The 72089-nt window shown below is 37.9% G+C and overlaps 2 protein-coding genes across 6 annotated transcripts; one reads left to right on the forward strand and one right to left on the reverse strand.

The window, feature by feature from the left end:
- The first annotated feature begins 15871 nt into the window (after window positions 1–15871).
- LOC127135070 (uncharacterized) lies at window positions 15872–17604 on the forward strand. The gene is made up of 2 exons (XM_051061887.1): window positions 15872–16273; window positions 17425–17604. The coding sequence occupies exons 1-2, from the start codon at window positions 15872–15874 to the stop codon at window positions 17602–17604; spliced, it is 582 nt and encodes a 193-aa protein (XP_050917844.1).
- Window positions 17605–21338: 3734 nt separating this feature from the next.
- LOC127138282 (sister chromatid cohesion protein PDS5 homolog A) lies at window positions 21339–34261 on the reverse strand. Of its 5 annotated transcripts, none has more exons than XM_051064694.1 (33): window positions 34151–34261; window positions 33926–34073; window positions 32815–33018; window positions 32479–32660; window positions 31867–31993; window positions 31554–31772; window positions 31099–31315; window positions 30616–31012; window positions 29999–30148; window positions 29869–29917; window positions 29593–29784; window positions 28368–28550; window positions 27663–27817; window positions 27460–27586; window positions 27235–27384; window positions 27086–27139; window positions 26800–26936; window positions 26610–26727; window positions 26306–26440; window positions 26015–26211; window positions 25598–25754; window positions 25360–25506; window positions 24751–24822; window positions 24070–24663; window positions 23872–23979; window positions 23694–23773; window positions 23269–23320; window positions 23074–23160; window positions 22938–22963; window positions 22808–22855; window positions 22569–22720; window positions 21902–22299; window positions 21339–21826 (listed from the first exon to the last, which is right to left on the reverse strand). In XM_051064694.1, the coding sequence occupies exons 2-33, from the start codon at window positions 34016–34018 to the stop codon at window positions 21776–21778; spliced, it is 5058 nt and encodes a 1685-aa protein (XP_050920651.1). In that variant the 5' UTR covers window positions 34019–34073; window positions 34151–34261; the 3' UTR covers window positions 21339–21775. The 5 variants fall into 5 exon arrangements, with proteins under 5 accessions (XP_050920651.1, XP_050920654.1, XP_050920653.1 ...); XM_051064697.1 differs by having other exon boundaries at window positions 30616–30758; window positions 30867–31012; window positions 33926–34202; XM_051064696.1 differs by having other exon boundaries at window positions 24751–24825; window positions 30616–30758; window positions 30867–31012; window positions 33926–34202.
- Window positions 34262–72089: the final 37828 nt, after the last annotated feature.

The raw sequence follows: 72089 nt of genomic DNA on the forward strand, positions 1-72089 counted from the left end.
GATGTATTATGTCATCACAATATGACGTCGTTGCTTTACCCTTGCACACGTTAAATTGCATCTCTTTTTCATTACGTTTAAATTGGATTTGAATTATATGTGATGCACCATCTATCTTTTATTTGATTAATTAATTTTATTCCAATTAATTAAATTTGATAATTAAGTTTGATTAAAATTATTAAAGATTGAATTAACTAATTAATCATGATAATTATTTTTAATTATTCTAATTAATTAATTTGATTAAATCTTAATTAATTAATTTCACCTTATTCATTTGATTGCTTATTTGTTTAATCATGCATTTTTATCCATTGTTAATCATGACTTAAACTATGCATTTGTGATCATCTTTGTAATTAAATAATAAGTGATAATTGAATAAAAAAAATCAATAAACAAAACCATTGGTCCAACATCAAGTGGACTTTTCACAACTCATTTCATCTTGTTTCAATTCAACGTAAAAGGGAACCTTGATCAACATCGAGTGAGTTTTCCCGAACTAAACGTAACATTAAATTTTTTCCTAACAAATGCGAAAGAAGAAGATCATTGGAGTCTAGCATTCTAGTGGAAACCCTTGAATGATCGGTCCCGAGGCAAATGTCTTGGGCTAGCCGCTTATTCTTTCTTTCGTTTCTAAAAACACTTAATATAAATTTGGACAAAAAGGGTTGTTGGAGTCTAGCATTCCAATGAAACCCTTGAACAATTGGCTCTGAGACACACGTCTCGTTCTTATCGAGCATTCGTTGTCCATCAAACAAATTTCATAAAAACCTTGAATGAAAAAAAAAATCATTGGAGTCTGGTATTCCAATTAAACCCTTGAATAATTGGTCCTGAGGCTCAGGTCTCGTTCTCACCGAGCATTTGTCATTTGCTTAAAAAACACTCAACACATCAAACTTATTTTCTCGCCCCCGTGCGTTCGAAAACCTTTTACAAAAGAACATTGCTTAGTCACTTCTACCGTGATACAAACAAGCGCTTAAGCCTCTCATACGCGAGCATACAAGCAATGTTTAAATCGCTAGAATACGATTAAATAGGATCCTTTCTACTAAGAAACAAATAAATGCTTAAGCCACTCATGCACGAGCATACAAGACAATGTTTAACCGTTAGAACGCGATCTAAACAGTTGTTTATTAAAATCAATCAACCAATACTTAGTTGCTACCAAGAACCACGTAGCTTTGAGATTTCTATCACACCTGGAGATATGTAGGAGCGAGATTCAATGTCTTGTCAAGTACCATAACAAAAAACCTAAAAATATCTTTGTGTTGCCGGACTACGAAGCTTTGAGTTCCTCATTGTACCCGAGGATACGTGAGAGCTATACTCGCAATCTCGTCAAACACCATAATAAAAAAAATTGCGGCCTTTTTCTTTTTCATTTTGCACTTTTGATCACTCGAAGAAAACAATTAACAAAAGCTAACATTCAATCGTAAGTTTAACTAAAAGGTTTCCGTTGAGTACAACGGACGTGATGGGTGCTAATACTTTTCCCTTGCGTAATCGACTTCCGAACCCGAATATGGTTGTGACGACCATTTTCTTTTAAGGATTTTATCGATATTTTCCCTTTCATTCTTTGGAATAAATAAAGCTTGATGGCGACTCTGTTCGAATCCTTTTCCGGGAGCGCGGGAACGCTCGGCAAAGGATCGTATTTTTCGATATGCGACACACTCAAACATCACCTTGCCAAAGCACCTAACTAATGCATGCCTTTCAAACACCATAAGAATCATTGCTTCGTTCCCAAAATAATTCAATGTCCCAATTCAATCAATCATCCCGCCCACGTTAACCCAACCAACGCGGCTCAACTACGACAACATGGACACCAAACTCAATTACGATAGCGCTGGCAACTAGGGAGATATGATCGAAGATTTGTTAGGTGACACTAATATCTCAGGAACCTCGCACCAACCATCTTTGGCTCAGGTGAATACTTGGAAACCCCGAACACCTCAGAAAAATCGTGGCAGACCTAAAAGGCAAGTGAATACACCGGGGTATGGAGCTGGTGGACTTTACAATCGAGTGGGTCATTAAATTTCTATCTAATCGTTATGTAATTCTATTTGATGGAATAACATTACAACTTATTTTTTGTTAAACATTTTATTTTATATTATTTTGTTGTTAAAATATTTTTTTTTTAAAACACAAGACAACACAGTAGTCACTGCCTGTGGCGCATACTCCTAGAGGATGCATGCATGTGCCACATACAGTGGCATTACATATAAGCATGTGCCATATCCAATGACACATTTGTTCAAAATTTTAATCCATGTGCCACTGCCTATGGCACCTCCTCATGTATGCAACTTTTTTTTTTAAAACATGATTATTTTGATATTTTTTTTGAAAATATGATTAGTTTGAATTATTTTTTTAAAAAACATGACTCTTTTCAAAAAATAAGTTTTCCTTTTAAAGTGTTATTTTTGTAAATATTATATATTTCTTTTTATTTGTAGTTTTCGTAGTAAGTAATAGTTATAGTTATGTCAAACTTATTCTTAATTATTTATTATAGAGAATATATATATATATATATATATATATATATATATATATATATATATATATATATATATATATATATATATATATATATATATATATATATATATATATATCAAAATAATTAAAAATTAGGAGTATTATAGACAAACGAAAGTCATAATTTAAAAATAACAATAATTATTAATTTTTCTATTATACATAAAAAAAATATAAAAAAAAAATTAAAAAAGAATGGAGAGAGTAATATCATAATATAAAAATCTACTTTATGATATAAATCATTAGCTTACTACATAAATTATGTAAAATTTTGAAATAGTCCATTTTGATTCACTCTGATAGTATAATACAATTCCAACGCATCTTCAATATAAATATATACCACACCAAAAATATACCAAAATGCATCCAAGGTATAAATGAATGTGTTTGGATAGTATTCTTTGAGCACACCATCCAAATAGCGTTAGCTAGACACACCCTTAATAATAAAAGAAAATCATTTTCATTTTTTATTTAGTAATTTTTGAACTTTTGAAATCAAAATAACGAATAATTCAAAATTATTATTTCTGTGAGAACTATAAACATTTAGTCAAAATCTCTCAATTCTTACTCTTACTCATTCAAATTAAGTTTGTTAATCAATTTTTGACACTTCTTCCAACGAGTTGCATCATGTGAAAAACATTTGGTAAATTTAACTGCTTCACATCTCATATTACTTTTTGTGATCATGATGCATTAATTTCTTCCTAGCTTTAAATTATATCTCATATAATGCTCAAGTTCAATCTATTGTTGTTGTTTGTTTGAGTTTTGATTTGGTTACATTGAGTTATGTATGATTTTGTTCTCTGATTCAAAATCATCGGGATAATACTATTCGAAGGCCCTATCTGGATAGTGTTATTCAAACACTAGAATTTTCATATATTTCTAATTTGTTGAGATATTATACATTAAATTTTGCGTTGTGTTCCAATAATTTTGATATGCTTACTTATATTAACCATGTGTCTTGTGTGATTATGAACAAGATAGGTATAAACATGATTGATTATCACAACATGTAACATGCTATGCAGAGAGAAAGCAAAATCATTGACGACTGAAAGTATAGTGTGAAATAGGGAAATCATTTGGCACTGCTCCTTCAACATCGTCACATGGTCGTGGATTATGGTCTCACGACAGACCCCAGGCTTGTGCACCTACTCTTTCCTCACTTGCTTCTGCTACACATGCTCCATTCAGACCTGATTCTACTGCACATGCTTCCATTGGATCTACTTCTGTCGCACCTGAAGAATTTATTATAGCCTCATATGACATGTCTTTACTTCCACTATGTGTAGGTCATGTCGTTGCTCCTGTATGGGACAAAGAGGTAAAACAAATATGTATTTGTGATTTTAAATATCTGATTTATGATAATTATTTTTTAATTAATCATCTGATTTTGATGTATTAACTTTTTGCAATATCCTAAGATATTAAAATGAATTTATTATGTTAGAAAGATAACACAAATGTCTAAGTAAGACAACCATGATTTCAGGATGTAGTAGAAGCATTCGGGCTTAATGGTGTTTGTAGAACTGGATTTGGTTTCATTGACTATGGTCTTTTGTTTGTCTTTATTGAGAGATGAAACTCTGAGACTTCTTCATTTCATCTTCCCATTGACGATATGAGTATCATTATAGATGATGTATCATACATCCTCCATTTTCCTATCACAGATAGATTGTTGAATCAATATTCAATTCAAAATATTGATTAAGTTGACCTAATGGTTACACACTTAGAAGTTGATTCAGGTAAATTCCAATAGGAGATTGCAGGTATCTGATGAGCACATGCAAGATTTTTCGTTTCTAAAGTCTAATTACGAAGACCACTTGACCGTTGTTGTTAATCATGTTGGTGATGATGCTCAGGTCTCTTATCATAGACAATGTGCATTGATTACATATTTCTTATATTTGGTTGGTACAACCATATTTGTGGAGAAAACAATGTCACCTATGTTGATTTGTCTACATTAATTACTTCTTAAACTTTGAGAAGATTCATGAGTATAATTGGGGGTATCTTGTTTGGTTTATTCGTACTCAAAGTTAGACAAACTAAGTCAGTGGAAGACGAGACAAATGGAAGGGAAAAATGATCTCTTTTTAAGTAATATACATACATGTAGATTATTAATTTCATAGTACTCGTATGTCGATATTTATGATTTTCATCTAAACCATTTTCATGCATGGATCCTCCATCATTTTTTAAGCATCGTTGATGGAAGTTTGTTATTGGGTACAATAAAGAGTTGTCTTGTGCGTGGTTGATTAACCCACCTAGGAGAAATTTGGCGATTGAGATGTACATGCATGATATTGACCCGAGTTTGAGCCCGTCATACATAGTAGTTTATAGTATTTGTACTCTGGATTTATTTTTGAGTGTATTTTATTTTGACTTATTTTAACTCCATTGTGTACTCTGGATTTATTACTTTATATATGTCTTTTTTTCATATCAATTGTGTCATACCCCAAAATTTGCCCATTAATATTTCAAGACATTTTTCAGGGCACTCCGACTCATTTTTATGACACTGATCTTAAAGGAACAAAGGCCCAGCTCACGAGTGGCCCAATCCAGAAAATGGCCCAAACTGGCCTGCTCGCTAGGCGAGCAAATCCTTCGCCTAGCGAACGTTCGCTGCACGCTCGCCTAGCGAACGTTCGCTACACGCTCGCCTAGCGAAGCTGGCAGATAACAGAAAATTCTGGGCTTCACTCTGAGCCCATTAGGCCATGAAAAAAAGGCATTATAAATACCACAACTCCAGTCAGAAAAAGGGAGGACGAAAAAGGACGAAAGGAGAACCCTAGCAAGCAAACCCTAGCGCTCACAGACGGAAAACCCTGGAGGCTAACCCTGAAGGAAAAGTCGGCGGCAGCAAGGTCACTTCCGCTCAATTCGATCCGATCGGCCAATTCAAGGTTACAATTCGATTACAAACAGGTGTGAAGCTTGCTGCCATTATATCGTTATTAAAACCGGAATCCGCAGCTGCTCGCTAGCACATCGCTAAGCGAGCATGCAACGAGTGTTCGCTAAGACTTCGCTAGGCGAAGCAGGAGCGAACGCGACAGCAGCCGACTTTTCTGTTCTGACTTTTGCCCACCTGTCATGTTTTTATCATAGCCATGCATTGTTTATCTGACCCTACTGCTGTTCTGGTTTCTTTTGTGGTGTAATTCTCGATTGCACCTTGATTTGGTATTCTGACATGTTTGCTGAGTTTTGCAAAGGTTCACACATCGCCGGGAAAGCTGGCTAGATAGGTATTCCACTTTATTTGTGGGATGCCCTTTGTGGAGTTTCACCCTAAATTACCTAATTAATCTTAATGTATTAATTTTAATGTAGTAATTTTAATGTGGAGATCCACCCTCAATTACTTAGCTGATTTTAATGTATTGATTTTAATGTGGAGATTCATCCTAATTGCCTAATTGATTGTAAAATACGGCCTTTAAATATGTGATCTTGGACCTCTCTTTGCTGCCCTACGGTATTACGGTATAACGGTCGTGTCCCGCGAATGTAGGGATACACTTAGCAAAGACCCTTCGGTTAAATCATCATAAAATAAATCATGGTCCCTCGGATGTTGCCTTCGAAAATACGATTTTGTCCCTCGATGACCCTTCGGTGTAGCCTACGGTTAAATGATGATCGTCCCTTCGAATGCTAAGGTATCCTTACAACTGTTGCCTTCAATGACCTATCGATGACCCTACAATGACCCTTTTACATCCAAAGGATAAAACTACTTACTTCTCAATAGTAAGGACAGTTTTACCCTCATAAGGATAGGAAATGCCCATAACGACCTTAGGAAGGTATAACTCTCAATTACTGGATCATAACCTAAAACATTTTCCACCCCTCACACTTTGCAAGTCCTAGAAAATCACCACTTGGTATACATTCATACTAGAATCATTACCAAGTTATATTTTTCTAAACTGTTTTTCAAAATCAAACGAGATAAATACTTTGTATACATTCATACGAGAATCATTACAAAGTTAAACTCTCTTTTCGAAACATTTTTAAACAATTCACCAACACTTTTCAGACAAAAATATAAGTGATCCAGCAATTAAGAGCCCATGGATAACCATGGATACAAAGGGTGCTAATACCTTCCCTTTGTATAATGTATCTCCCGAACCCAAAATCTATTGAGGTCTTTCCTGTTCTTTTCCACCTTTCCTTATTGGATAAAAGAAAAGTCGGTGGCGACTCTTGCTATCCGCGACATTGCGATAAAAAGCAAAATACCCCAAGTCAGTTCACCGTATGACAGAACTGGCGACTCTGCTGGGGACCCTTAAAAAGAGAGGTTACCTTAAAAACAAGATCACTTATTCAAATTGTCTGATTTACTTTTAAGGGATTGCTTGGGTATTTTCGAGTGAAAGATCCTACACCCGGATCTAGTGTACCTTAGGTAAGTAGCAATAGATCATCGCGACTATCCGGCGTATACCGGAATGGTTAAAATGATGGCTACGGTTAATGTGACACTTTGGAGGTCCTGATGTTCCTCATGTTTACTTGAGGAAAAATTTGGCTTCCGCGTGGTGTCATCAAGGCATTAACCAGACCTTTAGAACCCTAATTGACTCATCCTAGCCATTAGAAAGTAGTGAGATAACTGGCTTCGGTTCCGACTGGGGTTGGTTGATACTCGATACTACACTCTTTGAGATTGGACTTTAGGGAAGCTTTGGTCAACCACTTGGTGTTGCACTGAAGTGGACCTAAAGAAAAGTCGATGATTTGAGATCCTTCTAGAACCCGGTTACTATTCTAGGACAGGTTGAACCAACCAAACTTCAGTGGGGAGGGTATTTACCTATGGAACTCATGCAAGCCTTAAAACCTAAGAATGATTGTTGTGTGACTTGTTTGTGCTTGTTACCTATTTAACATCATAACATCATAACATCAAGACATCATGGCATTGTACTAACCATTTCAAGGACTTACATTGAAAACATTTCATACATTGCATAGCATGGCATAACATTGCATAACAGGTACTCTAAAAGGATCAATGTTCTCACGGTTTCCCTCCAAACAGAAAAATGGACCTCGAACAAGCCGTCAAAGATCTCCAGGCTCAGAATGCTCAACTCCATGAGATGATCTTGAATTTATCCAAGGGGCAGGAGGAACTAAAGGCTCTATTGCTCGAGAAGAAAGACAAGAAACCTGTGAGTTACATTAACCCGGGAAGAAGGCTTAAAGGACAGGCTGCGGGAGTCAAGATCAGACTTCCAAAGGATTCAGAAGAGGAGAATGTTGATTTCTCCAACCCTGAGGATGACGATGAAGACCATGAAAATGAACAGTACTCTCCAAGAGATGATAAGTATAACTTGCTGGAAGAACGCATGCTAGCTATGGAGGGTCAAAAGGCGCCCGGTCTGGATTTCGAAAGCTTGGGTCTGGATTTCGAAAGCCTCACAAATTCAAGATCCCCACTTTCACTATATACGATGGGGCATCTTGTCCTCAGATGCATCTGAGAGTTTATGTGAGAAAGATTCAGCCGTATACCACTAATAGGAAACTATGGATCCATTTCTTCCAAGAGAGTCTGTCTGGCACACAGTTAGAATGGTACTATCAGCTCGAGAGCTCTGACATCCACACCTGGACTGACTTAGCGACAGCTTTCTACAAGCATTACCAGTATAATTCTGAATTAGCACCTACTCGGCTACAGTTGCAGAATATGACTATGGGATCTAAAGAAAGCTTCAAAGAATATGCTCAAAAATGGAGAGATTTGGCTGGCAGAGTCAAACCTCCTCTGACTGACAGAGAGTTAGTGGACATGTTCATGAGCACACTGACTGTCCCATTCTACAGCCATCTATTGAGGAGTTCTTCATTGGGTTTCACTGAACTTATATTAACAGGTGAACATGTTGAAAGCGGCATTCGAAGTGGAAAGATACAGACGGCTACCTCTGATCCTCCGGAGACTCCTAATGGCATCATTGCTCCTCTGCCTAATCATGACGAGACTGTCAATGCTGTGGAAGATACTGATAATGATTATGACTTGGATAGCTGGATTTTCCCAACAATTGGTGACGGACTCAATAATTGGAAGGCTGAAGACACTATCCCGATTTCCTTTAGTCAGGAATAATTGTTATTGCTTATTTAGTGTATCAAATTTGGTTAAATGTCTTGTCATTTTCATAAGCATATTCATATTCAATAAATCAATGGACTTTTTGCATTCAAATATTGCGCTCTTCATCTTTCCTGTCATTTTTTTCAAACAAGCTATGTTTTCTTGCACACACTCACGTAACAATTTGTCGATCCATATCCACTCTGGATCCTGTTGGTAATAACTCTGCTACTGTTCATTATGACTTTGAAAATCTGATCTACCAAATCGACGATGGGAGTGAGGAAGATTGTGAAGTCCCTGGAGAACTTGCCAGACTGGTACTGCAAGAAGAAAAGACTATACAGCCGCATGAGGAATCAACTGAATCTAGGTACTGAAGTAGACAAGAACATTACTGAGGAAAAATCAAGAGATAATATGGAATGATGAATGTCAAGAAGCTTTTGACAAAATCAAGAAGTATCTCCAAGAACCTCCAATTCTGATGCCACCAGTTGAAGGAAGACCTCTAATCATGTATTTGACCATGTTAGAAAATTCAATAGGGTGTGTGTTGGGGCAACATGACGAGTCTGGTCGAAAAGAGCATGCAATATACCACCTTAGCAAAAAGGTACCGACTGTGAAACAAGATATTCACAGCTCGAGAAAGCTTGCTGTGCTTTGGCCTGGGCTGCTCGCCGACTAAGACAGTATATGTTGAATCATACCGCTTCATCTTAAGATGGATTCTATCAAAGATCTATTTGAGAAACCTGTTGTCTCCTGAAAGAGCTATCACTGATAATGGTGCTAATTTGAACAACAAGATGATTACTGAACTTTGCACGCAGTTCAAAATAAAACACCATAATTCCGAAGTGGCGGCTTGGTAATAAAGCGTATCATTCTACCACAAGGTGATTCTAGAGGCAAATGGACTCCCACATACGAAGGGCCATTTGTAGTTAGGAAGGTATTCTCTGGTGGAGCCATGATGGATGACGAAGAATCCCCGCATCCCGTGAACACAGACATAGTTAAAAAATACTACGCATGTACACCCGGCAAGTCGAAAACCTGAAAAGGCGGCTTGGGCAAAAAGGGGTATCCTGGTGGACTGAAAACCTGAAAAGGCGGTCCAGGCAAAAATTAGGGATTAAAGCGTATGACTATGTCCCGTTCTCGGTCAGCTTCACCCAAATCAAAGGGATTGAACAAGCCAATCGCTTTTATCCGACAACAGGAGATGAGAGGCTTGAAGACATAATGACAGTAGTGGAATTAAAATCGATGGGACTTTTTCTGCATAGCTTTCTCTTTGTTTTCTGGACGGCTTCCTCTTACTAGGATTTCTGTCTCCTTGTACTCAAATTGCCTGTTTATAGGCCCTCTTTCAAAGTCGATACCATTTCATCTTCCAAAAAGATGCTTTTGTTTTACTTTCTCTGTTTTGTTTGCATAAACGTCCATTGATTTAATTTGAATTGATATATGCATTTGAATATGATTGATGTTTACCGAAAAAACATGCATGAAATAGCAGTAGCAATTACTAAAAGACTTCAGGATCGAGAAAAAAGTCTAACCATGCTTTCCAACAAGTCCGATTGCTAATTCTATTCCCCAACAAAAACCAGCTATTTCCCAGAAGAGGTCAGCATCACCAGACAGACGGATCATCTCTTCCATCCCCAGTAGATATTCCCACCATCAGACAAGAATCAAGTATCCCCAGCTAAGAAAGGATCACCAATACCAGTATCCCAACCAGAAGATTGAGATTTGTTTTCCCCAGTAGAGTCCTCTGGAAGAACTTTTCAGATGCATAATTCATTCATTACATCATTTCACAGCATACGCATGCATACATCGTTCGCAGTTATTTTCGAAAGCATAAAACATCTCATGTGTCATGACATGGCATGAAGCTAACTTTATTTTTCAGGTTAATTATTCCCCTGATACAGTCAAAACAAAGGTCCATTCAGACGGACATCCTCATCAATTACGTTCAGGATTCAACTACATCTTTCAGATATACTCCATGTCAACATTCATTCTGACATCCTCCTAACGATGGCATCTATAAGCCCATCCCAGACATTTATTGCAAATACAACATATACAAATACTATCAGATATAGCCTAGCGTACGGTTCATTCTGATTCAGCTCAACATATGACTCTTTCAACTCAGATGCGATCTAACGTACGATCCATTCCGACCTTCAACAACTCCAATACGGTCTAGCATACGACCCATTTGGACCTTCAAGGCCTCAAATGCTACCTAGCGTACGGTACATTCTGAAGTGTAGTATGGCGTATGACTACCCCCTTCATCATCAGGTACAGCCTAACGGACGGCTCAGTCTACAACTCAGATACAATCTAGCATACGATCCATTCTGATCCTTCACCCCCAGTAACGATACAGCCTAACGGACGGCTCGTTCCGCAACTCAGATACGATCTAGCGTACGATCCATTCTGATCCTTTATCCCCAGCAGTGTATGACTCATTCGGATTCTTATCTCATTTTGATTCGGCACAACATATTACTCCTCCAACAATACGGTCTAGCGTACGACCCATTCGGATCTTCATTCCTCAGATACTACCTAGCGTACGGTACATCCCGAGGTGTAGTCTAGCGTACGACTACTTTTCGTTAGATACAGCCTAACAGACGGCCCATTCTGCAACTCAGATACGATCTAGCGTATGATCCATTCTGATCTGTTATCCCCAGCGGCGTATGACCCATTCTAACTCCCCAGTGAAGTCGACGGCCTAATGAATGACTCACTATACGGTCTAGCGTATGACCCAGTGACACCCATGACTTCAGATATCTTCTAACGTACGACGTACTCTGAAGCTCTCATCATCAAACTTCCTAGATGGCATCTTTAAACCCATCTCCATCAAGACTAACTAATTGACAAGTGCAAATTTTTGGGGCATCCTAAGTGTTCAATAATCTTCCACCTCCAGACCACGAATGGCGTACATACCATTCTGACTCTCTCGGTTCAAGAATATTGAACAGGGGCAGCTGTCATACCCCAAAATTTGCCCATTAATATTTCAAGACATTTTTCAGGGCACTCCGACTCATTTTTATGACACTGATCTTAAAGGAACAAAGGCCCAGCTCACGAGTGGCTCAATCCAGAAAATGGCCCAAACTGGCCTGCTCGCTAGGCGAGCAAATCCTTCGCCTAGCGAACGTTCGCTGCACGCTCGCCTAGCGAACGTTCGCTACACGCTCGCCTAACGAAGCTGGCAGATAACAGAAAATTCTGGGCTTCACTCTGAGCCCATTAGGCCATGAAAAAAAGGCATTATAAATACCACAACTCCAGTCAGAAAAAGGGAGGACGAAAAAGGATGAAAGGAGAACCCTAGCAATCAAAACCTAGCGCTCACAGACGGAAAACCCTGGAGGCTAACCCTGAAGGAAAAGCCGGCGGCAGCAAGGTCACTTCCGCTCAATTCGATCCGATCGGCCAATTCAAGGTTACAATTCGATTACAAACAGGTGTGAAGCTTGCTGCCATTATATCGTTATTAAAACCGGAATCCATAGCCGCTCGCTAGCACATCGCTAAGCGAGCATGCAACGAGTGTTCGCTAAGACTTCGCTAGGCGAAGCAGGAGCGAACGCGACAGCAGCCGACTTTTCTGTTCTGACTTTTGCCCACCTGTCATGTTTTTATCATAGTCATGCATTGTTTATCTGACCCTACTGCTGTTCTGGTTTCTTTTGTGGTGTAATTCTCGATTGCACCCTGATTTGGTATTCTGACATGTTTGCTGAGTTTTGCAAAGGTTCACACATCGTCGGGAAAGCTAGCTAGATAGGTATTCCACTTTATTTGTGGGATGCCCTTTGTGGAGTTTCACCCTAAATTACCTAATTAATCTTAATGTATTAATTTTAATGTAGTAATTTTAATGTGGAGATCCACCCTCAATTACTTAGCTGATTTTAATGTATTGATTTTAATGTGGAGATTCATCCTAATTGCCTAATTGATTGTAAAATACGGCCTTTAAATATGTGATCTTGGACCTCTCTTTGCTGCCCTACGGTATTACGGTATAACGGTCGTGTCCCGCGAATGTAGGGATACACTTAGCAAAGACCCTTCGGTTAAATCATCATAAAATAAATCATGGTCCCTCGGATGTTGCCTTCGAAAATACGATTTTGTCCCTCGATGACCCTTCGGTGTAGCCTACGGTTAAATGATGATCGTCCCTTCGAATGCTAAGGTATCCTTACAACTGTTGCCTTCAATGACCTATCGATGACCCTACAATGACCCTTTTACATCCAAAGGATAAAACTACTTACTTCTCAATAGTAAGGACAGTTTTACCCTCATAAGGATAGGAAATGCCCATAACGACCTTAGGAAGGTATAACTCTCAATTACTGGATCATAACCTTAAACATTTTCCACCTCTCACACTTTGCAAGTCCTAGAAAATCACCACTTGGTATACATTCATACTAGAATCATTACCAAGTTATATTTTTCTAAACTGTTTTTCAAAATCAAACGAGATAAATACTTTGTATACATTCATACGAGAATCATTACAAAGTTAAACTCTCTTTTCGAAACATTTTTAAACAATTCACCAACACTTTTCAGACAAAAATATAAGTGATCCGGCAATTAAGAGCCCATGGATAACCATGGATACAAAGGGTGCTAATACCTTCCCTTTGTATAATGTATCTCCCGAACCCAAAATCTATTGAGGTCTTTCCTGTTCTTTTCCACCTTTCCTTATTGGATAAAAGAAAAGTCGGTGGCGACTCTTGCTATCCGCGACATTGCGATAAAAAGCAAAATACCCCAAGTCAGTTCACCGTATGACAAATTGTATGGTATAATTCATCATAGTATAACACTAATATATCGTCAAACAAACTTAAAATTTACTGTCAGGTGTGGTTACGGAGATGCATCTTCGAATTCTGTCTAGTGTGAATACGAAGATGCATCTCCGAAATAATTTATATCAAAAAGGGAGTTTCGTTGAGGAATGCATGAGGTGTATATTGAACTATTCTGGATATGCATCGTGTAACACCCCGAATTCAATTAATTAATTTAATTTAATTATTTAGAATTTTATTTGATTAATTGGTGTTTCAAATTATTTTATGTGTGATTGTGGGGGTAAGAGGGAGTAAGAGCTTGGAATAATTGTTTAGAAATTAATCGGAATTTTAATTAATTATTAGAATAAATAGTATTTTTATTTGAGTTAATTAATTAAATAATAAAATGATGGAATTGGGTCAATTTTGAGAATTGGAGGAAATAATGGGTAAAATAAAGAAGTTATTATTGAGTTGGGTAAATTTCATAATTAGACAAAGTGGTGAGGGAGTATATATTCTAAAAGTATGGAAAGAGCTAGATTTTTAGAAAAACTTAAGACACGTAGAAAAGATGCAAAAGAGGGGAAGAGGAGCAAGCTAGGAAATTGAGGAGATAACTCATAGAGGTTGTGCAAATCATCATCAATTGCTGAAGATCTAATGTAAGGGGGAGAAATGGCTACCAATCTAGGTGTCTTGTATCATGGGGTAGAGATGAGAGGTCCTTACTCTCTTTAGGGAAATTGATATGTGATTGTTTTGATGTTGTTGATTGTTTTGATGATGAAATTTGTATGCCTAGATTTACATTATTTCTATTTTGAGATGTTAAATATTTTCCACCATGTTTGAGGGGTTGGAAGGTTTGGGATAAACATGAACTTATGAGATTGAATGATTTTGTTGAGGCCAATATGTGATATATTGTGAAATTGATGTTTAAATCACTGAATAAGTGTAGTATGTCGAATTCTGAGATTGGGGGATTTTTAAGGAATCGAAATCGGAGGTCCGGAAGGCCTCCAATAGTGAAAATTGTGTTTTTTTCGTTCATGTACAGTGGTAACCGGATACCGCGTTGGTGTAACTGGTTACAGCTGAACTAAAGAGATTTTTTAAAAATTTATGTGACTGTAACCGGTTAGTGGTTTGGGTGTAACCGATTACAGCTGTTATGTTTTTCAGAATGTTGATTTTTCGTTTTCAACTATTTTCCTTGTAACTTGAGTTTCGTGACTCGGATTGAGGCACAGTTTAAGCGTTGGAAAGCTAACGCGCAGAGTTATCATATGATGAAGCTTGGTGAACTATTTGAATTAAAATTATGTACCTAATGTGTCAATGTTTGTGCTGACTTGTATGAACGGTTAGCGAATCATTATGGTTATATGATGATGTGTTGTTGTGTTGGTGAAGTAACATGAATAAATGCTTACGAATGTACATTTGTTAAGTTGTTGTTGTTGGTTGTTGTTTATTGATGTCGTGACATGAATTTTTTGTTGCGTATGATGAATGATGTGATGCATAAATGGTGAGATGTGTATGAGGATTCTTTTGGTGAACCTTTTTGTGATAATGCATGTTGATGAGAGTCATGCATCATAGTTTACGGACTTCGGTCCAATTTTAGTGTGCTTTGGTATGGTGGTATGGATCAGGAGCGAGTAGCTAGTTCTAGTGAGGAACTAGTGATGCATGGAATAAGGGATAATGTTGAAGTGTAATCTAAATTCACATTAGCTACATTTAGAGTTAATTTTAATTTCATTTAGTAGGTTATGATGGTATAAATGTTGAACTAAAGTTTCAGTTGTAACAGAATTAGAGTGTAACTATTTCGCATCTAGAAGTTAGTTATATATTTTTCTCTCTCTTCCATCATCTTCTTCATCTTCAACCTTGTGCACCAATAATTGGTATCTAGAGATATGATTGAGATTCAAGAATGAGAAACACGAGTGTACGTAAGCCATGTGTGATTGATTCTGCTCATTCAATTCACAATAAATTAAAGATCTAAATCGAAACAGAATCACATTTCTTGATTCTGAGGGATTGGGAAACACGAGTGTTAGTGAGATCTGAGTGAATTTGCACAAGAATGAAAAATAACGGCGGAAAGAGTAGCTTGAACACAAAGCTTACAGTATTTGATGGAAAGAATTAGAATTGATGGATGATTCAGATGTGTGTGTTGTTTGGAGGTCAAGATGTTCTTGATGTCGTTAATGACAGTTACATGGAGGTTGCAACAAATGCAACTAAAGCACAAAGAAACACCAATAAAGTAACTAGGAATAAGGATCAGAAGGCGTTGTTCTATATCCATCAGTGTATGGATATGAATGTGTTTGAGAAGATCGTTGATTCAATGACGATGAAGGTTGTGTGGGACACATTGGTACGGTGTTACGCTGGTGATACATTAGTAAAGAAGGTGAAACTTCAGTCTCTACGTAAGCAGTATGAGAATCTCAACATGAATATTAATGAGAAGGTACATGATTACATCTCCAAAGTGATTCTAATCATAAATGAGATGAAATCTTGTGGACAGACTCTCACTGAACAAGTAATCATTGAAAAGGTACTAAGATAACTTACTCCTCAGTTTTATTACATTGTTGTAGCAATTGAACACTCTAAGGACCTCAGAACCATGGGAATTAAAGAGATGCATAGTAGTCTATAGGCACGGGAGTTGTGTCTTCTAGTAAGAAGAATCAGAAGCAGTCTTAGTTAGAGGCCAAGAAGAGACGTGGTAGTAGTTATCAGAAGTCAAAAGTCTCCAACTCTGATGAGAAGAAACATCAGAAGGGAAAGGAGAAGTTTGACAAGAAGAAGGTTTAATGCTACTGTTGTAAGAATTTTGGTCACTTTGTTGCTAACTATTGATCAAACAAGGAAAGGAAATCAGAAAAAACAAACATAACCAGATGAGATTCTGATGATGAATCTGTACTATTAATGGCTTCTGAATCTGATGGTGGATATTTGGTAGACTGGTGGTATATGGACACTAGCTGCTCAAATCACCTAATTGAAGAAAAAAAACAATGGATATTAACTTTGACTCTAGAAAGAGGTCAAAAATCATATGTGTTGATGATAAGTATTTGAATGATGAAGGAATGGGAAATGTCAAAGACATAGTGAAGAATGGAAAAACAGTTATAATCAAGGATGTTTGGTATGTTCCTAGCATGAAGAGAAATCTGATGAGTGTAGGTCAGCTAATTGAGAAAGGTTTCTCAATTATTATGAAGGACGATCTCTTGAAGTTGTATGATTTGGATCAGAAGTTGATTGTGAGATCTGAACGGGGAAGCAAAAGAACATTCAAAATGAATTTAAAAACAACTGAAACTAAATTCCTCAGTGCATAAGGTGTTGTAGGTGACATTGAGTTATGGCACAAGAGATTAGGGCATCTGAATTTCAGAAGCTTAGGGTATCTAAGTTCTAAGAAGTTGGTACATGGCATTCCTAAGATTGTGAAGCCTGAGAATTCATGTGAGATATGCATGAAAGGCAAGCAACCCAGATTGCCATTTTCATTAGAAGTGGCTCTAAGAGTAAAACATGTTTTGAGAGTAGTGCATTTTGATGTATGTGGACCATTTGAAGTACCTTCACTTGGAGGAAACAATTACTTTGTCTCATTTATGGGTGAGTTCACAAGAATGACATGGGTATCACTCATCAAGTTTAAGCATGAGGTGATTTGTTGAGTTTCAGAAGTTCAAGGTGAAGGCTAAAAAACAAAGTGATCAGAAGTTGAAAATTCTCAGAACTGGTGGTGGAGGTGAGTACAAATCTACAGAGTTCAAGGAATACAGTGAGGAGAATGGAATTGAGCATGAGGTTACTTCTTCATACACTCCTCGGCATAATGGTCTTACTGAAAGAAGAAACTAAACTTTATTTGATATGACAAGGAGCACGCCGAAGGAGAAGAAGCCCCCTCACACCTTGTGGGGAGAATATGTTGTCATTGCAGCATATATGCTAAACAGGTGTTCAACCAACAAGCTAAAGGAAATTGTTCCTTTTGAGAAATGGATTGGAGATAAGAAAAGTGTAATCCATCTGAAGGTGTTTGGTTCTATTTGTTATAAAAATGTCCTAAATGCTAAGAGAAAGAAGTTGGATGACAGAAGTATAGTCATGTTGCTTGTAGGGTACCGCAATATAGATGGTTATAAGCTTTATGTCCTGTAACTAACAAATTTGAACTCGGCAAATATGTCATTATGAAAGAATCGGGAGTGTGGGATTGGAATAAGTCTCAATCCTACTTTGGTGCAGTGTTAACCCTTGAGTTAACTTCTGAAGATGTTTTAGACTCTGAAGGAGAATCTGCCTCTGAAGAAGATTTTACCTCTGAAGATAAGTCAGAGTTTGAAGGTGACTATGATGCTGAAGTAGAGTCTAAATGATAGTTTGATTCTGAAGGTGACTCTAATGTTGAAGTAGAGTTTGAAGGCGATTCTAACTCTAAGGTGAATCTGATTTTGATCCAGATTCTGATGATGGTCCAGACTCTAGTGGTAATCATGCCTCTGAAGGTGGTCGTGCCTATGAAGATGGTCTAGCCTCTAAAGGTAATCCATCATCTGATAATGTTCCAGCATCTGAATAAGTTCAAAGGCCACAAAGAATCATACAAATACCAAGAAGATTTGCAAAGTTTGACATGTTGCAAGATAGTGAGATAGACTCTGAAGGGGAAGTCATTCAGTGTGCCATGTTGGTAGACTCTGAACTAGTTAATACTGAAGAAGCTCTCAAGAAGAAAATCTGGCTCAAGTCCATGAAAGAAGAACTTGGGGCTATAGAAAGAAACAAGACTTGGAAGTTGAATGAGCTTCCAAATAACAAGAAAGTCATCAGTGTGAGGTGGGTTTACAAGTTGAAACTGAAGCCAAATGGATCAATTAGCAAACACAAATCAAGTTTAGTAGCTAGAGGATTTCTACAGAAATCTGGATTAGATTACTTTGAGGTGTTTGCACCTGTAGCTATACATGAAACAATCAGATTGGGGATTTCTATAGTTGCTAATATAAATTGACCTTTGATGCATTTAGATGTGAAATATTCATTTCTGAATGGTCTTTTACAAGAGAAATTTTATGTGTCACATCATCATGTATTTGTGAAAAGGAATAAGGAAGGAATGGTGTACAAGTTGCATAAAGCCTTGTATGGACTGAAACAAGCTCATAGAGCTTGGAACCTAAAAATTGATTCATTTTTCAAGCTTCAAGGATTCAAAAAATATGAGATGGAGTATGGCATTTATGTTCAGCATACATTTGATAGCAATATGATTTTGGTATGTGTCTATGTTGATGACATATTGCTAACATGGAGTTGTTCAGATGAGATAGTTAAGTTCAAGAAGGTTTTGATGAATGAGTTTGAGATGACTAATTTAGGAAATATGGTATATTTTCTAGGGATGGAGGTTTTGTACTCTGATAAGGGTATAACCTTGCATCAGTTGAAGTATGAACTTTAGCTTCTTAAGAGATTTGAGCTAACAAATCGCAAGTCTATAATCACACCTGCTGAAACAAATCACAAGTTAGATTCTAATGTTGAGGGTGATGATGTATATGCTACAACTTTTAAAGAGTTGGTTGGTTGTCTGAGATATTTTTGCAATACCAGACTTGACATCTGTTATACAGTTGGAATGGTGAGTAGGTTTATGCACAAATCAAAGTGGTCACATTACCAAGCTGCTGTCAGGATAATGAGGTATATTAATGGGACTCTTAAGTATGAAGTTGTGTTCCCTTCTAGTGCTAAATCTGATTCAGCGTTGATATGTTATTCAGATTCTAATTGGTATGTAGACAAAGTTGACAGAAGAAGTACTTCTGTATATTTCTTCAAGTATTTGGGAGGTCCCATTTCTTGGTGCTCCAAGAAGCAACAGTGGTTGCATTGTCAACCTGTGAAGCTGAGTATATTGCAGGTGCTTTGTCTGCTTGTCAAGCTGTTTTGCAGGATTTGAAGATCAAAGTGAGAAAAATCGTGAAGTTGATGATTGACAACAAATCAACTATAAGCCTTGCAAAGAATCCAATGATGCATGGAAGGAGCAAGCACATTCACACGAAGTTCTATTTTCTGCACAGTCAGGTTCAAAATGGAGTGTTTAAAGTTGTTCACTGTATCACTCATAATCAACTTGCAAATGTGTTGACCAAAACTATCAAGACTGAACACTTTATCCATTTGAGGGATGTAATTGGTGTTGTTGATTTTAGTCATGAATATAGATTAAGGGATGGTGTTGTAGTGTAATTCGAATTTACATTAGTTGCATTTAAAGTTAATTTGAATTTTATTTAGTAGGTTCTTATGTATAAATGTTGAATTAAAATTTTAGTTATAACAGAATTAGAGTGTAACTATTTTGTATCTAGAAGTTAGTTACAGATTTCAGTTGAGTGTAACAATTTGGCATCATAATTGTTAATTGGTTTATGGATAGGATCGAAACCCCATTTCTCTTTAAAATTATCGGGAATTTTTTAATGCACCATATGTATTACTATGACACCATATGAAAATACAAAAATGCCCTCAGATTTCGAAGATGCATCTCCAAAAGCACCTTAAATCAATATAAGTCTGACTTAATGTAAAATAATTACGGAGGTGCATCTTCGTAAAGATTACAGAGATGCATCTCTGAACACTGCTTGTACATAACACTTCAGAATATTTCTTCTTCCTTACTTGTTAAAGAGACACTGATATACCGGAGATAGCGTCGGAGGACGAGGGACAAAGGAGGTTGAGAAGCCTGATGAGCTCTAATCCAATATATACAGTAGTTGATAGTATTTGTAATTTGGATTCATGTTTAGTTGTTTTTTATTTTTACTTATTTCGAATCCATTATATATTTCGACTTTATTTTGTATGTCATGATGACTTATTTTGACTCCAAATTTATGTCATTTTTTACATATTGTTGCATGGTTTAATGTTCATCACATAACATATGCCTTAACATTTACAAATCGTCATTTTCATCCGAGTAACCATATAACTAATTTAACTTGCATTGTTTTGATAGATTACGGAGATGCATCTCCGTAAACCCTAAACAGAGATGCATCTCTGAATCAATAAATATTTAAAATGATCCTTAGAGAGTGATGCATGGGATGTGTTTTGAAATATTTCAAAGATATATCTCTGAATCAGTTGTAACATTTTAACTTAACATAAACTGCATTCAAAAATACATCCCTAAAATTTAATGAGCATTTTAGATTTTCCATAGAATACTTTTTCATCTCACAAGATAATAAGAAATCCCCGTACTATTTTGGTGTCCCTTAAACCATCAGCCGAGTTCCCCACCGTAGGACTTGGCATCCTAATTGTTCCTCGTCAAGACCCACAATTCAAGTTTTGCAAGGTTTTATTTATTTAGTTATTCTTGTTACTGTCACTTTGAATGAGTAATCAGTACATGATTAAAAAATAATTTATATTGAATATAATTATGCAGCAATGATATGAATAGTTGAGTTGGATTTTAAATTGTAAAACACGAACACGGTGCTAAATTAAATAGCACTAGTCTCTTGGTGGTTTAGTAAGATAATTAGAATTATCCGCCATGCTTGTCAATGATTCCATACAAATTAAGGAGTTGATAGTATGGTTGTCCTTATCAGTTAACACTAGAGGTATAAATAAATATCCCCACGTATAGCTGTACACATTGTCGATTATCTCGTCAACTATATCATCTATGTTGGAAGGGTGAACAACACCTTAATGAATCATATGCTGAACCTATCACCTGTACTAACAAAAGGTCATTTAGCATGAACGTAACCCTAATAAAACCTTATCATTTTCCTTTCTGAAACGTCAGAATGACTGGTGTTATTTTACATTCTACAGTAAGGTATGGAAAGCATATTTATTAGTGTATGTTAATAACTAAAGATCTCCAATTCAGCAGTTATCTTCACACAAGTCGACACCTGTACTTTTTACAGCATCACCTCTGCAGCAGTCTTGACAGACTCGAGCTGCAACTTTTAACTGCTCATCGCGTTTTTCCTGAACTTTTCTTCCCCGTTTGACACTTCCATTTGCTCTGCGTCAATCATTCTCTCATGAGCTTATAACAATTAATAGAAAACAAACAATATTCAAAAGCTTAGTTATTTACCAGAGGAGCGTCGTCAGAAATATCAGCAATGCTGACGTCATCAGAACTTGATGGCTCTATATGTGATTTATTTGTTTCTCCAGGACTATCACCCTCGTTGCTGTTATCTTGATCCTCTTCAGACTCCGATTCTTCTTCGTCGTTAACATTTTCCCTCGAAGCTTCAGTTGTTTCATCCGCATTCCTCTCGTCTGAGCTATATTGCGGGACACTCTCTCGATCTTCAGAACTCCTCTCACTATAATCCTGATTATCTTCATCTGATTCTCCCATATTACGAAAGTTCTTGGTTTTCTTGAGCTTCTTTCTTTTGGAAACTGATCTCACTTTCTTGTTAGATTTCTTCCCCTTTGTTGTGATTTCGTCGGACCCTGATGCCAGTTCCACTTCTGAACCACCTTGAAAATAAAATTCATGAAAAAAAGGGATACCAACAACAACCAAGTATTATCCTACTAAATGTCGGCTAAATGGATCAAATTCCGTTATCATGTTCTATCCAATATCATGTTTCTATCCAATTCATTAATCTCGGTATAAAAGAGATGAAACAAAAAATGAAGCACAAGTAGTTGACACAAATGGGGAAGCATAATCAATGCTAGAAGATATCATAGGTGTAACATTCATTTCTAAACTGAATTAGCAATCTTTAGTGACACGTTACCTGAGTTCATCTCATCAGCTTTGGAAGTCATGGTCTCTTCATGGTTTGATAACTCAGATGTCTCTTTGGCCTCCTCCCGATGGATATCACTTTTCGATGCATATTTTTTTCTAGGTTTTACAGGCTTGCTTGGAGATTGTTTATCATTAACTCTATAAGGAAGGTATACAAATTTTAATGATTAGAACATAAAATAAAATCAAAGATGTGTAGTAAATATCTTGAGTGTTTCAACTCACATTTTCTTTTTCTTTTTACTTGGTGAACCATTATGTTTGCGCCCAAAACTACAGAACAATAAAGAACATTAGTCTGTGAAATGGAGATCGAATAAGACAAAATCAATTAGCCTGTTGAGGGAATACTTACGTCTCAAGTGATAAGCGTTTTATCTTCTGATAAGAAATAAAAAAAAAAAATCAAATACTCTGATTTCAATTATGCATGATGGGTATCTTCTAGTGGAAAATGAAAATGTACAATTACTTCAGAGAAAGTGGGAGACCTTAGTAGATTTACGACCCTTGTCCAAAAGCTTCCAGCGCTCCTTGTCCAAACGAAGTATTTCTACATCTCCATCATCATATAATATCTTCCACATGACATCAGTAATGTGTATCAGAATTGAAAATAACACAGATAGCAAGCAGGAAATCTTTGTGCCAAATTCACAGGGCAAGTTCAGCATTATTCAGCTTACCACATGCTTCTTTTTTAAACAATCATAAGACTTGATAGTTCCTTCATAAAATCTGTAAAACATTGACACCAACATGAGAATTACATATGAAAAATCAGTGCAGACAAGAAAAAATAATTACGAATAACGAAATTTCTATATATGGTAGAAAGAAACATGGTAGGCGGAGTGCCAGATGCTAATTACAGTTCCCATTAGAATGTAACAGAAGTTAATGCAAGCAAATGCACCATGAAGAAATTGACAAATAAACAAAATAAGAAAGACATGTTCAGAAGAAGCACGGCAGAATTTGTAAGAAAGGCTGCCTTTGAAAATGTGCCCAAAATGCTTTCATCACTAAAAAAAACAACTTTGAATGATTGACATAAATGATTTATTTTGGTTCTGCAACTGCTCCCTGAAAATTTATCTTAATTACTTACTTCTTGTCCGTAGGCCACCAAATTTTGATTCTGCAACCAATTAGATCTTCAGGATCAATTTCACCTTTCTTCATTGTGCACTGTAGAGGGTAATGAATCAAACAACATGACCAAAGGGACAGGAAGGAAGGCAAATTATGACATACATAAAGTGGGAAAGCTTGTAAATAAACTTTACCTTTGTCAATCCTGCAGTACTTTTTCTTTTATTCTTCTTACCAACACATGTGGCTGACTTGAAATTATTACTTGTAGTCTTTTCACTTTGTTCCAAATCATCATGACTCTGCATCCGAGACAAAAAATAAGTAGAAGTCTACATTGACAACTTACATCCTATATTAGCACAAATTTTAGTGCACGGTAAGATTTGTACCTTCATGTCATATTCATCATGTTTATTCGACTCATTACTGTGATAGCTTTCCGAGCCCTTAACCTTTTGTTTTGATGAGGACACTAAGAAGTCTTTGAGCGTTATTTTCTGCATGTCACTATCTGTATCAGTGTTAATATCTGCATCCAACACTAATTTTGCTCGAGGGGAGTTTTCCCCTGATACTCTTCGAGATGCCTTTAATGTAGTAGTTGACAATCTCAGTTTACCACGAGCAGAGGAAGGCCTACTACGTTTAGACAGTGGAGCAGGTGTTATTTCACCGGTTTTTCTTTTTTGACCTGTAGCATGCTCTGGATCCTCCGTTGTTTTCTTACTTAAAGAATGTTCATGACCATTACATTGTTCAACATTAGTAGGTGACCCCAAGTTGTCCAAGTTGGTTTGTCTGGCCGTATTCAAGATAGAAAAATCATTTTCAACCTTTTCTGTTTCAGCTGGCACAGACTTAATCTTTTTCACCTTTTTACCATTAATTCTCTGAGATTTGATTTGCTTCAACATCACTCCCAAAGGTATTTTGTTTTCTTCATTATCCTTTGAAGCTTCATCCTCCGCTGATTGGGATTGGACCTGACAAAAAAAGAAGAAAGGTTTTCAAAAATTTTAAAAGCAAAGAAAGTTGTCAGGTAACTAACTATTCAGTTGCATGAAACATACCATTTCTAGCTCAAGAGATTCAAAGTGAGCCAAGGCGGTATCATCCACAACCCAGCTTTTCACTTCACTTACCTGCTAGATGAATTCAGTTGCATTAATTAAAGTCATTGGAGATCTTATAGATGTTAAAAACAAGTAAATATTAATAATGTTCAGCTTATTTCAAGAATACATCAACCAAAAGAAGACTAGTGTAACATGTTTCGGTTTACTCAAGGTAGATTATTTTATAACACTTATTCAACCTGTGTCAACAATCAAGAACAAACCCAACATTGCCTGTTCAGAAAAGCATCTAAACAAAACCACCCAAAGCACACTCATCAAGCAATTAAAATACAACACAAAACTTAATTGGACGGAAATGTTTTTCCATAAGGAAACCATCCTGGTGTATATAGCAGAGTTCAAGCACTAGAAAAATTTAATCAACTAAACAATCAGATAGCATATCCAATTCAATAAAATGACGCAAGTAACACCGATGATATAAATCAATCTCAATTCAATAAATGTATCCTATCTAAGAATTAGAAACTTTTGGACAGCATTTAATACAATATGAACAAGGATACTTAACATACAGGAAAGACCAAAAAAATAGCATACCATAGTGTCACCTCCTTCCTTCTTCTCAAATGCTTTGTATAGCATTGGAGGTAGAGACATCAAATGGGACAACTCTTGCAGATCAACATCCTTCAGCACTAATCGTTTAGTTATTGCTAACCCAAGGTCACATATTGTATGAGAAATCTGGAAATGCATTGACCAAAGATGTAAGTTATAATCTATTACAATTTGCAATATTTAACTACTTAAAAGTAATAACAAAATTACTCTCAACCTTTGTCTTTGATGTGTCAACCGTATCTTCGGAGAGTTTGATACTCTTAAAGATTGAAGTGATAGTGGATATGATTTCTTTTTCTTTGTTAGTGGTTACTTCTGATCTGGCACCTTCATCTCGTTGAAGTAATATTGACAGTATCAAGTACAACTGCCTAAAAATTCAAAACAGAATATACATTCAGAAACAATGAGCATGCACCATTCTTTAAATCCTTCAAATTCAAACTCATGAGAACCAATATTAGCATTATATAATTTGATATAAGTCATAAAATCAAAGTAAACTAAATCTCCTTCATCCCCCCTGTTCCTGGTTAATCGTTTTCATTATTTAGAGTCTTTTCATTTCCTTTTTGATGAGTGTCTAAATATGGATTTAACATAGAGATATTTTAAGTGAGTAACATAGTACCGGTATATATTATCATATGCTCCAACATCCTTGCACTCCTCAACACTGGGACATGAGTTATGAGCAAGTGTATGAACGAGGTACGGAAGAATGTATTCAGGGTATATGGTCAAAGAACTTGAATCTGATTGCACTGGAATTTGCCGTGCCTTTGCCTGGTAGAGCATTTGAATAATGTCTGCCAGATTCTGTTTAGCCTGCATAAACAAAGAGTCATAACAAAAACTCAAAACTAATGTCGAAGAACGGGAAATTTTCAATTGCGAAGAAGACGGCCTATCACCAATGCACCTCTGCAAATTCATGTGGCTTGGATCCAAATATGTTGTATAAGAAAGCACATGCATATTTAGCATCCAAAAGGCGGTCTTTAACATATTGGTGAACTTTGTTTAAAAAAACCTTCTTAGCTTGAGGAAAGCTTATCTGCAAACTCAAAAGCAGACAACGAGATTCATTTACATCAACATTGAAATGAAAATTTCATCAAACTGACTTCTGCTTTTACAAATAACTAGAAGCCTTCTATCCTGATAATATGTGGTGAAAAGTTATAAATGCTCAAGAAATAAAAAAATAAAAAATAAAAACCCACCTCAGATACCCTTAAAGTTAAGTAGAAAATATCAACGGGTATCTTTTGATCCCAAACCCTTGACAAACGAATAACAGCCTTTGCGGAAGCAAGCCTCAAATGAGCCTTATCAACTGGACTGCAAGCAAGCATAAATGAGTACATTGTATTTGAACCAACAATAAAAAATGTAACTCTGAAGCTTATATACCTTGATTGTAGGTCTTTTGATATTTCACCATAAGATAGCATCTTCCTAAGGATATCCAGAAGACTCTCAATATCAAGACGAACATGAGCATCATTGAAAGGCAGGTAGCTCTTTACTAAGGTTTTAATACCATATATCTGCAGCAAATAACGAAAAAGATGGAGCCCAAGGAGAAACATAGAATGAAATGTCAAATAAGAAGCCAAGTCAAGCATTTTGTAATGTACCTACAGAACAAAAAGTGTATCCTAAATATCTTAAAAAGAAGAGAGTATTTCCTACTAACCTTCAACATACAGAGATCGCTTTTATCACCCCAAGATGTTCTAGTGTGATCTTTCTGAAATGGAGAAGCATGCATTCAGATTAAAATCAAATATTTCTATGTTAATTTTATAGATGAGCACACGATTCAGAGGGACTTAAAATGCTTACACCGTCGCTTTTCAGAAGCTTGTTTATTATAAATTCTTTAATCTCATTCTCTCTAGTTTCAAAAACAGGCATTGCGGTCTGCGCTATACACCCCAGGGACTGCAGTACTGCAGGCAGATGTGTTTTTTCTTCTAGCATATTTACAAGTTTCTGTATAGATGATAAAATTAGAGTAGAAGAGGAAAAAAAGAGTGTGTTTAAAATAAATGAATCAACTATAGAAACCTTGTATAGAACAGAAAGAGACTTGAGGCCGTCATCCTTTGTTATCGCAGCCAATGCATGGACAGCATATTTTGCCTGCCTTCGACTGCCTTCTAAACATAATGTCTCCAACATAAGGTCTACCGAACTACATAAAACAAGGACATAGTAAGAAAATTGTACATGGAAATGTATTTAAAGGTTAAAACATTTAAAAGCAGCACCTTGACTTGGCTGAAAGTTGTTTACGAATAGTAGCGCCGGCCTTAGCTAAAGCATTAAGAGCACCTACTTTAATAGTGTCATTGTTATCCTTCAGTAGATTCATCAGTTCCCCCTCACTGCCATTAAGAAGCAATGGACAGAAACGAGCAATTATCTGCAGTTTATTACAAGTTAATTTTAAGGACGAAAAGATTGTTTTTTTAAATTCTTAATTCCCGTGCCCACAATGACCCAAACCACACCACAGCTTCAAAGCAGAAATAAATAAGAATGAAGCTATCAGAGAAGGTTACTGAAAAATTAAAAGATCCAAGATCCAAACTCATGACAATGGCGCCTAAAACCTATTCTTTAACCTTCTTTTATCAGCTTAGCCATTTAGGGCTCCTATCATACATATCAAACAGACCCTTAGTATAATACAGCTTCTTTTGATTAATCAAGTATTAGAAATATATAAAAATCATTTCTGACCTTTCTCCTAACAGCTTAAGTTTTGGAGATGAATCAGCAGTTATCATACACAATCATCCTAAGCCCACGTATACCAATTAATCAGATCATGCAACGACATAAAGCTCGATTTGAAACATTACAAGAAAAAGATGGAAACTATTTATTTATTGTTTGTGCCAGAATTCATGGATAAATTGGTAACAAACCACGTGCAACAGTCCAAGACCCTAAAAATGACATGCTCTTACCACCAATAAATTCATGCAAGACTGTGTACGCTGAGCATTCTCTGCAGATTTTTGAGCTACTATTTCTACAAAAATTTCTTTTACATGCTCCTTGTTGAAAAGCACATAGGAGCACTTCATAGAGAATGTATTCAGAAATTCATAGAGACGGTGTTTTACGCCAAGTATTGCAAGCATACCATCCTGCAGACAAGAAATAAAAAAATAAATTTGATCAAAACCAGCAAATATCAAATTTCAAGGTACACATTCTTTCTTTAACTAGTAACTACGATTTATTTTAAAAAACACATAATAACAACAAGGCTAACATTTAGATGTTGAAACTTGTGATACTGTTCCTTAGTATAGAGTATAGATCCCTCACAGTCATGATTTGTTTGAAATTTTAGCACTGAATATATGCAGTTCATCTTATTGACACCTGGAAATAATATTCATAACGGCTACAGGAAAGTATATCCTGACACAGATGTAGTAGTCTCAAATTCTGAAGCTCGTTGAAGTGTTAGCGTTAATTTTAGTTTAAGCTGGTTGCCAGTTCAGTAGTTAATAAATAATGTAGTGCAGGTTTGTGCTAACGTTGACAATATAGTACTGGCAAAGAGAAAGAATAATTAAACAAATTCATAGCCAAAAAGCGCAAAAAAGCAAGTGCAGGTGGCAATTAATGATAGTGCTGCGAAAGGGTTAAAATTAGAAATGAATTTTAAAAAAAAAGGAGAAAGTAAGCACCTTGGTTCAAGAAATGCTTGTAAATTATTTACACCACAGAAAGTGAGCATCGGTTTCAAAGATTTAGCTCACATATTCACTTCAAAGACTAATATCTATACAGTTTGTAGTCATGGTTGTTAAGAGTCCCACATGAGACAATATATAAATTGAAAATATGTTCATAAGTGGAGCAATCTTCACCTTACAAGTCGGTTTTGTAAAGTTAAGTTAGGCCCAACCCAAATTCTAAGATGGTATCAGAGTCTGGTTCAAGATCTGATGGGTCACCAGTTATCAGATTTCCGCTAACGAGTTATCCACCATTTACATCCGCACACCAAACCAAATAGTGTTGGGCGTGAGGGGGTGTAAAGAGTCCCACATGAGACAATATATAGCCTGGAAATTGTAAGCCGGTTTTGTAAGGTTGAGTTAGGCCCAACCTAAATTCTAAGAATGATAAATATGCATTCCTGAAAAAATATCTATCAATCACTGATTATGTTACCCGATAGGAGCGTGCTTGATGGAGGCTAGTATTTGGATCAACAAGATTTGCCAAAATCTTCCAAATATTAGCATCTTTTAATTGATCGAGAATCTGGAAACTCTCTTCAGCCTTTATGGGGTCAGCAAACAAATGGGACATTACTCTGAAACAGAAAATAATCTTTTTCTGGACCTCGGGAACATCTCTTTCCTGCATTTAAATAAGAATCAATTCCATTTTGTCATCGAATTTCATATGATATGTTCATCTTTTCCAACTTTCAAAGTCACATACCTGATGCATCTGCCTCAGAGACAGATACTTCTGCATCTCTTGCTGTAACCTGTTACCAAAGAAATACCAAACAAATGAAACATTTTTTGCTTAATGATATTAAGAAACCAGAGAAGTCAACCAAGCTTACCTTTGTTTCTGCTCTAATATCTTTTCAAGAGCCTTGACCTCCACTTTATCAAAACCAGAGAAAATCCCAACCCAATGTTTAACAATATCACTAATTGAAAACTCAACTGGAAATAGGGATCCGCATAAAATAGATTCAATTATATCAGATCTGCATAATGAAATGAATGGGAAAAACGCATATGATTAGAAAGCTTATAACATGAAAACCTATAAATGAAAAGTTGAAAATCAAACCAAAAAGGAAACATAAAGAAACAAACTCATGAGAAAAGATTTCTATTGTTAAAACTTAAAACAATATTCACCATCAGTGTGTCCAACTCATCCTACTTTAGTAGAAAAGTATGTGGGAACTGGAAAAGGTTATTCTATTGAGAGAAAAAAAAAATACAAGTCAAAGCAGCAGACTACCATATGTAAGTCATTGTTCTTATCTAACAGTGAAATAGACTGACCAATCTTTAGGTATAAAACATAAAATACTCCAACTAAAAAAAGGTTTAAAAAATTTTAATTGGTCATTATTGCCAACAGAAAAGCCAATGTCTAAAAGTAATGATGATAGTGATGCAAATAATGGCAAAGATGTTAAAGAATTTAGCACAATCGTTTCACCTGAAATCTTTGTCATAGAAACATCTAATGATCTTCCCAGGAATCCAGTAATATTCATTGAGATTGGCTATGTCACAGCTTTTCTCACAATAAACTCTATACACTTCAGCCAACCTCTCCATAGTATACTTTTTAACAAGTAGCTGCAAATGTAAAGTAAAAAAGGGAAATGAGATACCATAGTCTAAATCAACAAATAGATTTATCACGAAAATATAAATAAATAAATAACAAAATTTAGATATACATACAGATTTATCGCGAAGCCGTTCCGCTACAAATTTCATCGTTTCAAGTGGAATTGCATTTAGGGCATGACATGCCACATCACATATAACAGCCACAACACGCTTTCGAACATTTTCATCAAAATCCATCAGCCGTTCGCAAAGGGCAGCTAAGTTCAACTCAAATAAAATCAGCAGATACAATTTAAAGATTAAAAAATAATACTGACTGAATTTCCTTGTTACGTGCACTCACATAATATTTGAGAAGCTTCGGCTCTAAAAGGATTCAACAGCAGACAGTTCTTTACATGCTCAAGGGCAGACATGCGAACCTCAACAACTCTATCAGACAACCTCTTTAAGAATTCTGAAAATATAGGCTGAAATGCTTCAGGAATGGAAGTTCCGGGAATAGAAATCATATCGCCAACCAGGTTCATTGCTTTCAAACGGGTTTCCAACTGGTTAGTCTACAAATTTGCAGACAAGTAAAAAACCAGACATCAAATAAGAACAAAGAGAATAATTAACCAAACTCAAAAAAATTAACGAGGACAAATAGGCCGAGATGACTGGTATTACAACTTCATACATTTCAAAACTCAGAATCTCTACAAAGCATAAATATATTAATAAAAATAATATGGCCATAAGGTTATAACGGGGAAGATACATGGTATTGCTCAAAGCCAATAAAACACCAATTACCAGTAGTTCTCCGGTCACATAAGGGAGAACTCCAAATAGGATCTGAGGAGCACAACAATACAGATCATAGATAATTCCATGGTATTCAATTTGATTGTTTACTAGCTTGCTATCTCCAGACATTAACGATAGCAAAAGTTGTTTGATGCTGGGTTCAAGTCTTCCCATGCATTGCTGTATGACATTCATGGCAAGTCTTCTTGCAGCCATAGTAACATCCTGGAATTAAAATTTCAAAAAGAAAGTTTCTTAAATAATAATAGAACCTATCTGCCTTCAACAGGAAAAAAGAAGAAGTTATAAATGTACATACTTTATTTCCACGGCCTAATGTAGAGAGTAAAATAGATAACAGATCCTCGCGAACATCCTCACTCTCTTCTAAGAGAACCACCATTATAGTTTGCATGGATGACAGGACACTTTCTGGATGATCATCTCTAAGCATGAAACAAAATATATGGGCAGCACTGATTAATCCAAAGAGGATTTTTTTACCAAAAATAAGCATAGAAAATTTGGCCTACAAGAAAATGGCTAGGACATATCTTCTTAGCTCTCATTTTATTGTCTAACAGTTTAAAGTTTCAACAATGATAATCAAGCCTTGTCCCACTAGCTGGAGACTGAATATAGCAATACATTACTTTGTTTTTTTAAATAAATAGCAATACATTTACTTTTCTCCAAAACATAACATTCCAACTAAGCAAAGATGTATACTTTGTCTAATCATCTTTATTTCATTTATGATTAATTATATGACCAGGTAAAAGAAAATATGAACTAGAAGGAAAAAAAATCAACATGCCGAGCTTGCAATGTTGAAAGTGAATAGCAGAAACTTTCAAGGAACCCGTAATTATGAGTTAGTAACAATAGCACACAAATAACAATAAATTATAGGCTTTTATAATAAACAAACCTGGCAACTGCAACAAAAGTACTGAATATTTCATAGACCAAATCATCACATTCAAGGTCCAACATCACAACACACGACCTATACTTTGCAAGAGTCTCCAATATAACAACTCTCCGTCCAAATGATAGACCACTAGTATCACTTAGACCACTAAAAGTGCTCACAGTCAATCGAAAGGTATCCTGCAAGGAGATGTAACATGGATTAGGACAAAGGATAATCATAAAGAATGTTCCAACATTTATTTGGCGTAAACCAAAAGGGCAATAATTTCCCTTTTTAATTGTGAATAAGAAAACGAATTATAAGTAGATAGTCTAAGTAAAAGAAAGGCACCTTTAAAATTTCATCATTATAAGGAGCTTCAGGTGCGGTGATCCGAGTTATCTCACTAATACATGTTGCAACCAGAAGTCTGACATCTTTATCTTGGTGGTTCAGCAATGCTGGCTTAACAATTGCATTAAAAAAGGGATTCATTGAATCCCGTGTTGTAGTCAAAGGTGATTGATCCAACTCCGCAAGGCATGTGGTTGCTTGCTGCATAAGAAAAAACATTTTGAGGGGAGAGGGGAGCTAATAGATGCCAAACAGAAGAAGAAAAAAAACAGTAGCTTTCTAACAAACTAATTTCACAATACTAAGAGCCAGCTTGGATAAACTCTCCACAAATTCCTAAGGAAAACTAACTATTAAAAAATCTTAAATAAAATCTTAGATGATAGCTTCTTGTATATTAATCAAAATTAGCCTCTGCATCTCAATTCTTTCAAAAACTCCCTCATCTAACTACTCAGATAAACGCCTATAAACATATATGGACTGTTTCATAAGTAATGAACATAAAATTCATTTTAATTGAGAATCTCTCATAACTAGTAGTCAATCCAAGCGAGGCCTATTTCCATAAGAAAAACCAATCCCTCGTTCATAAACTACCGTTCAATTCCATCTTCAATCCCTCATTCCCAATCATTCATTTCTACTTTGACTTCTTTCCTTCTACTCAATAACAGACAATACATACCAGTTTCAATTTTTAATTTGCGTATCTATCAATTCCCGTTTAAATCTAAACCACGCCAAACAATAACTACAAAGCCCAATTTCACGGCGAAAAAAGAATTAACCTAACTCAGAGAAATTTTCAAAAGCTTGCTCTAAATCAACACAAATCTCACATAAATCTACTAATAGTTATTTCCAATTCCAAAAAGACCTACTAACAATCTAACATAAATAACTAACATCTACTGTTCTAGCTTTTAAGACAACCCTACCGAATTTATGACATTAAAACTAAATCCAATTTTCCTACAAATTCAAAATTGCCGCATAATTTTCTCTATCTTTCTTCTTCTATGACCTTAAGCTATGAATCAAACAAACGATATAACCAACACAATACCGTTGAACGTTATTCAATTGAAAGGAAAAATGGAAAAACCTTCAAGAGCTTGATGAGAGCGTCTTTGGAAGATGGAACGGTATCGAGCTTGGATCCTAGCTCCTTCAGTTGCAGGTAACCCTTTTCGGCCATGATTACGCACTCTCGCTGAAACGATGTCGTTTCACTGCTATTTCATCAAGTTCCACTGGAAGAGAACGAAGAAAGTGAATTGAAACTGAAATTGAAATTATAAGAAGAAAAAAAAAGAGGGTTTTGTGTTACGTTTTTGTTCTTTTCACTCGTTTTTCGTATTTCGAACACCAACCGAAATTTACTCTAAATTCGCATTATCAAATATTTCAAGTGCTTTTTTTTCGTAAATAAAAATACCATATATTTCTGCAATTTAATTTATTTTTTTTGTTAATGTTAATGCCGCTCTTTTTGTGATACTTTTGGATCTTTCCTTTTTCTTTTTTTTTTGGCTGTACTTGGATTTATTGATTTAATAACCAGCTGTTATTTAGCATTGTTTACTTTAAATTATGCGATGTGATGTGGCCTTTTTAGTAATTAAGTACTAGTAATGAAAGCGAATCCATTTTTTTCATTCTAGAAGTATATTAAGCCAAGAATTATTTAACAGCATCGCTATTCCTACCAAATTGTTACATCAAATACTATTCACTCTCTGAATAGCATTTTTATTGTTTTAATAAATAAAAAAATATTTTTATAAAAAAATATTTTTATTTTTATAATTATTTTTATAACACAAATATAAATTTTTTCATTAACCAACTTTATTATTATATTAATCACAAAAATATAGGTGATTAATCACATATTTTATTTATAATTTATTAACAAAATTTACTACTTAATTATCAATAAAATATATATTATTAATCAAATTCTGATATGAAAATATAAAATATAATAATTAATTTTTAATCAGAATTTATATTTTATATTTTAATATCAGAATTTATTTATATTATGTATTTTATTTATTAATAAAATAGTAAATTTGGTTAATAAATTATAAGTAAAATACGTGATTAATAACCTATATTTTTGTGGTTAATTTAATAATAAAATTGGTTAATAAAAATTTTTATATTTATGTTAAAAAATAATTTTAAAAATAAATATTATTTTTTATTTATTAAAAAATTAAAAAAATATTGTTCACCGTATAAATACGGTGGATAGTATATGGTGTAAGTATTGAATGTAACCTTTGGTGGGTTGTTGAGTAAATTTTTGTACTGGTGCATTATTTTTAGATTTGTGATATGGAATGGAGTGGTTACTAATGAAATTTCATTGTTTGGATTTGCAAATAATAGATAAAATTGAATGGAACATGATGGAATCCATTCCATCCAATTCCATCAAAATCTCTATTTTTTGTTCCATTTAATTTGGTGTGTATGTGATGCAATGAGACATTTTTAATAAAGTAACCAAACAATGGAGTGGAATCTATATTTCATTCTGCTCCGCTCCGATCCTTCATGCTCCATCATGTTCCATTCCATCCCGCTCCGTTATGTTCCATCAATCCAAACATAGTCTAAAACTCATTGTGTATACTATATTAATGATATTTATAATATTTGAAAAGATATTTTATTTTAGTTATATTGATACTAAGAAAAAATTAGTTGTTTTAATTTTAATAATAAAATTTATTATAAATGATATAATTATGAATGTTTATTAGTTAGTGAATTTTATATTGATTCTTTATTTATTATGTGTATTATAAATATAAATATGATGCATATTGTGTTTCAGTATAGAACCAGGTGAAACGGTGAGATGGATTATGAAAAGATTCATTGGACTTCTAATGTGACAGCGTGAAGGTGGATCTGCATAGTTAGTAGTTCAACGTTTAAGTCAATAAAGCATTTAAATAATGTGAAAGTGGGAATAGATCTTTATATCTGAGAATGACACGGTTTTTTCTTTATATACTATGAGCGGTTAAAACGTTTTGCGAGGGACGGGGATGCGCTATATATACAACCATCTGATTGATCTAGATGGTGGATGGTGCATCTGATGGTGGAGTTATCTACTTTGGGTGAGAACGAGAGAACATTTGTTTCTTGTGTTTGCTTATGTCACTCTTGTTGTTGCGCCTTGCAGACAATCAAGAACAGTTGCCCTCAAACCATTGGATAAGGGTTTTGTCGTATACATTACTATATCGGATGTTGATCGAGGTAAGTTAAGAGTCTTTATGGGACATCACTGCTGGTGTTCGGAATAGATGCAATAAATGTTTTCCTTGCAATATATGACATTTTCTAAGAAGGTCTCAACATGCGTAGCTAACTTGTTAGTAATGATTTCCCTTTTGTCTTAGGACACTCAACTGTTATGATCGACTTTCGAGGGAATCTGGACCATTAGTGGCGTATTTATTGCTTCCCAATGTAAGAAATTGTGTGGCTCGTCATAGTGGGGATACACATTAGGATCTTTCAACTTGCCATTTTCCTTCTTTCGCTACTTATGGAACTCAGGAAACCTTTCCAAAATTTTCTACGTAAGTCGTCGCTTCAGGTCTATTTGCATCATCTCTTTAGCACGTGAATCTTTACCTCTTTTTTCTAAGGTAATGCTCGAGCTTTCCCTCTTCTCCATTGTCATTTCTCGTTGCTGGGGTTTCATACGTTCTTGCCTTGTCTTCAATTAATTTTCTCGCCATTAGCGTACTTTGAAATGAAGTGTTGGTATTAAATTTAAACTTGCTTTAAGTTCCTCATTTGATCTTGTTCTTGCTTTTGGCAGAGTCCATTGCTATGGAAGTAGCCTCGACCATGATTCGGAAAGAACAATGATATATTTCAACAAATTGGGTAGATTAAGAGACATTAGATATTGCTTCTATCTTTGCTAATTGGATGGTCTGGACCATGCTTTTACCGAAGTAGAGCCTTCATCAGATTTGGGGGTGTTCCCTCAGGTGAATATAAGTGGATATGTAATGAATATGACATATGTGTCCCTTTCATGAATGTTTATTCTCTTCAATACGACTTCTTCTTCCTTTCAATGACTTTGAGGTAGGCGTCATGAACCACTTGATAATTGTTTTTTCACAAATGCACCTACTGATCTGGGTATGTGTCGAGGTCTTCCAACAATGGTGTGAGTACAAGAAAGGTGTGACGGGACTGAGGCTCTTTTGCATCTCTTCAAGGCTTAACGCACCTCAGCTCATCACGTGCGGAGTCAAGGCTTAATTTCTCTAAGGCAATGTATTATGTATTTCGAGGCCTACTCAAATAGTGTGAGGTATTTTAAGGACCGATACTTCACGGTTACTCCTCTTAATAAAGAAGTTCATGCAAAGATATGCAAAATAATTGTCAAGCTACCATATACGTGTATGGATATAATTTATAATTTCTGGCACCATAGTCATTTCTTTGTGGAGTCCAAATCTTATGTTTATAGTATGAGTGGAAAACAGACATGTCGGCTTCATTTAGGGCCGCCTTTCCCCGCAAAAAATATGGTGGGGTGGGCATTATTGAGGGCATCGATATAAAACATTGACCCGTCCTACAAAAAAAATAGGGGTGGACGGACCCGCTATCACTGCACCTTTTAAGCCTAAAAGTTTCAAAATTTATGTTAATGCATATGCCTGCAAAAAAAACTGGGTGGACATGTTAAAGGGTGCAAGCCTAAAACCTTGGCCCCCACAAAAAAATGCAGACAAAACAGGTATGCCCAAAGGATTTGAAAAATGGGTTCTCTATTATATGCGTCATTTGGATCTTCATTGTCCGCCATATTCTCAAACTTTTGGGCACGATTATACTCAATCAAAAGACCAACTCTTGATGTCAATTTTTAGGTGAGAATATGGAGTAGAAAAATAGTCTAAAGGGGGTGAATAGAACCTTATTAAAAAATTCAACTAATTTTCCAGAAAGAGAATATCAGAGGTTTTTTAAAAATGTGCACAAAATTTTTAAAGCGAAAATGGAGATTTATACTTTTATAAGATTTCAATCACGTCAACAGATGCACAATTCACAAAACTCATAAAATGTTCAACGATGATTAACTGAGTAATTGTAGAATACACAAGATGTGTCATGTACAATTGGTTTAATTAATATCGAATTCTAACAACACTAGTTTTCCAGAATTTTATCACCACTAACCTTACGTAATAAATCTCTACCAACTGAACAAATGATAAATTATGCTAAGAATTGAAAAGCTAAGCATGCATATCATACGAAAATTAAATGCAAGTGTGTGTGTGTGTATGTGTGTGTGTGTGTGTGTGTGTGTGTGAGAGAGAGAGAGAGAGAGAGAGAGAGAGAGAGTACATTGGGATGTATAGTAGTTTGGCATTCGTCCTCGTTTTTCCTACTTCACTCTTCAATGGCTTCCCATTAGAACTTGTTCTGATCCTTTTATTTTGACAAATATTACAATAGTTCATACAATCACTAATCTATAATAATGTTGAGAAAAATAAATCTCATATTTGGATCTTGACTTGTATTCAACCTAATGTTAAATTATTATGTGTAACCTTTACTTGATTCACAATTCTTGAATCTTCCAACTTCACCAATATTCTCACAGTCTTTGTGTATGGTAATCACCCCTTGATCCCACCGATTTCTTGAGCGATTAATTATCCGAAGATTTGAGAAGAACTTCACCTTGTCTGTAGCCTTCCACACAATCACTACCAAGGTAGTCTGGAGAGAAGAACCTCATTTTTCACTATAAGTTGTCAGCACTAATAACAACAACGTCAATCTTGCAAGCTTCCTAAAAAACTTAAAGAATGATTGGCTTTTCAAGACAGAGTCTCCCTTAATTAATTACAAATCTCTCTTTATCAATATCTTAAATAAAAACTAGAGGTTGAAGATGAAAGAATTTCTATTGCAAGAGTTTTGAGTTTTCAAAAGAGAGGATGTTGATTTTCACAAAAATCACAATGTAGATTATGATTTTCCACTTTGAAAATAGATGATAAAATGAATTTACATGTTCTTGAGATTAATCACAAAAGTGTATGAAAAAATATAGTTAGATTCGAATCAAGAACATCTCATTATTTGAGTCAAATGAGCAGGTGAAGTGGAATAAGAAAGCATAAAGGTTTTGACCTATTTCTCGACTAGTTCGAATCACTTTATAATCTTGGTTTGAGTCACAAAGACTCCTGATTCAAATAAGGTGTAAAGCTTGATTCAATTCAATTTGAGCATATCCAAATTGAGATATGTGAAAAACTGTTTGATTCGAGTCAGGAGTAAAGTTTGATTCGAATCAAATGAAACAAAGGTGACTCGGACTTGTCTGATTTGAATCAAGTGCATCTTGTGATTCGAATCACAAACCACTTAATTCAAATAAAGTTAAAAGTCTAATTCGAGTTAGAGTGTTTGAAAAACTTTGTTTTTTCGCTATTCAATTTGATTTGAGTCAAGGTATGTACTTGATTCGAATCAAGTACATAAAAATCTCAATTTTTCATAATTTTCAAAAGATTTTGATTTTTTTCTTTCCACCTAACTTGGACCAATAACGCACATGGTTCTTATTCCATCGACTCATGCAATTGACTTAAACCATTGTGATCAAATATCAAATATAAAAATTGATTTATGCATGCTTAAAAAATGAATCAATTCAAACTTGATTCAGAGATGTGTAATCTTGAATGAGACTTAATAAACAGTAATAAACAAAATGAAAGCGATAAGACAAGCAACAAAACCATATTAGGGTTCTCCCTTGAATGTATTAGGGACATGTAACTTCAACAATGTCCTTACTAAGACTCAAGAACACTCTTAAAAGCATTATGGCTAAAATATGTGAGAAAAGTATGAAATATTTAGAGAGGTTATGGATAAATGAAAAGGGAGATTTTCACGTTTCCATGATGTGAAAAAGTGATATATAAGCTATCTATTTATAGTCCAAGGCATGGTATAAATTTAGAAATAGTCCATGGAGTTTTTAACTCACTTAATCGAGTAGGATAATCGAGTAGGCACCTCAAATAATCGATTATTGAGGCCAAATTTTAAGGTTATGATATAGAGTTGTTACCAATCATTAAGAGACTCTTATAATCCAGTATTGACTCAATTATGCATCATATAATTTGATTAGGCATATGATCTAATCGATAATACAATTTAAAATAGTTTTCCTAATCAAGCAGACAACGTTTTAATCAACTAGCTAGGTCCCCAAAACATTTTTTTGGTGATTTTAATTCAAACATGAGAGGTTTCTCAATGTTTGTTTGTGTGTGTGTGTGTGTCATAATGCTTCCATAAATGCCCTTGTGTATTTACAAGAAACTGATCACTTAGATATAAACGGTTAGGAGAGCTTTCACACTCGCTCTCTTTCACACTTTAAAGCTTTAAGTCTTGGCATCATTAACTTTGATTTTAGCACTGCACGGGAACCTTGGGTCTTCTTGATGGGGCTTGAGATAAATCCATGTTGATCACCATTATCTTGAATCTTATTCTAACGAGGCTTGAGATAAGTTTTCATAATAAAATCCATCATCAAGCAACCTATTTGATTAGAGATCTTTGTTGACTTACCAAACATTGTGGGACATAAGGTGTTATCTTCACAGATAGGCACAAATAACTTGAGCTTCGAGCACAACATTGATACCAAGGCTTCATCTTTATCAAGCATCATCACTTGAGTAATATACCAAGCATCATCACTTGATAAACAATTTATCAAGCACCATCGCTTGAGTAAACACATCAAGCACCACCACTTGAGTAACATATTAAGCATTATCGCTTGATAAATAAGTTGGCATGCACAATCACTTGATAAACAACTTGTCAAGCACCATCACTTGAGCAAACACATAAAGCATCATCACTTGACTAGCATATTAAGCATCACCACTTGATAAACAACTTATCAAGTACCATCACTTGAGGAAGCACATCAAGCACCATCACTTGATAAACAACTTGTCAAGCACCGTCACTTGAGAAAAACACGTCAAGCATCATCACTTGATGAAGTTACTAGATTCAACACAACCAACATTACCATAAATACTGAACAAACCATCCCCTTAAATTCTTTCAGACAGAGAGCAAACATAATTAAAATCACCCAAAATACACCACGCCTCCCCACTAAGATTAGCCTTCCTCAATAGGAGATCCCTCCACATGGCCCTCTTCTCTCCAGGGCTACACTTAGAGTAAATATTAACCATGAAAAATATATGGTTTTAGTCATCCTAACTCAAGACAAACACCCAGGTACTTAGGATCAACAAAGGAAAATAGACATGACCCCTTATATCTACACCAAATATAAAAGAGGCCACCATTATTAACCATAGACGGGGGAAAACTCCAATCACAATAAAGGTTCCCCAAGAGTGCATGAACGAGAGAATCAGAAACCTACTGATTTTAGTCTCTTAAATCGCTAGGAATTCCAAAGACTTAGCAACAACGAGATCTCTTACCATGTTCTGCTTAAGCCTACTCCCCAACCTACAAATATTAAAAGACCCAATTGGCATCAAACACAACTCATATACAACCTTGCAGATCTCAACTACCTATCTCTCTTTTCTAGACCCAATATTCTCTCAACCTCGGCCTCACCATTGAGCACAAAAGTACAACCTAATTGCTTGGCAATTTTGAACACCTTGGATGCTTTCTTGCTAACTAAAAATTCCAAAACCTCACATGATATAGGAATAGGCCGTAAGTGACATGAAACACGTGAAAGAAGAGCATAATCCAGACTAATAGACAAGTTAAGTCATTGGAAACTCAAGCCTTCCTCGAGAATAGACTGAGGAACCCTAACTTGTATGCAAAAACCAATAGAACTTAGAGGACTAAAATCACCTGAATCCAACAGTGGAATGGAAAGTTTAGGAGATGGGTGCTCTAGAACTAGTCCCATAGGAGAGTCTAACGCTCGTCGAACATCTGGTACACCTACAATTGCCATATTACATGCCAAAGATGATAGAGAAGATAAACCTACAACCGGTGGAATAAAGGTGAGTGAGAAATCAAGCTTTTGATTAACCATAGAAAAATCACCCATTGTTTCAAGTGGAGAGAGACCAAACTTATAATTTGCCGCAAACAAAATCCCTTATGGCATACCACTTGATAGAGAAGAAACATGATCTACCAAATAATTATTTCCATTCAAAATCTAAGAAGGGGTATGATTAACATTTGAGTGGGGGTGTAGAAAACAAAAAGGACTTAAGTTTCATCCAACCCAGCCTGAACCTAAAAAAAAACAAAGGATAAGGATTTCTCAATTGGGTTCGGGTCTGAAGCCCACTCCCTCACTCTTTTACCAAAAGTAAGCACACTAACACATGAGAGAGGAGAGTTCTCCAACATGTCATCGCGTGAAGGAGAAGAAGAAACCTTGAGCATTTTGCTATCATGAATTAGACCAGTCGCAATATATATATATATATATATATATATATATATATATATATATATATATATATATATATATATATATATATATATATATATATATATATATATATATATATATATATATATATATATATATATATATATATATATATATATATATATATATATATATTACGGGATGACTACAATGGTCATCGACCGACCACTTAGAAGAAGATTTAATTTATCTAGAACCTCCTCAACACAAGGGAGCTACCCTATAAACAATACACGTGATTCAAGTCTTAGATACATCCAACGACTTTCCGCATCACACTACCTCACTATATAAATATGAGGTACAAAGAACTTAGATACACAATTTCAAATTCAATTTACATTCACTTTTCTCCCTTACATACTGACTTGAGCATTGGAGTGCTAATCTTGCAGGTCAACCCCTTCTTCGCTGCATCAGAAACTCAGATCCACCTTAAGCATCCACAAATACCAATTATCCATCCATTTCTTGTTCCGCAATGGTATAATGACGTTGTCTATGAAAATCGAATATTAATTTATATGTTTTCCATTATTGCATGTTCTTTCCTCGACTCACCGATTTGAAACCTCCCCAGTTATTGGATATAGAGTTCTCAAAATTAAACACAAAAATTCATTGCGTTTGATCTGATTAAGTAGCGTATCAACTTTGATTTCTTCAATTTTCAGATTATGGACTTCTAAACTTCTCAATAATGACTAGATCTAAAGTTACTCATTACGCTACAACATGCAAAGCCATTATTTATGTTTCTCAACTAATGATCAATCAATCGCCTATACCTCTTCCGCAAGGTGTCACAAATCAAGTAACAAGTAATCCACTACATACAAATCTCCTATAAACTCCTCACATCGCTAGATTTGTTCCAATGCCTCAAATTAGGCTACTACTACCAACTATAGCTTCACAACCTGAAGCCTTACTTAGTTTCTAACCGTTGCGAGCCAACCTCAGGATACAAGGTTCAAATGAACTTCTGAACAACATGTACAACATTGTTTAACAGGAGAATTTATAGGCAATAAAGGATAGGTTTTGTAGGTGTTTAATTGGCTGCATTATATGGTAAAACACTAATGTCTTGACTGATGTCATGACATGTATGTGTGACTACATTGTAGTTACTGCAGGACTAGCTAACACAGGATTATTGAATGCTGTGACATTCATACCTGTCAACAGATACTAAGGAACAGAAGTTCTGTTAGAACTTAGTATTCATTTGCAGTTTGGTTATCAAGGAAGAACCAGACCTGGCATAAGGCCAACTGACTGAATGTCAAACTGGATGTTGTGACATTCATCATTGACAGCAACTACTGAAGATTAGGCAGAGTGGTGTTCTGCTATACTTCAGCATATTACTTAGTCTGTTCTTCAAGAGAATAACAGAACTAACTTAAGGCCAACTGTGTAAATGTTAAGTTGGACACTTTGACATTTATTAATGTAAGCTGTTACTGTAGTATGGTCATTTTGATCATGTACAGGTCAGCAAATTTGTACAGTCTGTTTTCTGGAAAAACAGACTCAGCATATGGACCTTGATGTCAAGCTGAATGTCGTGACATTCATTCCTGACAGCATATGCTAAATTGTAGGTTGTTCAGTTTTCTGTTTCAGCTTTTTCTCAGGCTATTCTTTAGGGATTCAACAGCTGAGAGAAAATCCAGGAAATCAACAACCAAGCTACATTCAATGAACCTAACAAATAGCCTATTTGTTAGCAACCTAAATGTTGAATTTGAGGGAACTTGTGTGACCTAAAATTCAGGAAAATACAGGTGCAAAAGCCCAGGTGCTGCAATATAAAAAGGAAGGCATTCCTTCATTCAGTTTCGGGGATTTTGAGGCGTGAAGATTTAGTGTGTCCATCATACTTCACTGCTGTATTTTGTGAGTCTAGTATTAGACGTATCTTGTAAGCCAAGTCATTATCAAGTAGATGATAGCTTTGGCATAGGGTGTTCATTGAGTTGTAAGTGTTGTGTCACTCAAAGCTTTTAAGCGTGAGTGCTGTGTATCTTGATTTAAGCTGTGAAGCATAATCAAGAGTTGTTTTTGAAGTGTGACTTCAAAGTGTCTTTAATATCACTGAGGTGATTGAGGGGGAGTGAGTAGGAACTCTGATCTTAGGTTAAGATTGAAATTGCATTGGGTAGGGATTAAGTGAGAAGTTGTAAACGGGTGAGTTTAGCTTTGAATTGATACTACTAATAGTGGATTTCCTCCCTGGCTTGGTAGCCCCCAGATGTAGGTCATGTTGGACTGAACTGGGTGAACAATTACTTGTGTTATTTACTGCACTTACTGTTAAGTTCTGCATAATCCCTGTCTGTGTAGAATTGGATGTCATAACAACCAGTGTGACATCCAAAGTCTGATAACTAGAATTTCAATTGGCATCAGAGCAGGCACCCTGCCTGTGAAGTTCTGGGTGAGATCTAGGGAAGTTACTTTCTAGTACCATGGACAAGGATTTAGGACACTCAAACAGACCACCCATGTTGGATGGATCTAATTATGATGACTGGAAGCCTCGTATGATAGCCTTCTTAAAGTCTCTAGACAACAAAGTCTGGAGAGCTGTCAACAAGGGATGAGAACATCCAACGAGGACAGATGAAGATGGAGTCAGTGTGCAGATTCCTGAAGAAGATTGGGACAAGGAACAAGAGGCATTAGCTCTTGGAAATTCCAAAGCCTTGAATGCACTGTTCAATGGAATCACTAAGAACATCTTCAGGCTGGTGCACCATTGTGAACTAGCTAAGGAAGTTTGGGATACCCTTAAGGTAACTCATGAAGGTACTTCCAAGGTGAAGATGTCCAAACTTCAGATGTTGACAACCAAGTTTGAAAATCTGAGGATGAAAGAGGATGAGACTATTCATGACTTTCACATGAATATTCTTGAAATTGCAAACACCTCTGGTGGACTAGGTGAGAAAATGACTGAAGAGAAACTTGTAAGAAAGATTCTCAGGTCCTTGCCTAAGAGGTTTGCTATGAAGGTCACTGCCATAGAGGAGGCTCAGGACATCAGCAATATGAAGGTAGATGAGCTCATTAGTTCTCTCCAAACCTTTGAAATGGGCTTAGGTGAGTATGCTGAGAAGAAGAAAAGCATAGCCTTTATATCTAATGCTGAAGAGGAGTCAGAAGAAGGATATACTGGAGGTGATGAAAGTATATCAGAAGCCTTAGCCATGCTTGGGAGGCAATTCAACAAGTTCATGAAGAAGATTGATCAAAGAGGTAGACCTAATGTCAAGAACATCCCGTCTGACATTAAGAAAAGATCAACTTCTGAGGAGAAGTTCAACCATGGGAAGGGAATCCAATGTCATGGTTGTGAAGGGTATGGACACGTCAGAGCTGAATGTCCTACTTACCTCAAATTGCAAAATAAGGGGCTAGCTATCACATGGTCTGAAGGAGATTCTGAAAGTGAATCTGAAGGAGAATCTGCCAAACATGTTACTGCACTAACCAGTGTGTGTGTCTCTGAAGATGACACAAGTGCAGATGAGCTGACATTTGATGAACTTGCTGCAGCATATAAGAAGCTGTGTACCACCAGTGCAGAAGTGCGTGCACAAGGAGAAAAGCAGAAGAAACTCATCAAGGAACTGGAAGATGAGAGACATAAGCAACTGTCTGCCATAGAGGGGCTAAATGATGAGATAGCCCTGCTGACCTCCAAGCTGAACCAGATGACCAAATCCATCAGAATGATGAATAAGGGAACTGACACCTTGGAAGAAATTCTAAAAGTGGGACAGCAGTCTGGAACCAAATCTGGGCTAGGATTTGGAAAAAGAGCTGAACACAAACGCCCAAAGGCTAGAGTTCAGAAGTTCAAGCAGATGTCAAAGCCAATGTCCCAACATCGAGGAGCTAGGATGAATGATCATCAGAAGAGGAAATACCAGAATTGGAAGTGTCACCACTGTGGCAGGCTTGGACATATAAAAGCCTTCTGCTACTGGATTCATGGTTTCCCTAACAGAGCCTCACATGTCAGACCTAAGCATAAAACACGTAAGCGATGTGTTCCCATTAAGAAGCAACAATGGTATGCTAGGATAGCACACACTGCCCTAAGGGCTTCTTCCAGAGAAGACTGGTACTTTGACAGTGGATGCTCAAGACATATGACTGGTATGGAAAATCTACTGGTAGATATTCATCCTCACACTACCAGCTATGTGACTTTTGGTGATGGTGCCAAAGGAAAAATAAGAGGTGTGGGCAAACTGGACTGTTCTGGAGTGCCAAAACTGAATAATGTGCTGTTAGTAAGAGGACTAACTGCGAACCTCATCAGCATAAGTCAGCTGTGTGATCAAGGTTTTCATGTTCAGTTTACTAAGGAGCTGTGCATTGTGACAAATGGTGACAATCAGGAAGTTATGAGAGGAACCAGGTCCAAAGACAACTGCTACCTGTAGGAACCTGAACTCTCTAACTTTTCCACAACATGCTCTTCAGCCAAGGAAGAACAGGAGGTGAAGCTGTGGCATAGAAGACTTGGACATCTCCACTTACGGGGAATGAAGAAGATCATATCCAAGGAAGCAGTCAGAGGAATTCCAAAGCTTCTGATTGATGAAGGAAGAGTCTGTGGAGAATGCCAGGTGGGCAAGCAAACCAAGATGTCACACCCGAAGCTGGGACATTCCACAACCTCCAGAGTTCTGGAACTGTTGCACATGGACCTAATGGGACCTATGCAGGTTGAAAGTCTTGGTGGGAAGAAGTATGCTTACGTGGTGGTTGATGACCATTCCAGATACACGTGGATAAGCTTCATCAGAGAGAAGTCAGATACATTTGATGTCTTCAAAGATCTGTGCATAAGACTTCAAAGGGAAAAGGACAGTTGTGTGGTCCGGATTAGAAGTGATCATGGTACTGAATTCAAGAATTCCAAGTTTGATGAGTTTTGCTCGTCTGAAGGAATAAGCCATGAGTTCTCCTCTCCTATAACTCCTCAGCAGAATGGAATATTTGAAAGAAAAAATAGAACTATCCAAGAATCTGCCAGAGCAATGATTCATGCAAAGAAGCTCCCTATGCACTTTTGGGCTGAAGCAATGAATACCGCGTGCTATGTTCACAACAGAGTCACCTTGAGAAAAGGAACCTCCTCCACTCTGTATGAAATATGGAAGGGCAGAAAACCCACTGTGAAGTACTTTCATATTTTTGGAAGTAAATGCTACATTCTCACAGATCGTGAACAGAGAAGGAAGCTAGATCCCAAAAGTGATGAAGGCATATTTCTGGGATACTCCACTAACAGCAGAGCCTACAGAGTGTTCAACTACAGGACCAATGTCCTGATGGAATCCATAAATGTCATTGTGGATGATAAAGAGGAAGGAACCGATGTCATGGAGGATGTTGAAACATTCCTTGACAGTTCGACTGACAGTCCAGTCAAGTCTGAAGAAGTACAGGAACCTCCTCCTGAATGTGAAGTAGAGGCACCCTCCAAAGTGCCATCTATCAGGATTCAGAAAGACCACCCTAAGGATCTTATCATAGGGGATCCCACCAGTGGTGTAACTACCAGGTCAAGAGGAATAAACTCAAATTCCTGCTTTGTTTCCAAGGTTGAACCAAAGAATGTGAAAGAAGCCCTGACTGATGAATACTGGATCATTGCCATGCAAGAGGAACTCGAGCAGTTCACAAGGCATGAAGTATGGGAGCTAGTTCCAAGACCTGAAGGGTCCAACATCATTGGTACCAAGTGGATCTACAAAAACAAATCTGATGAGAAAGGAGTAATTACTAGAAATAAAGCAAGACTAGTAGCTCAAGGATACACTCAAGTAGAAGGGGTAGACTTTGATGAGACATTTGCTCCTGTGGCTAGACTTGAGTCCATCAGATTGCTGTTGGGGGTAGCATGCATCCTGAAGTTTAAGCTATTCCAAATGGATGTGAAGAGTGCATTCTTGAATGGCTACCTGAATGAAGAAGTTTATGTGGAACAACCCAAAGGGTTCTGTGATCCTAACCAACCTGAGCATGTATACAAGTTGAAGAAAGCCTTGTATGGGTTGAAGCAAGCACCCAGAGCTTGGTATGAAAGGTTAACCGAATTTCTGACCTCAAATGGATACAGAAAGGGTGGCATTGATAAAGCCTTGTTTGTAAAGGATGAAGAAGGCAAAATCATGATAGCTCAAATCTATGTTGATGATATAGTCTTTGGTGGAATGTCAGAACAAATGGTTAAACAATTTGTTCACCAGATGCAGTCTGAGTTTGAAATGAGTCTAGTGGGAGAACTGACCTATTTCCTTGGAATGCAAGTAAACCAAATGGAGGACTCTATGTTTCTCTCCCAAAGCAAGTATGCCAAGAACATAGTTAAGAAGTTTGGTATGGATAATGCCAGGCACAAGAGGACTCCTGCTCCTACTCATCTGAAGTTAACCAAAGATGATGGAGGGCCTAGTGTCGATCAATGCCTGTACAGAAGCATGATAGGTAGTCTACTGTATCTAACTGCAAGTAGACCTGATATTTCTTATGCAGTTGGAGTATGTGCCAGATACCAAGCAGAGCCCAAGGTGAGCCACTTGAATCAAGTCAAAAGGATTCTCAAGTACATCAATGGGACGTGTGACTATGGGATGCTGTATTCACATGGGTCTGAGCCTGTCCTATCTGGGTACTGTAACACCTCAAAATTTGCCCTCCTCTCTTGGGACAAGCTTAACATGTTGCATACATTTTTAGGTCATTAGGCATTGCATATTGCATATCATGTGGTTACATTGTGCAAGCTATCCTCCCAATTCTTGATCAGAAGATGAGGAAGTCAAAGTGCAAGCCTAGGGTTTTATTGACTGATCATGGGCCATCTGAGGATTGGGCTGTCGAATTAGGGTTTCATGGTTCTCAATGGATGTTGGTCTTCATCTTGATTGCAAGGATACATCATCATCATCATGGTTGGATGTCATCAAGAGATTGAAGAAGATTCCTTGAGATTAGGGTTTTGACCACTGGTCAACCCTAATCAGTTGCATTGGGCCAGTCAGGGCTTGATCAGGAGATGGAGTCTGTGATGATTATGGGGTTCATTTTATGATTATTTTGTGATTATTGAGGCTAGGGTTTCACCCTTGAGCCATTTCAGTTGAAGATTGGAGCTCAGATTGATCTATGCATTGCCAGATTCATCTATCAGATGAAAAGTCAACTGTGGTCAACTGTACATGATCTGATGGATTTGGAGGTGGAAATGAGTTGGATACACTTCATTCATGTTGGAACAAGTGTTATATGGCATCTCAAAGCTTAAGAATGAAGGAAATCAAGTCAGAACAAAAACTGCCAAAAATAGAAAGTGACTTGTAATTGAAGTTTCCAAAAATGGAAAGTTTTTGACCTCAAAGCCACGTGTCCAAGGAAGCTTCAAATGAAAAATTGTTCAACATGAAAGTTGTAGATCTTGTTTTCACCTTTCCAAAATGTCCAAGAACTTGAAAATCCAATGTATGGTTGGGAAATTAGGGCTCAGTGAAATTCAAAAATGACCCATAATCAGGAGGCCATAACTTCCACATGGTTTGTCCAAATTGCAAGTTCTTTATATGCACAAACTCCATTTGACATGTACTTTCATGGTGCATAATTGGATTTTTCCAAAAGTGGTCAATGCAAAAAGTCACTTTTCAACTGGACAGCTGAATTGGATCAGGGGCAAAATTGTCCAACTTTCAAAATAATTGGAATTTTGAGATGGGACTTTTTGCTACACCTCATGAATGGCATTTTAAATATGTTGGAATCATCATTTCTTGGCAAAGGCTTGTAATTTGAGATTTGGCTTGAAAAATGCAATGGTTAAAATTGGACATTTTGCTACCACATAGTGAAATTGAGAAATAAGCATCCAATGAGAGTGAGGCAAGTGGCAATGGATTACACATGATATTTAGAGTTTGCATGAGCTGTCAACAGGTGTCATTGAGGTGGCATGAGCTGTCATATGGAAATACCACTTTTGCCCTCACTTTGAAAATTACCATTTACACTAATATTCCAATTTGGTTAATTAAGTGGATTAAGCATGATTAAGGACTCATATATAATCATAATCATCTGTTAATCATAACAGAATTCACACACTCCAAGATTGGATCTCAAAAACCTCTCACATTCATCACAATCTCAAGAACACTCCAAATGCAAAACTTCATCAATCTTCCTCAATCTTGAACCAAATCTCGAAATTCTTTTTGATCTGGATTCTTTTCATCATCATCTCCAACTGTTTGTGGAGTTTGGAGTGGAAAAAGCTTTGCATCGTGACTGTTCCAAGAAGCATCATCCATGGAAAATTCGGATTTCATGCTCTAGAGACCATTACAATTGAAACTGGATGCATCACTCATCTTCTTGAGGAGTAGGTTGTACCTGTTTGAAGTCAAAACGCGTGAATTCATTCAATTTCCACGCTGCCATTTCCAGGTTGGTAAAATTCGAATCTCAAGAAATGCTTAATGTTCATATGCGTTTGAAAGAGCATGAAACGTAGAGCACGGTGATAGGTGTAGAATTGCAAATGGTTAACCATAGGAGAAGAAATCTAGGTTTGAAGTTTTGTAACCAAACCCTAAGCTCATCGATTCGCATGATTTAGAAACTTTTAGATGAAATTAAGTTGAGATTTGAGATCCTCGTGCTTAGACGAGTCCAACGGCTATTCATTTGTCCGTTTTGGTTAGGATTTGAGGAACGCGTGTTCTTGAGCATTTGTGAAATTTCTGGAAAAGCTGAGTTGAAACGATGATGGAAAGGCTTTTTGATCCAAATTCTGTTTTGAATTTTCAAAAATCGTGTTTACCGCCCGCGCCATCACTATTTACAATAATGCCACTGCTCATTTTAATTAATTTGTTTAATCCTTAAAAATTCATTAACACCTTAAAAAATGCATAAAAAATAGTAAAAAAATCAGAAAATTGTGGAAATTTTTTCTTTGACTTTGTTGATGAGTGTAGGATTTTTTTGACCTATTGGTCAAAGTTGTGTTTGGTAGAAATGTCATTTGACCTAGGCTTCTTTCATATGTGTCCATTTTTGATACCTTGCACCATTTTAATTGTGAAATGCACATAATGTAAAATAAATGTCTGAAAATTTTTGTGTTGATTCATGATTCATTGATGTTCATTTATATGTAAACTTTGTGAATTTTTGATACCTGGCCATGGAGTTATGAATTTTAGAACTTAGGTGTGACAATTTGTGTCACACCTCTTGATGTCAATTTGCTGGATTTTATTGAGTGACCTATACATGTTGAAATGAGATGAAATTTTACATGAATGTTGATTAACATGTTAGGAAGCTATGAGAATTTTTGTGGAATTTTACACTGCATTTTTAAATTGATTGTGAATTTTCTTTTCTGGTGGTTGAATTTGCAAGCTCATATGATACATGTTGGTAGATTGGTTGAGAAATGCTCGTGTGGTATTGTATGATCATGAAATTTAATATGCTTGTAGTAGACACATGTTGTGACATCCCTGTTTTGGTCTCATCCATTTCTTTTTTGTTTTCATTGAGTTATGAATTTTTGAAGTGGAAGCATGTATTGATGATGTGATTTGGAGCCTATAATTGTGTCTGTTTTTGTTGATTTTCATTGACATGGTTCCATTTGCCCAATTAAGCTCAAATTTGGTGTGCCATACCTGGATTAGCCCCTGTTTAGGTGTAATTTATTTGAGAATTTTTGGAAGTGTTTTGGTGTGGATTTGAATGCAATAGTTCTGTTTGCATGTTTGGTGCTTCACTTGAACCAATGTGGATTGTTTTGTGCATAACATGAGCATGATGAATGATATAAACATGAGACCAATGGTGTTTGCTCTTGTTTGACTTTAATTTGGGATTGGTTGGTGAATACCTTGCTGTTTAGGAATTTTTCTTGCCTTTGGACCCTAGGCTTAGCCTAGTGGTCTAGTTGCTGATATTTGCTTGATTTTTCAGGATCAAAAGCATAATGCACATGAAGAATGAATCAAGTTAAATTTAATTGATGTTGTTGATGTTTGTACACTAACATAACATTGTTTTGTAGGTGGTGAAGCTTAGGCTTGAGCTTTGAGCTTGCTTTATTGTGCATTGCTTTGTATAGTTTAATTGGTTGAACACTTGCTGTTTATGGTTTGTCTGTCTGATTACTAACTGTGTTTGATTGTTTCCAGGTACCTTTAGTTGCTCAGTTCCTTGTGAACTTTTGCTTTGCTTTGCTTAAGCAACTTGCATTGAGGTATAGCTTTCTAACTTCATGTAGTCTGGAGACCCGGCTGTTACCGGGCCGGGCAAAATGTCTGAAGTCCTCCTTAAGAGGCAATGATTGTGGTTGTTTATTTTTAAGCCCAAGCAGGTGAAAGTCCTTTAAATAAGGCAATTGGTGGAAGGTAGGGGTATGCAGTCTACCCCCCACTATTCTGTGAGTCTTCTCCTTGCTCCCATTACATGGTTGTAGCATTGAGATCAAAAGCCCAAGATCTGTTGTGTCAGAGTCATCGAGTATAAAATGGTTCCCCTATTCTGGACCCATGCTCATTTGTCAGCTCTCCCTGGTTAGGGATAAGAGCTGTGAGGTCTGATCCTCACTTCACCCATCATCTGCTTCACCTTAGCCTCGTAATGGCAAGGTTAAGAGCAAACACAGCCCGTACAGACGACTTGCTGAGGCAGTCAAACCTATCGTGTGAGCCCCTTGTTTGGCTATAGTGCGTGCTATGTGGATATCTGATTGACATGATTGTTTGAGATGCTTGTTCTCATTTGATATATGATTGTATGCTTGTGTGCTAGCTTCTTTCCTGGTTAGGATAGGCTTGTTTATGCAAGTAGGATAGAAAACTGAACTTAGGGACGACTTTGCATGACAACATCTAGGCTCGAGTCTCAGCTCCCTAGTCGTGTGTCTTTCCCCGGTTTCTGGTTAGCAATTCAGTCCCTTTCAGGGGGAACTACATCGCCCTGATCCTCGTTCCAGACGAGGTATGTAGGCAGGTGGTCGTGCGAGACCACTCCGGGCAACCTTTTTCTTTTTTGCGTGCGTTTACTTGTTATCTGACTGTGTGTTTGGTTCGGATGCCGACGTAAGTCCAGTAATTGGTTGTCGGGCTCCACGTTTGCCGTTTTTGCGTTTTGGTTCGGATGCCGACGTAATTCCATCCAGTGGTTGTCGGGCTCCATGTTTGCCACCCTTGCTTGTTTGTATGTTTTGTGTTGTTTGGCGTGCGTAAGCCGAACTACAGTGGCTCTGATTCTTGTTCCAGACAAGATATGTAGGCATAAGGTGCGATACCTTATCGAGCTCCCTTCTCTTAACCCCACCTGCGTTCCCCGTGTGTGTGTGTGTGATGTTTAGCAACCTTTTCTTTATTCTAGGACGTGGATCCCGTCGAGTACGACGGACGTGAGGGGTGCTAATACCTTCCCCTCGCGTAACCGACTCCCTTACCCTTTCTCTTTGGTCGCGAGACCATTTCCTTTCCAGGTTTCTCTGAGCGTTTCCTTTCCCTATCTTGGGATAAATAACGCGCAGTGGCGGCTCTGTGTGTGTTTTTATTCGAGCCTCGCCGGTTGATTTTTCGCAGGATGCGACAGCTGGCGACTCTGCTGGGGAACTGCTAGATGTTGACCTGTGCTGGTCCATCTTCCCTAAGCAAGTCCTTCCTAGCGTTCTAGGATAGTTTGGGTTGCTTGTGTTGTTGTATTTATTGCATTTATTATTCTAACCTGTGTATATATTTGCATAAATACTTGCATGCATCATACTATCATTGTTGCCGTCCTCCGTGCAGGCGTTTCCTCTGTTTGGGGTGGGTGTTCTGAGTGGGGCTAAAACCCAGGCCCGAGTATACACCTAGGATTAGCGTGGTCTCGCGTCGCTCACATGTCGGTTGGGCATGATGTTGCGACGTGACATACCACAAGCCGGACGAGGTTCATCTGAGAAATGCTCTTCTAGTGGGATTTTCCACTTTGGTTGGGTTATCTCTTTTGGGCTGTTGACTCTGGTGACCGATCATTTCCCGGATCTTTGGTTTAGACGATCTTAAGGGAGCTACAATGGCACACCCGAAAGGGCAAACCCATTGAGTATCTCTGCCCGATTGTCGAGACTATTATCCGCCTTAGGATGACCTGTTTAGAATTTACCTGTGAGGGGAGGGTGATTCTTTCGGATGCATGTTCAGATGGATTCAGATGGTGACTTTTTGTTCTGTGGGTCATATTTATAAGTCGGATCTATGGTCATTTATTGCCGTGACGCCGGAGTGCTGTCCGTGATTTATCAGTGGGGATCCGTTTATTTCAGGATTCCCCGGGCCGAGATATTCATCAGTGGGGATCCGTTTATTTCGGATTCCCCGGGCCGATTCAGATGGTGGTGGTGTGTCTGCTCAGAGACCAGTGATGATGATGATGTATCTGTCTTCCGTTTATTTCGGAACCCGTGGGTCAGATTTGTGGTTACATTCTCCCTCAGATCGTTATGATTAGTTCAGAAACCAGGCTTCAGTACAGATGATCAGATGGCTTGGAGGATGGCCCAGTGCATTGCATACATCTGCATCATTCTCATTTTGCATTCATCTGCACCAAACCTACGTCTAGCCACATGGGGAGTATTATGGATTGAGAATCTGGTTGAGAGACATCGTGAATTTCAGAATGTGGATGTCAAAATATTATCTGTCTCGATGAAACCAGAATCCAGGACAGAAGCTTCCTCGTATGGATAGACGTTGCATTCATGCATATTAACCTGTTTGCTGTTTTGCAGGCATCATTGCTCGCGCTCGTAGAGTTGTACCTTTGCACTCAACCCGTCCTCACAGATACTTCACCAGACGCAATACTCCTAGACTCATGGATCTTCCCAACACAGATATCCTCGAGCTGAAGGACAAGATGACTGAGCTGATCAACATCATGCAGGGTTTTGCAGTTGATCAGAAGGCTTTGGCTGATAAAGTTGAAAAGCTCGAGCGGGCTTCAGCTGCTAACAGTGTTGTTAATCTGGATGGTGTCTCCGATCAGGGGCTGGGTGGATCCAGAGACGGTGAAAAAAGAGCAACCGTGGGTATGGTGAACAACAATGCTGCTGGTTTTGGTGCTGGTGGTCAACCTGGGCACGGTCTGGGGCATAATCTGAAGGATAATCTGTTCCCGCCTTTCTTTGGGGTGGATGATGACAGAGAGGAGGACCGAGAAGCTGATCAATTCTCCATGCACAATGAGCCATTCGGTCAATATGGTGTCCAGCCACAGAGCAAAGAAATTCAGTTGCTGGCAGAGAAGGTAAGGGCTTTGGAAAGCCATGCTACTCCGGGGTTTGTCAACATGTCCAACATGGGGCTGGTCGAGGGGATTGTGATCCCACAAAAATTCAAGGCGCCCGCATTTGACAAATACAATGGGAGTTCCTGTCCAGAAACTCATCTTCAAGCATTCGTTCGCAAGATTTCTGCATACACAACAGATCAAAAGCTTTGGATGTACTTCTTCCAAGACAGTCTGTCTGGAGGATCACTGGAATGGTACACCAAGCTGAAATCTTCGGATATCAAGAGCTGGCAGGATTTGGGAGATGCATTCTTTAAACAGTATCAGTTCAATGCTGATATGGCTCCGAGTCATACCCAGCTGCAGGGTATGTCTCAGAAGAGTAGTGAAGGGTTTAAAGAGTATGCACAACGGTGGAGGGAGTTGGCTGCCAGAGTTCAACCTCCTCTAGTGGACAGAGAGATGTCTGATCTCTTCATGGGTACCCTGCAGGGGGTTTTTGCCGAAAGAATGGTGGGCTGTCCGGTTACCAACTTTGCCGACATTGTGGTGGCTGGAGAAAGAATCGAAAGTTGGCTGAAAATGGGGAAGATACAAGGTAATGCTTTGTCATCAGCGTCGAAGAAGCCATTCGGGAACGGTCAGCGCAAGAATGAGGGTGAATCGAGTGCTGTGTATGCTCAGAGGGGATACAGTAGAGATCATTACTACCAGCACACTGCTGCTGTAACCATCCCTGCTGGTAATCAGTCAGTACGACAGCAACGTCAATCACCTCAACAGAGAGCCGGGTACCAGGTGAGAGGTAAAGGGGTTGATCGCCATTTTGACAGGCCACCTGTGACATACGCTGTTTTGTTCAAGAAGCTGATGGATCTTGGGTTGGTTCAGCCGAGGGCGATGGTTCCGATGAGAACTGATCAGAGGCCGCCCAACTATGATGAGAACGCCTAGTGCGAATTTCATTCTGGAACACCGGGGCATAACATTGAGGGCTGTAGAGCGTTCAAGAATGTTGTCCAAGATCTGGTAGACTCCAAAGCAATCAATTTTGCTCCGTCTCCAAATGTTAATGCTAATCCTATGCCGGCACATGGTCAGGCAATGGTGAGTGCAATTGCTGAAGATTTTGGTTACGCCTGTGTGATGGGTGAAGAGAATGACAGTAACTGCAAGTTCAATAGTTGGATAAAGCCATGCGTACCAGGAAGCTGGAAGGCTTAAGAGATCAGCACTGTCACTCGTCTGGAAGAGTAATGATTTCTGTTTTCGGTTTTATTTGCATGAAAGCCATACGTGTTGCCCGACACGTAATGGTTCATTGTAAGGGCCACCTCATGTTTAAATCTGCATTTCTGCATCATTAATAAATGGATGTTTTTCAGTCCAAAAGCGGTGTTCCCTGCTTTTCATTTATTTTTGCAGTTTTAAAAAAAAACAAATAAAAATGGCAATGTTTATTTTCATTTTTCTCTTTTGTGATTTGTCTCGTCCCGACTTCGAAAAATAATTCTCCGGATCTCGTTGATAACAATTTGGTTACACCTCGTATGACTTCGACAATCCGAGCAATCAGGCTGAAGAAGAAGGCGAAGAAGACTGTGATCTGCTGGAATTAGCCAGGTTGTTGAAACAAGAGGAGAAGGTGATTCAGCCGCAGGCGAAGCGGATTGAGATTGTTATTCCAAGCACCGCCGAGGTCAGGAAGGAAATAGGAAAATGAGGCCGCTTCAGAGGCGAATCGAGAAGCAGAATGGTAGCCCTGTTGAAAGAGCATGTGGATGCTTCTACCTGGTCATGTCAGGATATGCCAGGGTCAGATACCGATGTCGTTGTGCACAAGCTACCATGGAAAGGAGACTGTCCTCTGGAAAAGCAAAACGCCGGTGCTACTTATCAGAGAGCCATGGTGACTTTGTTTCATGATATGATTCATCATGAAATTGAATCAAGTGCTATGACATGATAGCAAAGTCCCATACGGAAGTGGGGCATCTGGATGACCGGGGCAAGTCGGTTGACTGGTTGAGATAATTCAAACTGAGGTTGAATTCGAGTGAGTGCACTATCAGAGTGCGATCCGGTAAGATGTTAGGGGTTCATCATAAGTGGAAAAGAGGAATCGAGGCTGATCCTGCTAAAAAAAAAAGAAAAAAAAAGAACAATAAGAGAAACGCCTGAACCGAGAAAGAAAAAGAGAGGTTCGTGGTTTCTTAGAAAGATTGAACTACCTGTCATGGTTCACATCTTATCTAACAGCCACGTGTGAACCCATATTCAAGATGTTGAAAAAAAAAAATCAAACGGTCAGGTGAAATAATGATTGCCAAGGGGCATTGAAAGAATAAAAAAAATAATAAGGAGCAGGAGCCTCTGATTCTGATACTTCCTATGGAAAGAGACTGTTAATCTGTACTTGACGGCCTTCGAGGGGTCTATGAGGTGTATTGGGTCAGCATGACGAGTCTTGTCGAAAAGAGCATGCAATTTACCTTAGCAAAAAGTTTATCGACTGTGAAACAATACATTCACTGTTCGAGAAAACTTGATGTACTTTGGCATAGGCTGCTCGCCGACTGAGACAGTTTATGCTGGTTCATACCACTTTGTGGATTTCCGAGATGGGTCCGATCGAGTATGTGTTTAAGAAGCCAGCATCGACCGGATGGGTTGTGAGAGTGCAAAATAATGTTGACTGATTTGGGATACTCTCAGAAAGCGATCAAGGGGTGTATCGCCTGATTACATCTCTCGGGGAGTGTATTGTCTGATTACCTCGCCCAACAACCCTTGGAGGATTATCAACCGATGAAGTTTGAGTTCCCTGATGAGGACATCTCGAGGTGCTCTAATCGAAAGATTGAGAGTAACCGATCCCGGAGGAGGGGCCTGACCCTGAATCCGAACGGATTCTGATGTCTGATGGGGAGGTTAAGGTGAATAAGCTTTTATTGCCCGACTAACGTTTGAGTGTACCCACAGTGGTGGCGGAGTACGAAGCTTGTAGCCCAGGTATCGAACGTCGGTACGTACATCTACTGGGGCAACGCCTTTCTCATTGGTATATGGAATGGCAGCGGTGTTACCTGTTGAAGTTCAGATTCCCTCTTTGAGAGTCCTGAGGGACGCGAAATTGCAAGAGGCTGAATGGGTAAGGACCCGATACGAAGAATTAAGCCTGATTGAGAAAAAGAGGCTAGCGGCTATCTGTCATGGGCAGCTATACCAGCAAAGGATGAAACGTGCTTTCGACAGAAAGGTGCGACCTCGGGTATATCACGTGGGGGATACGGTGCTGAAAAGGATCCTTCCTCCTCAAAACGATCGAAGGGGCAAATGGACACCGAATTATGAAGGTCCATTCGTGGTCAAGAAGGTTTTCTCTGGCGGAGCCTTGTTGTTGACGACCATGGATGGCAAGGATTTTCCATCCCCTGTGAATGCGGACGCAGTTAAAAAATACTTCGTGTAAAGAGACCCGCTGGACGAAAAGAACAAAATAGTCCAGGCAAAAATGGGCATCCCGGCGAACCAAAAACAGAAAGAAAAGGTTCGGGCAAAAATTAGGGATAAAATGAAAGATTGTACACCCGGCAAGTCGAAAACCTGAAAAGGCGGCTTGGGCAAAAAGGGTATCCCGGTGGACTGAAAACCCGAGAGGGCGGTCCAGGCAAAAGAGGGATTGAAACGAACAACTGCGTCCAGCATGATCGTTTGCGCTTTGGTTAAAGCATCATGGATAATACCCGGTAGGGATCAATCAGAATCGTCTTGTTCAGAAGGCAGAAAGCACGGAGAGTCTGAGGACATATGGGGTGTAACCGAGTTGGAACTCGATGAGATCACGGGTTTCACATTGCCATTAGGGTAGATTTTTCCTTTTGTGCGCAATTACCTCTTTTCAGGAATTGCTTCCTTTGTATTGCTCAATTTGAGCCACACACTTTTTCAATCAATAAAATGCATATTCAGTCAAATAATTTTGTTTTTGTTTTTCATTACCGCTTTGATTGCAAAAACATCCAGATATTTTTGATAAAGAATCTTGCATTTTAAGACATACAGGTTCCTTCCAATGCATGTTTATAAGATTGAGAGCTTGAAATCTTATTTGGAAGGTTGAGTGACCCAAGTGTTGAAATCTTGACACGCCTGGGGCACGGTTTTATCTAATGATCTGTTTTGCAGGAACTGTTAGATATTCTTCACTCACTTGCAGGTTGTGGTGTGGAAGCTTTGTAGCAAATCCCCAGAGAGTTCGCTCAGGGACGAATGAATACGAAAGAACGACGAAGTGACGTTGAGACGTACGACGATCCTTGAATGATATCAAGAAGACTCTTCAAAATCGGAAGATTAGAAAGTCTGTAGAAATTCCCCATAGAGTCTGATCTGGGACGAATGAATGTGAAGGGATGACGAAGAAGCGACATTGAGGCGTACGACGACCTTTGGAATTAATCAAGAAGACTCTTCAAAGTCGGAAAATTGAAAAGTCTGTGTAAATCCCAGGAGTACGTCTCTCGTCGAGCGCGGAGCGACTTGGAATACAAGATGATGGAGCAGAAAAAGTCCGGACGAGTCTGGGAATTCTCAAAAGTGGAAAGCTGATATGAGTATTGGAGGTAGATACCGTGGTTCGACGAGTCGACGGGTGTGGTGCCAACTATTCTCATTTCCCAGCTAGGTCCCCAAGCAGAATCTTAGGACTAGCTCCCCAGCAGATTCAAAGTCTGTAAACTTCCCCAGCCGAGTCAAGATGGTTATCCCCGACAGGTTAAGACGGTGTCTCCTCAGCAGTCAGGTCTGAAGGTTGTTACTCCCCAAGTGGAGCGGGTTCAATGAAATATATCTCCAGCAGTTCCCCGAGTGGAGCGGGTTCAAAGAAATATATCTCCAGCAGTTCCCCGAGTGGAGCGGGTCTTTTTCAAAGAAATATATCTCCAACAGTGTTCATCCTACCAGTGGATCGAACAAATTCCCGTAGCGGGCAGATTTTGCATCCCCAGCTAAGGGGATTCTACCTATGGATTGCATGGGTTGTCCCCAGCGGAGTGGCATTCGCTTCCCTAGCAGGGTCAGGATGGTTATCCCCAGCAGGTGACAGATTGATGCTTCCCCAGTTGCCAGACCTGAAGGTGGCTGTTTCCCCAGCGGAGTATCTGTGAGCATTTCCCAGTGAAGTCGTCAGGTATCTGTGAGGGTTCCCAAAGCAGAGTCGGGATTGATATCCCCAGCAAGTCAAAAGACTGTATCCCCACAGAGTGTTGGTGGTTCCTATCCCCAGCATTTCCTCGAGCGGATTGGGTGCAAAGGAGGTTTTTCCCCAGCAAGGGTTGCCTTATTCCCAGCAGCAGTGCTATTCCCCAGTAGGGTGGAGTTGGAGCAATGGCGAGTTCCTCAGCAGAGTGTCTCGTATTCCCCAAAGGAGTCCCTTGAGGGGGATATTTCTTTTTTATGCATTCATCATGAAAAAATAGCATGGCATATTGCATAGAAAAATAATAATCGCGTAGCATTTCCATAATTATGGAGCATTACGCAGAAAAAGATCATGCATCATTGTTGCAAGCATAGAGCTAGTCTCAAGCCGTGGTTACCGTTTGAGAAGTGGTTGTGTCAGACAGTGAAAGTGGTTCTCCGAGGAGTTTAGCCGCATGATTTGATCAGAGATGTACCCCAGTAGTGCGATACTGGAGGGAGCTTTTCCGTCGGGCCGAGATGGGAATGAAGATTGGAGAATGTTACGCGATCAGCGCGATTCAAGCCGTGGTTACCGCTTGAGGATTGGTTTTGCCGGACAGTGAAGACGATACTCCGAGGAGTTCAGCATTGTGAGCAGCAGTATTTCCCAGTCATCAGTAAGTGTCTGGTCGAGCTTTCTTTGGTGTCAGTAAACATCATCATTCGATGTCCAGTAAACGTCGAGTTATTTCCCAGTCATTGTTTAATGTTTGGTCGGTCATTGTTTGATGTCCTGTCAACATCCTTGTTTGATGTCCTGTCAACATCATTGTTTGATGTCCTGTCAACATCCTTGTTTGATGTCCTGTCAACATCATTGTTTGATGTCCTGTCAACATCATTGTTTGATGTCCTGTCAACATCATTGTTTGATGTCCTGTCAACATCCTTGTTCGATGTCCTGTCAACATCCTTGTTTGATGTCCTGTCAACATCATTGTTTGATGTCCTGTCAACATCATTGTTCGATGTCCTGTCAACATCATTGTTCGATGTCTGTCAACATCATTGTTCGATGTCCTGTAAACATCATTGTTCGATGTCCAGTAAACGTCGAGTTTTCTCCCAGTCATCAGTCAGTGTCTGGTTGAAAGTGTTACTCTGAGGAGTGTGGTACCATGACGTCAGATCAGCAGTGTTCCCCAGTAGTGCGATATTGGAGGAAATGTTTCCGTCGGACAGAGATGGAAATGATATCAGAAGACGTTACGCGATCAGCGCGATTCCGGGGTTCAAATGGAGAAAAGGAAATGTGGAGACATTTTCTGGAGATGGGGTTCAAATGGAGAAAGGGAGATGTTGCGGCATTTTCTGGAGAACGGGGTTCATATTGGCGATCGCGGGTTATCGTCAGGCGACTGGGGTCCAAATCGGAGAATGGGGTCCATTTATTTTGGCAAACAGGAGAATGGGGTTCAAATGCAGAGATCTGAGGGTCGTTTGCGCAGAGAAAATTTCGGGGTTCAAGAAAATGAAAAAGAGCGGAGAAAATTTCGGGGTTCAAGAAAAGAAAAAGAAATCAGCAGAAATTTCGGGGTTCAAGAAAAGCATGAAAAAAGAAAGGAATAATAATCCCGAGCGGATGAGTGGTGTTCAGGCCATGGTTATCCCTGCGTTACCATTTATTTTGGTATCCAGGTTGACGTTTTTCGAGTTTGTTTCTTCGCCGATGCTGATAGGCGCTGTTAATTATTATCCCATCGGAGTGCAAATTGTTCGTCTGTTCTTGGTATTCAATCACTCTTCATCCTGATCATCCGAAAGCCGAGGCTATTTCGTATCGACAGGTTCACAGTGGATTGAATAGGGGCAGCTGTAACACCTCAAAATTTGCCCTCCTCTCTTGGGACAAGCTTAACATGTTGCATACATTTTTAGGTCATTAGGCATTGCATATTGCATATCATGTGGTTACATTGTGCAAGCTATCCTCCCAATTCTTGATCAGAAGATGAGGAAGTCAAAGTGCAAGCCTAGGGTTTTATTGACTGATCATGGGCCATCTGAGGATTGGGCTGTCGAATTAGGGTTTCATGGTTCTCAATGGATGTTGGTCTTCATCTTGATTGCAATGATACATCATCATCATCATGGTTGGATGTCATCAAGAGATTGAAGAAGATTCCTTGAGATTAGGGTTTTGACCACTGGTCAACCCTAATCAGTTGCATTGGGCCAGTCAGGGCTTGATCAGGAGATGGAGTCTGTGATGATTATGGGGTTCATTTTATGATTATTTTATGATTATTGAGGCTAGGGTTTCACCCTTGAGCCATTTCAGTTGAAGATTGGAGCTCAGATTGATCTATGCATTGCCAGATTCATCTATCAGATGAAAAGTCAACTGTGGTCAACTGTACATGATCTGATGGATTTGGAGGTGGAAATGAGTTGGATACACTTCATTCATGTTGGAACAAGTGTTATATGGCATCTCAAAGCTTAAGAATGAAGGAAATCAAGTCAGAACAAAAACTGCCAAAAATAGAAAGTGACTTGTAATTGAAGTTTCCAAAAATGGAAAGTTTTTGACCTCAAAGCCACGTGTCCAAGGAAGCTTCAAATGAAAAATTGTTCAACATGAAAGTTGTAGATCTTGTTCTCACCTTTCCAAAATGTCCAAGAACTTGAAAATCCAATGTATGGTTGGGAAATTAGGGCTCAGTGAAATTCAAAAATGACCCATAATCAGGAGGCCATAACTTCCACATGGTTTGTCCAAATTGCAAGTTCTTTATATGCACAAACTCCATTTGACATGTACTTTCATGGTGCATAATTGGATTTTTCCAAAAGTGGTCAATGCAAAAAGTCACTTTTCAACTGGACAGCTGAATTGGATCAGGGGCAAAATTGTCCAACTTTCAAAATAATTGGAATTTTGAGATGGGACTTTTTGCTACACCTCATGAATGGCATTTTAAATATGTTGGAATCATCATTTCTTGGCAAAGGCTTGTAATTTGAGATTTGGCTTGAAAAATGCAATGGTTAAAATTGGACATTTTGCTACCACATAGTGAAATTGAGAAATAAGCATCCAATGAGAGTGAGGCAAGTGGCAATGGATTACACATGATATTTAGAGTTTGCATGAGCTGTCAACAGGTGTCATTGAGGTGGCATGAGCTGTCATATGGAAATACCACTTTTGCCCTCACTTTGAAAATTACCATTTACACTAATATTCCAATTTGGTTAATTAAGTGGATTAAGCATGATTAAGGACTCATATATAATCATAATCATCTGTTAATCATAACATAATTCACACACTCCAAGATTGGATCTCAAAAACCTCTCACATTCATCACAATCTCAAGAACACTCCAAATGCAAAACTTCATCAATCTTCCTCAATCTTGAACCAAATCTCGAAATTCTTTTTGATCTGGATTCTTTTCATCATCATCTCCAACTGTTTGTGGAGTTTGGAGTGGAAAAAGCTTTGCATCATGACTGTTCCAAGAAGCATCATCCATGGAAAATTCGGATTTCATGCTCTAGAGACCATTACAATTGAAACTGGATGCATCACTCATCTTCTTGAGGAGTAGGCTGTACCTGTTTGAAGTCAAAACGCGTGAATTCATTCAATTTCCACGCTGCCATTTCCAGGTTGGTAAAATTCGAATCTCAAGAAATGCTTAATGTTCATATGCGTTTGAAAGAGCATGAAACGTAGAGCACGGTGATAGGTGTAGAATTGCAAATGGTTAACCATAGGAGAAGAAATCTAGGTTTGAAGTTTTGTAACCAAACCCTAAGCTCATCGATTCGCATGATTTAGAAACTTTTAGATGAAATTAAGTTGAGATTTGAGATCCTCGTGCTTAGACGAGTCCAACGGCTATTCATTTGTCCGTTTTGGTTAGGATTTGAGGAACACGTGTTCTTGAGCATTTGTGAAATTTCTGGAAAAGCTGAGTTGAAACGATGATGGAAAGGCTTTTTGATCCAAATTCTGTTTTGAATTTTCAAAAATCGTGTTTACCGCCCGCGCCATCACTATTTACAATAATGCCACTGCTCATTTTAATTAATTTGTTTAATCCTTAAAAATTCATTAACACCTTAAAAAATGCATAAAACATAGTAAAAAAATCAAAAAATTGTGGAAATTTTTTCTTTGACTTTGTTGATGAGTGTAGGATTTTTTTGACCTATTGGTCAAAGTTGTGTTTGGTAGAAATGTCATTTGACCTAGGCTTCTTTCATATGTGTCCATTTTTGATACCTTGCACCATTTTAATTGTGAAATGCACATAATGTAAAATAAATGTCTGAAAATTTTTGTGTTGATTCATGATTCATTGATGTTCATTTATATGTAAACTTTGTGAATTTTTGATACCTGGCCATGGAGTTATGAATTTTAGAACTTAGGTGTGACAATTTGTGTCACACCTCTTGATGTCAATTTGCTGGATTTTATTGAGTGACCTATACATGTTGAAATGAGATGAAATTTTACATGAATGTTGATTAACATGTTAGGAAGCTATGAGAATTTTTGTGGAATTTTACACTGCATTTTTAAATTGATTGTGAATTTTCTTTTCTGGTGGTTGAATTTGCAAGCTCATATGATACATGTTGGTAGATTGGTTGAGAAATGCTCGTGTGGTATTGTATGATCATGAAATTTAATATGCTTGTAGTAGACACATGTTGTGACATCCCTGTTTTGGTCTCATCCATTTCTTTTTTGTTTTCATTGAGTTATGAATTTTTGAAGTGGAAGCATGTATTGATGATGTGATTTGGAGCCTATAATTGTGTCTGTTTTTGTTGATTTTCATTGACATGGTTCCATTTGCCCAATTAAGCTCAAATTTGGTGTGCCATACCTGGATTAGCCCCTGTTTAGGTGTAATTTATTTGAGAATTTTTGGAAGTGTTTTGGTGTGGATTTGAATGCAATAGTTCTGTTTGCATGTTTGGTGCTTCACTTGAACCAATGTGGATTGTTTTGTGCATAACATGAGCATGATGAATGATATAAACATGAGACCAATGGTGTTTGCTCTTGTTTGACTTTAATTTGGGATTGGTTGGTGAATACCTTGCTGTTTAGGAATTTTTCTTGCCTTTGGACCCTAGGCTTAGCCTAGTGGTCTAGTTGCTGATATTTGCTTGATTTTTCAGGATCAAAAGCATAATGCACATGAAGAATGAATCAAGTTAAATTTAATTGATGTTGTTGATGTTTGTACACTAACATAACATTGTTTTGTAGGTGGTGAAGCTTAGGCTTGAGCTTTGAGCTTGCTTTATTGTGCATTGCTTTGTATAGTTTAATTGGTTGAACACTTGCTGTTTATGGTTTGTCTGTCTGATTACTAACTGTGTTTGATTGTTTCCAGGTACCTTTAGTTGCTCAGTTCCTTGTGAACTTTTGCTTTGCTTTGCTTAAGCAACTTGCATTGAGGTATAGCTTTCTAACTTCATGTAGTCTGGAGACCCGGCTGTTACCGGGCCGGGCAAAATGTCTGAAGTCCTCCTTAAGAGGCAATGATTGTGGTTGTTTATTTTTAAGCCCAAGCAGGTGAAAGTCCTTTAAATAAGACAATTGGTGGAAGGTAGGGGTATGCAGTCTACCCCCCACTATTCTGTGAGTCTTCTCCTTGCTCCCATTACATGGTTGTAGCATTGAGATCAAAAGCCCAAGATCTGTTGTGTCAGAGTCATCGAGTATAAAAGGGTTCCCCTATTCTGGACCCATGCTCATTTGTCAGCTCTCCCTGGTTAGGGATAAGAGCTGTGAGGTCTGATCCTCACTTCACCCATCATCTGCTTCACCTTAGCCTCGTAATGGCAAGGTTAAGAGCAAACACAGCCCGTACAGACGACTTGCTGAGGCAGTCAAACCTATCGTGTGAGCCCCTTGTTTGGCTATAGTGCATGCTATGTGGATATCTGATTGACATGATTGTTTGAGATGCTTGTTCTCATTTGATATATGATTGTATGCTTGTGTGCTAGCTTCTTTCCTGGTTAGGATAGGCTTGTTTATGCAAGTAGGATAGAAAACTGAACTTAGGGACGACTTTGCATGACAACATCTAGGCTCGAGTCTCAGCTCCCTAGTCGTGTGTCTTTCCCCGGTTTCTGGTTAGCAATTCAGTCCCTTTCAGGGGGAACTACATCGCCCTGATCCTCGTTCCAGACGAGGTATGTAGGCAGGTGGTCGTGCGAGACCACTCCGGGCAACCTTTTTCTTTTTTGCGTGCGTTTACTTGTTATCTGACTGTGTGTTTGGTTCGGATGCCGACGTAAGTCCAGTAATTGGTTGTCGGGCTCCACGTTTGCCGTTTTTGCGTTTTGGTTCGGATGCCGACGTAATTCCATCCAGTGGTTGTCGGGCTCCATGTTTGCCACCCTTGCTTGTTTGTATGTTTTGTGTTGTTTGGCGTGCGTAAGCCGAACTACAGTGGCTCTGATTCTTGTTCCAGACAAGATATGTAGGCATAAGGTGCGATACCTTATCGAGCTCCCTTCTCTTAACCCCACCTGCGTTCCCCGTGTGTGTGTGTGATGTTTAGCAACCTTTTCTTTATTCTAGGACGTGGATCCCGTCGAGTACGACGGACGTGAGGGGTGCTAATACCTTCCCCTCGCGTAACCGACTCCCTTACCCTTTCTCTTTGGTCGCGAGACCATTTCCTTTCCAGGTTTCTCTGAGCGTTTCCTTTCCCTATCTTGGGATAAATAACGCGCAGTGGCGGCTCTGTGTGTGTTTTTATTCGAGCCTCGCCGGTTGATTTTTCGCAGGATGCGACAGGTACTGTGATGCTGATTGGGCTGGAAGTGCTGATGACAGAAAAAGCACATCAGGTGGATGTTTCTTCTTAGGAGAAAACCTCATATCGTGGTTCAGCAAGAAGCAGAATTGTGTCTCTCTGTCCACTGCAGAGGCTGAATACATAGCTGCAGGAAGCAGTTGCTCCCAACTGGTCTAGATGAAACAGATGCTCACTGAGTACAATGTCTCTCAAAATGTCATGACATTGTTCTGTGATAATCTCAGTGCCATCAATATCTCCAAGAATCCCATCCAACACAGCAGGACCAAACATATTGACATTAGGCACCACTTCATCAGAGATCTGGTGGAAGACAAGGTGATCACTTTGGAACATGTAGCCACAAATCTTCAACTGGCTGACATATTTACAAAGGCTCTGGATGCTACTCAGTTTGAAAACTTAAGGAGCAAACTGGGAATATGTCTCTCTGAGACCTTATAGCAACCACTGATGTTTGGGATAAATTATTTAATATCTCTGCCTATTAAACAATTTGTACTAGGCTATGATGGGTCAACAGATCATAGTTATGCTGCTTACAACAAGGGTGGATACAAGAGGGTAAGGAGACACCCTACAGAGAGAAGACCAATGTACCTGCAGGAGTTCAAGGATGCTGTTCATGCAGGAGTGGTTCTGGATGTCAGAAACAAAATCATGGCATCTGATATGGTGGTACCTACTGTAAAGCAAAAGTGGGTGATCACTTGATCGAAGTTGTGAAGCAAGATCAAGTGGATGTTAACTTGGTTGAAACTGTGAAGTAAAACCAAGTCTGAAACTCTGTCATTGTGCTCTGGCTATGTTGTTGGCTTTGGCAACATTTGTGACAAAAAGGGGGAGTAATAACCACCAATACCCCTGACAAACAGAGTGGGTCTCTACAACAGACTCTCATGACAGATCTGAAGATTCCCCCCTGCAGCTGATGTTGAAGTTTAGGTGCAACTTCTCATATGTGTGTGCTGCTATGTGAAGTTTTTATTTAACTTCCATGTGTGTGAGTGTGCTGCCACTCTGAGTGTATTAGCTAGTATTATTCCGCTGCTATGAACTCTGTTATGGGGATCAAAGTGTTTTAGCCAAAAATTTGCCAAATGGGGAGTTTGTAGGTGTTTAATTGGCTGCATTATATGGTAAAACACTAATGTCTTGACTGATGTCATGACATGTATGTGTGACTACATTGTAGTTACTGCAGGACTAGCTAACACAGGATTATTGAATGCTGTGACATTCATACCTGTCAACAGATACTAAGGAACAAAAGTTCTGTTAGAACTTAGTATTCATTTGCAGTCTGGTTATCAAGGAAGAACCAGACCTGGCATAAGGCCTACTGACTGAATGTCAAACTGGATGTTGTGACATTCATCATTGACAGCAGCTACTGAAGATTAGGCAGAGTGGTGTTCTGCTATACTTCAGCATATTACTTAGTCTGTTCTTCAAGAGAATAACAGAACTAACTTAAGGCCAACTGTGTAAATGTTAAGTTGAACACTTTGACATTTATTAATGTAAGCTGTTACTGTAGTATGGTCATTTTGATCATGTACAGGTCAGCAAATTTGTACAGTCTGTTTTCTGGAAAAACAGACTCAGCATATGGACCTTGATGTCAAGCTGAATGTCGTGACATTCATTCCTGACAGCATATGCTAAATTGTAGGTTGTTCAGTTTTCTGTTTCAGCTTTTTCTCAGGCTATTCTTTAGGGATTCAACAGCTGAGAGAAAATCCAGGAAATCAACAACCAAGCTACATTCAATGAACCTAACAAATAGCCTATTTGTTAGCAACCTAAATGTTGAATTTGAGGGAACTTGTGTGACCTAAAATTCAGGAAAATACAGGTGCAAAAGCCCAGGTGCTGCAATATAAAAAGGAAGGCATTCCTTCATTCAGTTTCGGGGATTTTGAGGCGTGAAGATTTAGTGTGTCCATCATACTTCACTGCTGTATTTTGTGAGTCTAGTATTAGACGTATCTTGTAAGCCAAGTCATTATCAAGTAGATGATAGCTTTGGCATAGGGTGTTCATTGAGTTGTAAGTGTTGTGTCACTCAAAGCTTTTAAGCGTGAGTGCTGTGTATCTTGATTTAAGCTGTGAAGCATAATCAAGAGTTGTTTTTGAAGTGTGACTTCAAAGTGTCTTTAATATCACTGAGGTGATTGAGGGGGAGTGAGTAGGAACTCTGATCTTAGGTTAAGATTGAAATTGCATTGGGTAGGGATTAAGTGAGAAGTTGTAAACGGGTGAGTTTAGCTTTGAATTGATACTACTAATAGTGGATTTCCTCCCTGGCTTGGTAGCCCCCAGATGTAGGTCATGTTGGACTGAACTGGGTGAACAATTACTTGTGTTATTTACTGCACTTACTGTTAAGTTCTGCATAATCCCTGTCTGTGCAGAATTGGATGTCATAACAACCAGTGTGACATCCAAAGTCTGATAACTAGAATTTCAGGTTTCTTCGTCTCGAAGAAAGCATGCACAACTTACCTCCACGAGGAAATAAAGTGCAATAAATTATGTCAATGAGAAGCCAAACCACTATCTCTAAGTCAACAACATCGAGGAGAGACGAAGCTCTAAAATCTTAAAATCACCAAAAGCGCAAAAAGCACCAAAATCCTCATCAGAACTGTGAGGTAGATTGAGGCAGCCAGACTCGTCCACATGATCAGGTAGAGAAGCAACCACCAAGGAATCCATAGAATCATCCTTCATGCACCCACATTTTGGATAAATGAACACCAAAATCAATAGAGATGCCTCATAAGCTAGGTGAATACAATGGAATGGGAAACCTGAACGAGCACATGCAACTCATAAACAAATTGTTGAATTACTTCCATGCGAATGAAGCCTCCAAGTGTAAACTATTCGCTCTAACTTTTATTGAACTGGCCAGGTTGTTGATAAAGTGGTTTTGACATCAGTTTTATTAGTTGTTTTACTTTATTATTTTCCTATTTTTGTTTGATTTACTTTATTTTATCGCATTTTATGCTTTGGAATCATGTTTTTGTTAATTTCAGACTTTAAGAGGTATCTTGGGCAAAACTGAAAGCAAATTGAAGCAAATCCCAGAAAATGGCAAAGGATCGAGAATTCTCAGTACAAAAACCAGAGGGCTGCTACAGGCGGACATATCACCTTCTACGGGTCGTAGCAGTTAAACCCTAGCTCCCCCTCTTTTTAGAAAGCACTCATACAAATTCCAAGGGCCTCCTATGGGCATCCGTAGTAGACAGACGAGCGACATCCTAATTTGTTTCCTTTTTCGACATTCCCAGGCTATTTTGGGATCTTTGCAACTTCTAATTTTATCCAAATTTTGATTGTAATGAGCATTAAATGATTTATTTTATTCCACTTTTAGAATTTTTCCATAAAACTCATAGTTTATCTTGAGTTTAGGGATCAACCTATTCATTCCAGTTGTTTTTACGTATTTTATTTGACTGTATTGCTCTATACTAAAGTCTCCATTGGAGCACTGGATCTATCTCAATTTAAGTGGATTTATTGTCATTCACGTTGTTTTCACTCTTATTTTCAATTGTTAATTTGTGATTTTACCGTTAATTATGTTTTTGATTGCGATAATTACTTTGATTGTATTGTTATTCACCATAAGTGAGTAGTCCACTAGGGACTAAGGGTCATGAGACCTAACTCATGACCATTCATATGATTTTTCACTAATCGATTACGAGAACTTTAACTACGAGATTATTTTAAAACTTGAGTTTTTCATTCAAACGCTTGTATGAAAGTAAAGAGTTCTCAAGTATCGATCGTAGTCTAAAAGGATATGTATAGGTACCTGAGTGCAAGTTTTTAAATAGTTAAGTCGGATACAATGAAAGTGCTCAGACGCGATTGAGAAATATTATATCTTTATAGCTGCACAAAAGAAAAGAGTCCTTGACGAATAACTCGATTGTATGAAAGCAGACAAATTACTCGCCATAGATAGTACAACATGCTTGCGAAAACAGGTGTTGTCCATATTTATCTATTTTCTATAACCATGTCAAAAATCCCGTCATATAAGTGAGTGATCTTATGAATGTATCAGAGTGAGGATCATGCACCCTAAGTCTTGTGTGTTTCAAAGTATTTTAAGTTATTTTTATTTAAGTTGTTTTACAAAAGTGCTTTTTAATTTAAGTTACTTTACAAACTCCAAATTTCTTTCACTCTAGATATACATCGATAAAATATAATTCAGTAATCAACCTTTAGTCTCAGTGGTTCGAGAACTT

The sequence above is a fragment of the Lathyrus oleraceus genome, chromosome 4 (genome assembly GCF_024323335.1).
Source record: "Lathyrus oleraceus cultivar Zhongwan6 chromosome 4, CAAS_Psat_ZW6_1.0, whole genome shotgun sequence".
In the NCBI taxonomy this organism is placed as follows: domain Eukaryota; kingdom Viridiplantae; phylum Streptophyta; class Magnoliopsida; order Fabales; family Fabaceae; genus Lathyrus; species Lathyrus oleraceus.

Bases quoted from the DNA above. Each gene is read 5' to 3' on its own strand.
- LOC127135070 (XM_051061887.1), top strand. From the start codon at position 15,872: ATGTGTGTGTTGTTTGGAGGTCAAGATGTTCTTGATGTCGTTAATGAC. The intron at 16,274-17,424 runs GTACTAAGATAA...GTTGAGTTTCAG, and splicing joins AACAAGTAATCATTGAAAAG to AAGTTCAAGGTGAAGGCTAA.
- LOC127138282 (XM_051064694.1), bottom strand. From the start codon at position 34,018: ATGGCCGAAAAGGGTTACCTGCAACTGAAGGAGCTAGGATCCAAGCTC. The intron at 25,507-25,597 runs GTTGAGAGTAAT...ATGCATTTCCAG, and splicing joins TTGACACATCAAAGACAAAG to ATTTCTCATACAATATGTGA. The intron at 22,300-22,568 runs GTAACGTGTCAC...TTTATTTTCAAG, and splicing joins AGCTGATGAGATGAACTCAG to GTGGTTCAGAAGTGGAACTG.